This window comes from Homo sapiens, chromosome 4 (genome assembly GCF_000001405.40).
Source record: "Homo sapiens chromosome 4, GRCh38.p14 Primary Assembly".
Lineage (NCBI taxonomy): Eukaryota > Metazoa > Chordata > Mammalia > Primates > Hominidae > Homo > Homo sapiens.
The window spans coordinates 104915123-104987211 of record NC_000004.12 but is presented as its reverse complement, the minus strand read 5'-3'; the positions used below and the strand labels follow the sequence as shown (position 1 = coordinate 104987211).

General features: G+C 37.1%; 1 pseudogene, besides 3 other annotated features; it reads right to left on the bottom strand.

Moving 5' to 3' along the window:
- Positions 12441 to 12540, bottom strand: RNU6-351P (RNA, U6 small nuclear 351, pseudogene; annotated as a pseudogene).
- Positions 43746 to 43825: an enhancer, noted in NCBI's record as "active region_21772". NCBI's record gives its function as "activates an Ori minimal core promoter by ATAC-STARR-seq in GM12878 lymphoblastoid cells {active_cell/tissue: GM12878}" and the evidence as "EXISTENCE:reporter gene assay evidence [ECO:0000049][PMID:35858748]".
- Positions 56224 to 56563: an enhancer, noted in NCBI's record as "active region_21771". NCBI's record gives its function as "activates an Ori minimal core promoter by ATAC-STARR-seq in GM12878 lymphoblastoid cells {active_cell/tissue: GM12878}" and the evidence as "EXISTENCE:reporter gene assay evidence [ECO:0000049][PMID:35858748]".
- Positions 70847 to 71541: an enhancer, noted in NCBI's record as "OCT4-NANOG hESC enhancer chr4:105836828-105837522 (GRCh37/hg19 assembly coordinates)". NCBI's record gives its function as "activates a minimal SCP1, AML or CMV promoter by ChIP-STARR-seq in naive H9 embryonic stem cells {active_cell/tissue: H9 hESC(naive)}" and the evidence as "EXISTENCE:reporter gene assay evidence [ECO:0000049][PMID:30033119]".

Genomic DNA, 72089 nt, shown 5'->3' with positions numbered 1-72089 from the left:
ATGGTTTTCTGCCTCTGTGTTTTCTCCACCCGGCGAACTACCTTCTTAATTATTTTCCACTATCCAAATCCTAGCCAACTAATAACATCCAAGCTGTACTTGTTTCAGGTGGTAGTAGATCAATGCTAACCAGATGGATACTTCGCTTATAAAGCCTTCCCAGATTTCATCCATGCAGGTGACTCCTTAGTTAAGCCTGATAGATGGAAGTGTTGCTCTTGGGGTGTGGAAAGCAAGAACCAACAGCCAGCTTAGCAGACAGGTAGTAGGACATGCATTGTTTATTTTAGCTGTGGTTGTTCATTGAGGACTGTCAAGAAAAGGTATGACATCCACCTTTAATAATAAACGGTATTGATCCCATTAACATTACTGTTTTATCACTATAATTTTATGGGACAGAAAAAGAGAAAAAAGCTAGAAGATAAAATGAAGCTTGACTCAATAAAATTAGAGGCTTTATTTCGAAATTAAAGTGTAACTTTATTCGCTGCTGGGTGGCTGCTTAACCTTATTTTGTACCTTGCTGCACCCAAAGAAATGCCCTTGCTTATACTCAGCTGTTTCCTACTCAGAAAAGCTTATACCCCAGCTGATCAGCTTTAGAGTCTGAGGGTGGAGCTAACATGTCTTGTTAGAGCAGCGATTCTACACATTGGAATCACCCGGGAAGCCTTAAAAATTCTGCTGTCTGGGTTTCCTGTTCAGAGATTCTGATTTAATTGGTCTGGGCATGGAGAATTTTAAAACCTCCCCAAGCATTTCTAACGTGTAACCAAGGTTGAGAAATAGTGAACAACTACGAAGGCCTTGGGAGCCTGGTTTTCACGTTGAAAATCTTCAGAATTCATAAGGTGAAATGACATTGAACAGCCACTCTTGTCACTTTCATCTTACATCATTTCTTCACAGTTTTTCTTTTTCTTTCTTCTTTCTCTCTTTAGAGACCATCCAACGAGAAAGCAAGGCGGCATCTAAAAAGAGTTGTTTTAGGAAAAGGGGCTTTCTGAGACTGGCTAAACTAGGTAACAATTCATTCTCTGACTTGGCTGGCTGGGAAATGAGTAGATTAGAGATGGTGGAAGATGAATTAGAGATTGAGGAAACATGGCACAGTGCAAAATTTAATTTGTAATTAAAATACTTGGATTTGTTTCTGGCTTTGCCATTTACTGTGTGACAAGAGTTTCTCTTTTTATGAGTAGAATAAGAAAATCTGATTATTTGATCCCTGAAGTATTTTTTTAAACTTTATTATTAGAGGAAACAGGCAGGAAATGTAATTGAGTTTGAAGTAAGCAATGCTGGGGTAGGCTCCACTCATTTTTGGACTTAAGGCTGGTTTGCAGAAAGCTGGGGGAAATCTTTCTTCTCCTAACACTTTCCTAGCTTTAGTAGGCACCATGGAACCTCATGAGGAAAGAAAGGTTTCTGATCCCAGGTAGTAACTGGGGCTTTTCCATTACTTAGTTTACATTTCCTTGACTCTGAGTTTGTCCAGGCCCGTGAATTTTCTGCTCTGTGGGTACAATTGCTTTACCTCTGTGATAACCTATCCCCTCATAGGATCCCTTTCCTTGGCTTTTCTCTATTTTAATTCCCACTTCTGGACACTTACATTTTCCTGCTCAGCCATTTCTGGTTCTCAGGTCCAGTTGATCTCACTGAGATGCTTTGCCCTGAATCCAAAAAATAGTTTTGCCCCTTTGAGGTGAGATGGATGCATTGGGGTTGAGAGGGCAGTGATGCTATATTTATGAGACTTGGTGATCTTATCTCTGATGGGGCCTTAGGTGGCCCTATGAATCCCCTTCTTTAATAATGAAGCCCCTTCTTCCAGGCTTTCTGCACTCGATTGGGAGAGGATTGCTCTGGGGTACTGACTCCACTTTGAGCCCCTCTGGAATCATAGTGCAGCATAAGAGCAGAAGAAGCATTTCAGAGATTGAGAGAGAGAAGGGCAGCGATTTTCTTCACTGCATGGAGGTGGGAAATGATTACAATCTATCTACTGGTTCTGAAACCTGCTTGTGTGTTGGAATCACCTGGGAATCTCTATAAACTACACTTGCCTGACTCCTAATCCTCCACATATTCTGATTTAATTAATGTGGGGGGCAACTGGAACACGGTATTGGTGATAGTGATGGGGAGGTTCAAAAGCTCTCAAGATGGTTCTAATGTGAGCAAACTTTCGGAAGAATTGATCTGTGACTTGTAGCGTAATATAGAAAGATAGCATATATTATAGAAATGTAAAATGCTACTCAGCAGTTCTCATGAGATCTGATGGTTTTACAACTGTTCGGTAGTTCCTCCTGCACACATTCTCTCTCCTGCCACCTTGTGAAGAAGGTTCCTGCCTCCCCTTCATTTTCCATGATAATTGTAAGTTTCCTGAGGCCTCCCCAGCCATAAGGATCTGTGAATTAATTAAACCTCTTTCCTTTATAAATTACCCAGTCTCAGGAAGTTCTTTATAGCAGTGTGAGAATGGACTAATAGAATACCTATCAGTGGGATTGCTGGATCATATGATAGCTTAATTTTTAGTGTTTTGAGGAACTTCCAAATTGTTCTCCATAGCGGTGGCACCAATTTACATTCACACCAACTCTGTATGAGGGTTCCCTTTTCTTCACATCCTGGACAGCATCTTTTTTTTTCTGTTGGATTCTCTCTTTTTTTTCTTCAACTTTTATTTTAAGTTCTGGGGTACATGTGCAGGATGTGCAGGGTTTTTTACATAGGTAAACGTGTGCCATGTGATTTGCTGCACAAATCAACCCATCACCTAGGTATTAAGCCAAGCACCCATTAGCTATTTTTCCTGATGCTCTTCCTCCCCCTGGCCCCCTACATAGGTCCCAGTTAGTGTTGTTTCCCCCTACTATGTGTCCATATATTCTCATCGTTCAGCTTCCACTTATAAGGGAGAACATGCAGTGTTTAGTTTTCTGTTCCTGTGTTAGTTTGCTGAGGATAACAGCTTCCAGCTCCATCCATGTCCCTGCAAAGGACATGATCTCATTCCTTTTTATGAGTGCATAGTATTTCATGGTGTATATATACCACATTTTCTTTATCCAGTCTATCTTTGATGGGCATTTGGGTTGTTTCCATGTCTTTGCTATTGTGAATAATGCTGCAATGAACATGCTCATGCATGTATCTTTATAATAGGATGACTTATATTCCTTTGGGTATATACCCAGTAATGGGATTGCTGAGTCAAATGGCATTTCTTCTTCTAGATCCTTGAGGAATCACCACACTCTCTTCCACAATATTGAGCTGATTTACATTGCCATCAACAGTGTAAAAGTGTTCCCTTTTCTCCACAACCCTGTCAGCATCTGTTGTTTCTTGACTTTTTAATTGCCATTCTGACTGGCATGAGATGATATCTCATTGTGGTTTTGACTTGCATTACTCTAAGGATCAGTGACGTTGAGCTTCTTTTTATGTTTGTTGGCTGCATGAGTGTCTTCTGTTGGGAAGTGTCTGTTCATGTCCTTTGCCTACTTTTTAATGGGGCTGTCTTTTCCTTGTAAATTTGTTTAATTTTGTTCTTTTTGCTTAGGATAGCTGTGGCTATACTGGGTCTTTTGTGGTTCTATATAAACTTTAGGATTGTTTTTTCTATTTCTGTGAAGAATGTCATTGGTATTTTGATAAGGATTGCATTGAATCTGTAGATTGCTTTGGGAAGTATGAACATTTTTATAACATTGATTTTTCCAATCCATAAACACGAATATCTTTTTTTGTGGGTGTGTCCTCTTCAATTTCTTGCATCAATGTTTTATAGTTTTCATTGTAGAGACCTTTCATTTCTTTGGTTAATTCCTAGGTATTTAATTTTATTTGTGACTATCATAAATGGGATTACCTTCCTGATTACTTTTTCAAACTGTTTGCTGTTGGTATATAGAAATACTACTAATTTTTGTATGTAGATTTTTTTCTCCTGCTACCTTATTGAATTTGGTTATCAATTCCAATAATTCTCTTCTTAAGTCTTTAGTTTTTTCCAAATATAAGATTATATCATCCACAAAGAAGGATAATTTGATTTCTTCCTTTCCAATTTGGAGGCCCCTTATTTCTTTCTCTTGTCTGATTGCTCCAGCGAGGACTTCTAGTAGTATGTTAAATAATAGTGGCAAGAGTGAGCATCCTTGTCATGTTCCACATCTTTGAGGAAAAGTTTACAGTTTTCCCCCATTTTGTATATTAGCTGTGGAGTCTGTCAGATATGGCTTTTATTATGTCGAGGTGTGTTCCTTTTATACCCAGTTTGTTTATACTTTTTATCATGAAGGGATGTTGAATTTTATCAAATCCTTTTACAACATCAATTCAAAGGATTATTTATTTTTTGTCATTCATTCTGTTGATATGATGTATCACACTGATTGATTTGCCTATGTTAAACTATCCTTGCATCCCTGGGATAAATACCACTTCATCATGACGCATGGTCTTTTTAACGTATTGTTGAATTTGGTTTGCTAGTATTTTGTTGAAGATTTCTACCTCAGTGTTCATTGGGGATACTGGCCTGTGGTTTTCTTTTCTTGATATGTCTTTGACTGATTTTGGTATCAATCAGGGTAATGCTGGCCTTATGGAATGAGTTGGGAAGTGTTCTTCTTCTATTTTTCAGAATAGTTTGAGTAGGATTAGTATTCATTCTTCTTCAAATGGATGGCAGTGAAGCCATTGGGGTTCCAGGCTTTTCTTTGCTGGGATAATTTTTAGTATGGCTTCAATCTCATTACTTGTTATTGGTTCATTCCAGCTTTGGATTTCCTCATTGTTTAATCTTCATAGGTTGTATGTGTTTAGGAATTTATCCATTTCTTTTAGATTTTCCAGTTTCACATATAGTTGCTCATAGTGGTAAGTAATGACCCTTTGAATTTCTGTTGTATTGGTTGCAATGTTGTCTTTTTCATCTCTGATTTTACTTGGGTATTTTCTCTTTTTTTACTTAGTCTGGCTAAAGGTTTGTCAATTTTATTTAACTTTTCAAAAACCAACTTTTTGTTTTGTTGATCTTTTGTATTGTTTTCTTTATTTCAATTTTATTTACTTCTGTTCTGATCTTTATTACTTCTTTGGTACTAATTTTTGGTTGGTTTGCTCTTGCTTTTCTAGTTATTTAAGACACATTGTTAGGTTTTTTATTTCAAGTTTTTCTTTGTTTTTGATCTAAGTGCTTATAATTATAAACTTCCTGCTTAGTACTGCTTTTGCTGTATCCCGTACGTTTTAGTATGTTGTGTTTCTGTTGTCATTTGTTTGAATAAATTTTTCAATTTCCTTCATTGACCCCCTGGGTTATTCAGGAGCATATTGTTTAATTTCCATGTGTTTTTATAGTTTCCCAAATTCCTCTTGTTAGTGACTTCTAGTTTTATTCCACTGTGGTCAGAGAAGATGCTTGATATAATTTCAATTTTTTTGAATGTTTTAAGACTTGTTTTGTGACCTAACATACGACTTGTCCTTGAGAATGGTCCATGTGCTGAGGAAAAGAATGTGTATTCTGCAGCCATTGGATGAAATGTTCTGTAAATCTCTATTAGGTCCATTTGGTGTATAGTGCAGATTCGGTCCAATGTTTCTTTGTTGATTTTCATCTGGAAGATCTGCCCAGTGCTCAAAGAGTGGTATTGAAGTCTCCAGCTATTATTGTATTGAGATCTATCGCTCTCATTCGTTCTAATATACTTTGTATATCTGGGTACTGCAGTGTTGGGTGCATACATATTTACAATTATATATATTTACAGTTATATATTACAATATAGTTACAATATCCTCTTGCTGGATTGAACTCTTTATCATTTTACAAAGGACTGCTTGTTCCCTTCTTACAGTTTTGTCTTGAAATCTATTTTTTTCTGATATAAGTATAGCAATTCTTGATCTTCTTTGGTTTCCATTGGCATGGAGTAGCTTTTTCAGTTGCTTTATTTTCAGCTTATGTGTGTCTTTTTAGGCGAAGGTGTGATTATTGTAGGAAACAGATCAATGGCTCTTATTTTTCTCTCTATTCAACCATTTGGTGTCTTTTGATTGGAGACTTTAGTTAATTTACATTCATTGTTATAATTGATAAATAAGGACTGACCTACTTTTGCCAATGTGTCGTTTCTTGTTTTGTGTTCTTCTCTTCCTTTTTTTCTTCTCTCCTGTCTTCCTTTTAGTCAAGGTGATTTTCTTTGGTGGTATGATTTAATTTCTTGCTCTTTATTTTTTGTGGATATGTGGTATGTTTTTTGATTTGAGATTACCATGAGACTTGCAAATACTATCTTACAACCCAAAACTGCTTGCATAAACAAACTAAGAAGCAAAAGGACAACTAATAACTATATGCTTTAACTTCATCCTTCCACTTTTTAACTTTTCTTGTTTCTGTTTAATTTTTTTAATACATCTATGTCCTTTGAGGTTGTTGTAGTTATTTTGTTTGGCTCATCATTTCGTCTTTCTACTTAAGATAAAAGTACTTCACACACCACAGTTACGTGTTATAATATTCTGTATTTTTCTGTGCATTTACCATTACCAGTGAGTTTTGTATCTTCAGCTGATTTCCTATTGCTCATTAACATCCTTTTCTTTCTGATTGAAAAACTCCCTTTAGCATTTTGTGTAGGACAGGCCTGGTGGTCATGAAATCCCTCAATTTTTGTTTGGGAAGGATTTTATTTATTCTTCATGTTTAAAGAATATTTTCACCATATATACTATTCTATGGTAAAATTTTTTTTTCTTAATAATTTTAAATATGACACACTACTTTCTGCTGGCCTATGAGATTTCCATGGAAAAGTCTGCTGCCAGATGTATTGGAGCTACATTTTATATTATTTGTTTACTTTCTCTTGCTTCTGTTAGGATTATTTCTTTATCCTTGACCTTTGGGAGTTTGATTATTAAATGCCTTGAATGAATCTTCTTTGGGTTAAATCTGCTTGGTGTTCTATGATCTTCTTATACTTGGATATTGGTATTTTTAGGTTTGGGAGGTTCTCTGTTATACTTTTGAATAAATATTCTATACCTGTCTCTTTCTCTATATCCTCTCTAAAGCCAATAACTCGTAGATTTTGTCCTTTTGAGTCTATTTTCTGGATCCTGTAGGTAGGCATCATTGTTTTTTTATTTGTTTTGTTTGTCTCCCCGACTGTGTATTTTCAAGTAGCCTGTTTTCAAGCTCTCTGATTCTTTCTTCTGCTTTATCAGTTCTGCTATTAAAAGACTCTGATGTATTCTCCAGTAAGCCACTTGTATTTTTCAGCTCCAGAATTTCTGCTTGATTATTTTTAATTATTTCAGTCTCTTCATTAAATTTATCTGATAGAATTCTGAATTCCTTCTCTATGTTATCTTGAATTTCTTTGAGTCTCCTCAAGATGGCTATTTTGAATTCTCTGAAGGTGACCTACCTCTGTTTTGAATTCTTTGAAGGTCACATATCTCTGTTTCTCCAGGATTGCTCCCTAGTACCCTATTTGGTTCATTTGGTGAGGTCATGTTTTCTTGGGTAGTCCTGATACTTGGGAATGTTCTTCTGTGTCTGGGCATTGGAGAGTGAGGTATTTATTGTAGTCTTCACAGTCTGGGCTTGTTTGCACTTGTCCATCTTGGGAAGGATTTCCAGGTATTTAAAAGGTCTTGAGTGTTGTGATCTAAGCCAGATCTGCATTAATGGGTACCTCAGGCCCAGTAACACTGTAGTTCCTGCAGACTCATAGAGGTACCGCTTTGATGGTCTTGGATAAGATCTGGAAGAATTATCTGAGTACCAGGCAGAGACTCTTGTTCTTTTCCCTTATTTTCTCTCAGATGGAGTCTCTCTGTGCTGAGACATTTGGAGCTGCAGGTGGGATGATGCAATACCCTATGGCCACCACCACTGGGACTGTGCAGGGACTCGACTCGCTCAAGGTTCACTGTAACCACTCCCAGGCTACTGCCTATGTTCACTCAAGGCCCTAGAGCTCTACAATCAGCAGGGGGCAAAGCTAGTCAGGCTTGAGCCCTTCCGTTCAGGGTGGTGAGTTCCCCCAGGGTCCAAGTAGATCCAGAGATGCCATGTGAGAGCCAGGGACTGGAGTAAAACAACCTTAGAAATCTGCCCAGTGTTCTATTCTACTGTGGTTGAGCTGGCCCTCAAACCACAAGACAGTCCTTCCTACTCTTTCCTCCCCTTTTCACAGGCAGAAGAGCCTTACCCTGTGGCCACCACTACCACAGGTTCATGGAACGTACTGCCAGGCTACCACTGATATTCACTCAAGGCCCAAAGGCTCTTCGGTCAGTTTGTGGTGAATGTTGCCAGGCCTGGGACTCGTTCTTCAGGGAGGCAGGCTCCCCTGTGGTCCAGGGCTGGTAAAATGAACTCTATTTTGAGAGCTGCACAGGAACCAGAATGCCCATTCTTTGCGATTTTGTTCAGACTTCTAGAAGGTGACTGCAGAACATGAAAAGCACCAAATGAAAACAAGGGAGCATAAAAAACAAGCTGGAGGATGGTTTTTACGACAAGGAGAAAACACTCTGAATCTCAAATATGTTAAAATATTTTCTGAAGTAGTTTTAGAATCACTGTTTATTAAATAAGTGAATTAATATCATGGTGTTTGAGTTCTAGGGGATATAAAGAGGAATGCAACCAGGTTCCTGGCTTTAGAGACCTCCCAGGCTAAAGAATGACATGCAGCTCTATAATTTAAGGAACACTGTTATAATACTGATACAATACAAAGTACTATGAAAATTTAGGGAAGGAGAGAAAATGCATATTAGGGCATCAGAAGGAGGAAAGGGCCTTTTAACATCTGCTCCTAAAACAAAGTAGGATTATCAGCAGATCTGGCTGGAGAGGGCAGAGAGACACTCCCTCTAACCAGTGCTTCCCCACTTATTTGCTCATAGTAAGGAAAGACTGACCATATTGAGAAGTCCTTGAAGGTTTTCAGAGCAGAGTTATGTCATGATGCTAGCTGTGCTTTAGGAAGAGGCTTGGGATGCTAGAGTGGTAAGTGAATTTGGCAAAGAGGGGGTTTAAAAAAAATTTAGGAGACTTGCAATAGTTTAGGAGAGAGATTATGGGGACTATAATTTGAGCAATGAAAGCAGAAGGAGTCAAGTATTAAAGGTAGGGCTTGAGGGCTGAGACACACATGATGGGACTGTTGGATAGATTAAATAAAGAGAAGACTGAGGCAAATAAATCTGCCTGAAAAGATTCTTCTAACAATAAACTCACAATGATTAGGCATACACTGATGCTTGGCACTAGATAAAGCACTTGGTATGTATTACCTAGGAGGCAGGATTTTATCCCCATCTCATGGATGAGGTAGCAGAGGTTCAGCAGTTAGTAACTTGCTGTGGTGTTAACCTGTAAGTAGAAGAGTCAAGACTTGAACCCAGCTCTCTGTTACAGATCCTATGCATTCTTAACCATGCTACAGAGGGGTCTCTGCGGGTGGTGGGCATCTGTCTTATCACTCCCCGAAAGTTTAGGATGATAAAATGGGCATGTAAAGAAGGTAAGTGCCCAGAGTCATTTCCTGCCATTAAAGGGTGCTCAAACTCTAGAAGAGTGAGGTTGGGAAGGCTAAAAGTAGCCAGGGTAAGGCTTAGAGCAGCAGTTCTCAAATTGTGGTCTCTGCATCAGCACATCAGCATCACCTGGGTACTTGTTAGAAATGGAGATTCCAGGGCCTGCTTCAGACCTGCTGAATCGGAAACTGTGAGCTCTGTAATGTGTGATTTAACAAGCCCTCCAGGTGATACTGATGCCCAATAATGTTTAAGAACCACTATCTTGGGAGAATGGCTTTCCTTTCCCGCCCTACTCCAGGCCCAGATGCAAACATGTGAGCAATGATTGCTGCTGTACAGGCCCAGGAACAGACCAAGGGGCTGTGGTGTGGCCTGGGCCCAGCTTGGCAACAGTTAGAGTAGCAGGCCTTGGCTTTAAAGGGCAGGGATGGATGGCCTGCCTCCCATGGCTGTGACTGCCTCACTTGTTTGTGGAAGGTCTTGTTCTTTTTTTCCATGCATAGGGTCTGATTTATTTCCCCTTGCTGGCGGCTCTGTGGGTCCTGCATGTGCCTTTCCTGTTTAATGCTCCCCTCTACTCCACCAGGTGAAGTGTTTGCAAGACTAGTTAATCAGCCAGAAGGTGCAGTGTGACTATGAGCCGAAGAAGAAGGACAGGGAGCTGCAGAAGCTCGAGGAGTGGGGGCAGCAAATGCGGGAAACAGCAGATGATGCAGGAGTTGCCAGGGAAGTGAGTATCAGGAGGGTTGAGGGAGGCTTTTCCAGGAGCAAGCGCCTCACCATTCATCTTCCCTCTCCTCTTTTCCCACCTACAGGCTGACATTCTCAACAACCTGAAGTGTCACGTAGGAGCCAGCCCACAGGTAAAATTGGCAAAACTCAAAGCAGGTAATATGGGGATGCTCGTGTGTAGGAAGGAGAGAGACCAGAGAGTAAAAGCATGGAAAAACGGAGTTAGCATGCTTGGGTTAGTTTTTTAACTATTTTCTTCTCTCACCTGTCTTCCATTTGGTAGAAAAGAAGTGAGTTGTTCTAGACAGTGGTGAGAAACTTTGAGAAGCAGATAGCAGCAGCTTCCAAGGAAAATGAGGAACTCAAGAAGTTGTTGATTATGCTAAACAGCTAAACAGGGTTGCAGCTGAACTCTTGAGCCGCCCTTCAACAGACCTACTGTGAATTGTTATGTGGTTGAAACAGGATTAAACCTCAGGCCAGGCTCCTGCCACACAAACAGGTCTTTTTCAACTCTTCATGAGAGTAGCTGGTGATGTTTTCTTTTCTCCAGGAACTTACCCTGCTTAGCAGGAGACAGCTAGGTAACAATCTACATTCTAAAGGTTGTCTACTTCGGTCCTCCAAAACTGCAGGCTTGATGAATTTTCTTTATTGAGAGCAGGCCCAATTTTCCCTCCTCTTTTACCAACCAGAGAGCCCAGGGGGCCAAATCTGTGGACTGTGGTGTCTTGTGGAAGCACTAGAGTTGCCTCAAGAAGGAAATAGGAGTACTTGGAGACTCAGACGGTTCCCTGTGTGGGTAAGAGCTGGGACCAGTGCCTTTCTTACAAAACACATAGCCCTGGGGCCTGGAGGCTTGAAACCCCCCTCATATGAACTCTACATCCTCACATGAACTCCCACTGGCCTTTCCTAGGCCAGGCTACAGACACCAGCATCAGCATCAAGGACCATGACCATGACAAGGAGCTGGTCCAGCTGCAGCAGGAGATACAGAAGGTTGGGACTTCATTGCCTGGCAACAGTGGTGCTTCCAGGTGAGAGATATGAAGGTGCTTCTCTATGCCCAGGGTGTAAGGCCGGGACTGCAGTCACTGGGGACTGCTTTGTGCAGAAGCAGCTTAGCTCTGGAGGGATGCTGCCAGCCCACCTCCAAGGTTCCTACTTCCTGGAGGAAGAGCAGAGGCTGCAGGAGGCCCCAACCCCTTTTGCCTAGGGGCAAACACACTGTAAAGCAGAGAGAGCCCCTTATTGCAGCTGCTATCCTTCTGGGCCAGGAGACAAGTATAGAGGGGCTCACAACATGGTCTCTGGGATTCAGATGCCCCCAGCTCCTCTGTGGCTCTTTTGATGTCTCCTCATTGTCCACACTGAGCTGGAGTGGGATCTCTCTGGAGGGAGCAGCTACTGGGATTCTCTTTCCACAATTCTTCCCAAAGATTTTACATCCCTATCTTGATGCCCTAGGGCCCTGAAGTGAGTATTGTTAGACCCCTTCCCACTTTCTACCCTGGAAAACATCTCCAGACATTGGATATTTTTGTCTTCTGGCTTCATCGTTTTGGCTGAAGCCAGCCCTCTTTTGATGTCTGTCTTGGTCCATCAATCTCTCTCAAAAGCTCTAGAAGGGGACCCTGACTTCATGCTCTGCTTCCTCTTCTATCTCTGGGCTCTGCCAAAGCTCAGGCAGGTGCCCTTGTGTCTCAGATGTTACCATGTTGGAGGTAGCTCTGATCCCAGCCTAGCACCAAGAGTTGCCTAGGAATTGCAGTCCTTGGGTCTTAGACCTTCTTGCAAGCTTACCTAAAATCCCGGAGCACTTTGGCCCACAGTGGTGAGGCTTGCCAAATAACTCAAGTTTTAACTGTTAGTATAGGCAATTCCCCTCTGGCTCGGTATGATCCACATGCTCCCTCCATGTGCAGACACTGGCTAAACCCAGCATGACTTTACTCTCCACTGTGATCATGCAGCATTGAGTTAAATGTAAAGTCACCCCGTTGCTGCACTGTCCCTCCTCAAAGTGCAAAGATTATCTCTCCATACTATAGAACTGCTGACAGGAAATGGGACATGTATGGCCTCAGGGACTCAAGACTGTCTCTCCTACCCTCTTCATAGGGCACTTCACGAATTTGTGCGTCATCCTTGCAGAAGAGCCATGCTAATCTCTGTGTCATTCTAATTTTAGTGTATGTGCTACGCTAATATGTATTAGCATTCATATTTATTATATTCCAGGTATATAATGTCACCAGGGCCAGACCTACATTGTTGGTAGGAATGTAGAATGCTTTTATACTCTAGGAGAGTGTACTTCCAGTAGGGACAAGTTTGCCACATAAATTATAAGCCAGATCAGAAAACATTTTACTGCAGGTTTTCCATTTGGTATGGCCAGGATTCTTAATAAGGTAGCATAGCCCTTGTATGTTCTGGTGATAGAATACCAAGTTGAATGGTACAAACCTCATCTCTACCCCTGGTCCCTTCTACTTTAGAGGGGTGTGTGTGTTTTGTTCTTGTTCTTTCCCATATTCCTTTACTACTCTTGGGGAAGGAGTATCATGGGTATGCTCCTGACTAGATCCTCCCAACTAATGTCATCTGCATTATTCCTAGGTGAAAATCCCCTCTGGCTTTTACTATGCCTTGTTGAGGAGGCATCCACATGGTGTGAATGATCTGATGTACTGATGTTTTATTATTTTTTAATTTATTTCTAGTGTGTCTTTCTGCATGGAAGAGCTGGAAAACAGAACACTAATTCCTTGAATCTCTAAGTTAGGGGACTAAATATGATTCATGTTCACCATTCAAATGCACTTGCATAAGATTTGAACGAAAGAAGTGAGGTACAGGTCATTCTTCTGGTTCTGCTGGCAAATGCTATCCTGAATACCCAATTTGGTGGTTGTTTCCTGATCATGGGGTGGTGGCTGTCAAGTTTTGCAGATAGGTTTCCGATTATAGAGCAGCAGTTTTATTCATAGCTCAGTGTGGTTTTCAGTCATATCTGAAAACTTAGTTTGGCATTTGTTTATTCAGCTTCCTAATGACTCTGGTAGTTATCTAATGTAAAAAAAAAGTTTTTGCTTACCTAGAGTAGATACATTATTTACCACTGGACTTCAACCAATGTGAACTTTGCAGAATTTTCTCTATTCTTATTTTTCCTCTGGGATTTGGCTTAGTTTCTAGGAAGGATTTTGGATATCTGCTACCATACCACCATCTTTTCTGGAAGTCTGTTTATAATAAATTTCAGGTAATGAAATTTCGGATATTTGTGTAAACAAAGCTTTGTTTTCCTTTCATTATTGTTTTGGGAGTTTGCTTTTAAGAAGATTGGTTTCTTGGAGATTTTATAGACACCCTACCATTTTCAAAGACTTGTTGGTAATATAAATTCCAATCATTTTACTATAAACCAGATACTAGCTTCTTTATGAATCATTTTCTATTGGTTTTTGTTGTTGTTGTTTGTTTGTTGTTTTATTGTTCTTTACCATCTTGCTCTCATAAAGCTCAGGGTAATGAGAGAGTCTGAAGTAAACAGACTGATAAAGCTGACATGTGCTTTCTCTGTGTTCCCTGTATGTGTATCTACCAGATCTTAACTGAGAATGTAAGAGAGGTGGGAGTAAAGGCTTCCTGTAGAATAACTAAGCTGATTGTTGAAGAAACTGTAGACTTTAGTGTTAAAAGAGGGAGTGACTGTGAGTGCTCTAGGTAGACAGAGCAATATTTGACAAGTGCAGTGACTTGGATGTGAGAATAATCATGGTGGCCTCTATAAACTGTCAGCAAGTATTGGAGCCAGAGCGAGTGTGATGGGCTAAGGAGGCCCAGTGAAAAAAGGATTAGTGCTTTCATGGTGGCCAAATGAGAAAAAGATTAGGGCATTTTACTTCTATAATCCTAATAGATCCCACAGTCCCACGTAGCCCAGTTTCTTTATGGGGGGGGCCTCTAAAAAAGCCCAGTCTAAGTAATCAAAAAATCATCAAGCAACTCTAATCTTAAAAATTGTACTTCTCAAAAAATATAAAAATCCTCACTTTCCTCTATCCAATTTCTATTTTCTATTCCTCCTATTTTCTAACACCTAAAAACTACCTCTGTAAATTCTTAATCCTTCAGTATTTTCGCGACATTCAGCTCTCATCTTTTCCCTTCTCCCTCTCTTTCCTTTTCACTTATCTCTTTATTAAGTTTACTTAATGTCTCCAAGTCTTTCTCATTCTCTGGTCTTTTCTTTGTCTAACCTCCTGATGACTACATCCTAAAAGATCCAGAATAGGTCTAGAGATGGAACTTTCTTGAGACAGCAGGAAAGAAAGACAGGAGCTTTGTGTACTTTTATAAACGCAGTGGTAAATTACACTTATAAACTTGGACTTAATTCTGGATCTAGTCGCAGTCACGGGAGGATTTTTAGCCAGGGAGTGATACAGTAAGATTTGCGTGTTAGAATGTTTCCTTTTATAGAATTGCAGAGAATAAACAAATAATTACTTCAGTTACACAAACATAATAGTGCTGAGCATTTATTTATTAAATTTATGTATATAATGACTATCATAGGCAATAAGGGAACTTATAATTACAAGTAACTTTAAACAACTGAGCTAAATGTAAACAGAAAATCAAGGCCAAAGAAAATATGTCTGCAAAAATGAGTGTTGTTATAGTTTCTTTTATTCAGCTCCAAACTTACCTCAGAGTTGCTGTTGGAGCAGTGAGTAAACCAGCTTACTAATTTATAGCAATTGTGGTAGTCGACTTCAAAAGTGATTTCTTGGGAGTGTGTTTTGAGAAGTTGAGGACCAAACAATAAAATGTAAATTTAATGTTAGAGACTATAAGGACTGAGTATACTGCTTTCTAGAATGTAAGAGTCAGGAACGTGAATAAATAGATTGCTAGAACATAAATGGTTAATATGTCTGTCAACTGTTGTCAGTTATTTTTCTCAGATTTGATAGGTGCTATGTTAATACTATTTTGGTCTGGAAGAATTTTAAAGCAGATGTGTTTTATTCATTCTTGACATAGAAAAACAAATTTCTGTAGGGCGCCTGGGAAAGTCTGATTCTAAGTATCATGCTGTCTGGACATGCCTATTCCATAATATGCATTCTCACATAACCGGTTTGTGATGTGGTATGATCTTATGGTGACTAATTGAATTTTGAGAAAGTTTGCCAATGACAATGATTTTATGGCATGTTGACCCTTTCTTTTCTGTAGGAGATTGAGACATCTTGATGCTCCTTCTGATTTGTAATGGGGGACTTAGTAAGATACAACATAAAGACATCATCTAAGGGATGGCCCCTAGCCAACAGGTTTTGTGTGCATTAATTATGACATGTAGGAAGTATCTGTATATAGTCAGCACATAGGAAATATTTCTCTTTATTTTCTCTGCAGGAGAATAGCTATCAGGCACCAGATGATGTTCGTGTTGTCATCAGGTGTGATTGCCAGGATGAACATAAAAAAACAAACATATCTAACCCACCAGTGGAGCTGCTTTTCCACCTTCCTTTCCCATTGGGTGTGGCTTTGTGATGCTACTAAGATCAAGAGAGAGGAAAAGAGAGTTTGGCGGTTTGGAAGAGCTGCATGGAAGATGTGATACTTGAAAGAAAGATAGCTAGGTTTAGTGAAGTAAGACAATAATCAGGTCAAATAGAGAAACAGGAACAAAAGTTGAGCTGTATGATGATGAGATGCCTGTGAGCAGAGGGAGTTCATTCTCAGTGAGGACAAGAAGATGCTCAACTAAATTAATCTAACTAGCTCTTTATTTAAAAGTCACTGGGGATTCACAGTCTACATAGTATCAAGTAAAGGATGGCCAGTTTAGCTTGTGAATGATGGCAAAATTAAGTGATTCAGAAAACAGTGACCTGTTTCACATTTATTCATTAGGTTGAATTTTGTGTTCTATTTTTATATTCAAACTCTATACCAGTTCCCCTTCTCACTGTACTAAAATGCTGAAATGTATTTATTTTTATCTATAGGTTAACATTCAGCATCAACTAATCAGGAATTTCTTCAATTTTATACGTGAAGGGTATGTTTACAAGTATAAAAAAATAAATTTAAAAATTTTTGATATAAGAAAATATCTTGCTGTTTTGGGTCCTTTCTTTTGAGAATGGGAGTATTCTAAAAACAATTTTACCTGTACCTTAGAATTGCAAATGGAAATCCTTGATATTTAAATTTAAGTGTCTTTTTAATGCTTAATATGAATTCTACATCATCAGATATGTGGCAGCAAAGTTATAATTTTTCTGAAAAATTATATTTTTTAGCAAGAATATTTGCATGCAAAGCATCTTATTTTTTTCTGAATATCAGGCTTTTCCCAGAAACCATTAATTTTCTTTCAGTATTTTAAGTCAGTATTTTTCTATTTTCTACAGTCTGTTGATAGTGGTGGGAAACTTGAAACACTGTTTAGCCATGTAGATCTTGAAATCAGTATGTCTTTCTCAATGGCAGAGAGCATTTGAACTGGGAATTAGTGTTGATTCAGGATAGAAATACTGAAGCAACATTTTGCTCTGCGATGACATAAAAATTTCAAAATGAAAATTATAAGGAGGTTGCCAAAAAAAAAAAAAGATGTCTTGAAGTTCAAACCCTCCAGAAAAATTTACTAAAACTAGCAGTGATTTTCCACAGGTCTAGTAATGACTCTGAGTTAAGCTTTTAACTAAAAAAAAAAAAAAAAAAAAAAAAAAAAAAAGCATTGCTGTTTTTTGTTTTTTGTTTTTTAAATTTCACTGGCAAAGTTAAACAAAATCAACTATAAAGGAAACCAAATGAAAAAAATTAAACAATATTTTAAAGTTCTACAGATGATCCTAACGTCCTGCCATGGTTGAGAAATCTTGCTTTGTTCTTGATGGATGACTTTTTCCTTGGCTCACTTAGCCTCAATTTCTGAAAGTAAAACATTTCTTAATTTCGTATTAAGTCAATAGTACATATGGGGCAATAGCTCTGTGTTAAAAACTCTTCACCTAGGAAACAGGCATTCTTAGGTACTATGACCTTGATTGTTCTATTCTTCTCTAGCAATTTTCTGTGATTTACCCCACCCCTTTTGTAAATCATCCTCTCTTCTTCCTACTACTATCTCTTCCTAAATCTCTTGACTCTGTAACTTTATCATTCTGCAGCTATTATTTTTCTCACCTGAAATTGCTACTTCCCCTTTTTCTTACCGTACTTTACTTTTGGCCTCTCTTTCTACTTGGATAGTTGGTTAAGCAACCCTGTTCCCCCATGATTTCACAGGCTGGTTCTGCCTATTCATTCAAACAATTTGAGATGCTGTCTGAGGTCATGAAAGCTTGGCCCTGCTTGGAGAAACTTCCATTCTTCTATTCATCTGGCCAAATTCCTTTCTACATGTGAAATGCAGTATGAATTTTGCCTCCTGATGAAAAGTAGAAAAAGGTACCCATGGATCCTGAAGTTTTGGCATGCTAAAAACACCAGTTACTCACCTTCAGGCAAATGAAGACCAACCCATCAAGGACACATTTCTAGAGATTATGGCTTTGTTTTGAAACCTTTTCAGTGATATCTCCTGATGATTTTAGAAGTTTTCTGTGAAGACAAAAGAGTCATTTTGTAAATATCCCTTCGATATTTAAATAATCATATGAACTTCCTGTACAACTGTATTACATTTTCTTCAGTGAATTTTGCGTAGGGTTTGGTTCTATGGGCTTTTCTTTTGCCATATCTAAGCCACTCTGACAATGAGTTGAACGGTACTAACATCATGTAAAAACAAACAAAATCAATTTATAAGCATAGGGCTGGGCCATTGGCTTAGCTATAGTACCTGTAAGAAGGTCTTGAGGTTAATAGAGAACATCAGCAATCAGTGAAGAATAGGACTTGGATATGAAAAAACACAATAGAAAATCAGCATTTATAAAGATAAAATATCAAAAATGAAGCGACAATTGTTCTTTTCTCCTTAGTGTTGGTTGAACTTCATTTAAAGTATCATTTTTACTCTGCAGAGCATGAGTTTAGAAAAAGACATAGACATCTCAGGAATTCAGTGGGGAGAAACCAGGAGGGTAAGGAGATCTGCGTGAGGAATAGTTAAATGAATGAGGCATTGGCCTGCAAGAGTGAATTAACTAGAGTATCCAGTCACCATTTTCAAATATTTGAGAGGCTGTTATGTGGAAGGTGCACACAACTTGTTCTGTAAATACTAATGAGGGAGAGGATTGGGACATAGGGTATGTTTATAAGGATGGAGAAACTCCCAAATTCATGATACAAAATTTTTGATTTTTGAGAAAACTTATTTCTGATATTCTAGGATTTATAACATGTTCCTACATGTTAATTTCTCAGTGGGTTGTCTCTTCCATTTAATTTATAATTTAATAAGTTGACTTAATTTATTCTATAGAACAAGTTCTATAATCTTATATTATTGAAATTTTCTTGGACTTAGTTTCCTCATCTTATTACATACTATTCCCTATGTAAATGTAATCATTGTCCAGCAGAACATAAAAAAAAGTGTTGAATATTTTACATGTACTGAGTTTAAGGGGGGAAAAAGAATGATTTTAACTAAGGTAAGTTGTTTAGGGAAGGCAGGAGAATGACTAGGTTCATTGATTTTCCAATATCATAACTTTATCTGTACATATGATAATTTTATTGGATTATGTCTACCCAAATTCACAGCTGAGAAAATATTTCAGATTAATATCAGATATTATTCAGGGCAATTGGACAGAAGCACACTTATTCATCTTGATGGAAAAAATGAATTTAAGGGGGCCTCTTCTCTTGGAAGTTTATTCGTTTTCTATCCAGTGTGAATTAATCAGAATAAAACTTTTAAAAAATCTGAAAAAAATGTTTAAACTCTTTTTAAATATATATTTGATTTTTAAAATTTGCAAATGGGTAAATATTTTTAATTTTTAATTTTTTTTTTTTTTTTGAGACGGAGTTTCCCTCTTTTGCCCAGGCTGGAGTGCAGTGGCAGGATTTTGGCTCACTGCAACCTCTGCCCCCCAGGTTCAAGTGATTCTCCTACCTCAGCCTCCTGAGTAGCTGGGATTATAGGCACCTGCCACCACGCCCAGCTAATTTTTATATCTTTAGTAGAGACGAGGTTTTTGCCATGTTGCCCAGGCTGGTCTCAGACTCCTGACCTCAGGTGATCCACCTGCCTCGGCCTTCCAAAGTGCTAGGATTACAGGTGTGAGCAACCTCACCTGGCCTATTTTTATTTATTTTTTTAACATTTATTTTAAGTTCAGGGGTACATGTGCAGGTTTGTTACCTAGGTAAACTTGTACTTTTTAACTTTGAGGAACCGTTTTCCATAATGGCTATACTAATTTACATTCCCACCAACAGTGTACAAAGTTTCCTCTTCCACTGACATCCTGCGTGGTCTGTGTTCTTTGAATGGAGACCAGGGACCAGGAACTAGTCTGCAGTGAGCAGGGTGTGAGGCCAAGGCACAAATCACGTGTGTGTTTATATCTGTATAACAAGAAAATGTGCCGCAGGCAGTTTTAACTTGTCTAGTCCCTTTCTTTACTCTTGAAAAACCAGTCCTAGAGTACTTTGGGGAAGAAGCCCAGAGTGGCAATTAATGTTATTCACCCTCCTCCCACTCTGTAAATATGGGCTTTTCCCATGGTTAAGCAGAGGCTGTTTATTAATTTTTTCCTGTACTTTCTCCCTCAGTGATCTCCTGCACTCGTGTGTCCCCATGAATGTGCCCAGCTGTGTGTTAGTCCAGTAATTGCTGTGCTTTAAAGCATCTTTTCTTCTCCCCCTTGAATTAAATCTGTCAATTGTGAACCAGTAAACCAGTTTTCTCAAGAATTTTCAGTGGTTTCTTATAAAATTAGGCCACCAGTACTTTCACTCTTTGTCAATCAAAAGGAGGAAATTCAAGCGAAGTCAAGGTGCATATGTTAGTGAAAACTGAACTCCGGATTGGATGTCAGGTTCTTGTTTCAGCTCTGCCTTTAACAAGCTGGGTGGTGTTGTGCAACTTAGTTTCCTTATTACTAGCATGGAGGGGTGGGACTAGAAGACTTCTAGTTTCCTCCCAGCTCAATGAAAGCAAAGAATGCTTTCTTCTTAAGTTTTATTAGTGTTTCTCAGTATTTCTTTAACCTTCCGTGGATGAACTGCCTGATACACTGGAAGTGCACAAATAGATTTAAAAGTTTCACTTATGAGGTAGGTAATTAGGTTTTATCCAGTTGCTTACAGCATGCTAGGTATTGAGGGGAAAGTTAACTAGTTTTATCAGCCCCTGGTTTGAGTAAGTAGTAGTCAGTGTTTTGAGGAGTTGGGACTAGAAGAAAGAAAGGAGATTTGTTAAAAAATAAAGGTGGGCTGCTGTGTACCTAAGCAAGGACATCAACCTTCAGTTATCAAACAATAATAATTCACAGAATGGTTTTCAGAAAATCTAAACATAGCAATTAAAAATTTCAAGCTGAGATTTGAAGAAATCTGGAAGTTTATCCTTCTGTCTCAGGAAGATTTTATATTTCTGTTTTAGCATTTGAAACTCCAGCTCCTGCCGAATGCTTCTGGTTTCAGAGAGCTCACAATATTATAAGTCCAACTGTTTTGTTTCCAGTGTTGATACACTTTACATGGGTACTGTGTTTTCCAGAGAGTGGAAAAGCACTTTGATTATATACAATACTCATGTGTGTATGATGGGAAAAGATAGTCACTCTATTTTCTTTTTTAGGGGAAGATTAACATTCAACTAAAGGATACTCTGAATGATCATTCTACTTGTGCATCTGACAGGTTAGAAACAGACTGCGAGATTACAATATATTACTACTAATTATTTCTCATATTTTCAACCTTGATATGAGCTATTTTATGATAAGCCCTTGTCTCCAGGAACCTGGAAGTTTCAAGAGCTCTAAAACAATCATTCATAGCAGACTTCTTTACCGTGAGGCTATTCCTGTGTTCATGTTAAGATCACATCATTCTGAGGAACATGGCTCAAAAGAATTAATTTCAAGAATAAGTAACATTGTCTAACATTCTGGCCGTAGAAGTGTTTTCTCTTCCTATATCATGTTTTCCACTTGCGAGGAAAATTTTTAATGAAAAACACTTTGGCAGCAAAAAGAACAAAGCTGGAGGCATTGTACTACTTGCCTTCAAAATAGTATAGTAATCAAAACAGCATGATACTGGCATAAAAACAGACACATAAACCAATGGAACAGAGTAGAGAGCCCAGAAATAAATCCACATATATATGGCCGTTTGATTTTTGACAAAGATGCCAAGAAAACACAGTGGGAAAAGGTCAGTCTCTTCAATAGATAGTGTTGACAAAACTGTGTATCTACGTGCAGAATAAAAATGGTCCCTTTTCTCACCATATACAAAAGTCAACTCAAAATGGATTAAAGATTTAGATGTAAGATATGAACATGTAATAATACTAGCAGAAAACATAGGGGAAAACTCTATGACATTGGCCTGGGTAATGATTTTTTTAATATGACCCAAAAGCATAGGCAAGGAAAGCAATAATAGACAAATGGGATTATACCAAACTAAAAAGCTTCTGCATAGCTAAGGAAACAACAGAGGGAAGAGACAATCAGTGAAATAGGAGAAAATATTTGCAAGTAATACATTTTATAAGGGATTAATATCCAGAATATGTAAGAAACTCAACACAAAAAGCATTAAAAAATTGCCTAAAAACAAATAACCTAATTAATAAGTAGAGGACCTAAACAGACACTTCTCAAGAGAAGACATACAGATGGCCAAAAGGTATATGAAAAATGTTCAGTATCACTTATCATCAGGGAAATGCAAATTAAAACCACAATGAGATATCACCTCACACCTGCTAGAGTGGCTATTACCAAAAAGACAAAAGATAGTTGTTGGTGAAGATATGGAGAGAAAGGAAACTTTGTACATTGTTGGTGGGAAAGTAAATTAGTATAGCCATTATGGAAAACAGTATGGAGGTTCCTCAAAGTTTAAAAATAGGGGAGGAGGTTTAAAATGGCTGACTAGAAGGATTTCATGCCTGCCTCCTCTACTTAGAAGAACCAGAATAGTGCATAGACGGTCATAATTTGAATATACTATCCAAGAGAGAATGCTGGCATGCAACAGGGAAAGGACAGAAAACATGAAAAGCAGGAAAGAGGAAGGAAAAGTGGCAGCCTGCCTGGCTGGCATTGGCTGGGAGCCAGAAGTGACTTCACAACCTGGGGAATGGGTGAGTGAGAGATTTTCAGTGGCCTACATCCCCACCATGGAATCGTGCAGTTCTGGCCATGGGAGAACCCCTTGACCCACCCAAATCCTGGGACTAACATACGGAGCTTCTGGAAGATGATGGGACAGAACTGCTTCAGGGAGGGAGCTCGCACTGGGTCCCATACCCTTTCTGAGACCCAAGCTGCTACATTTAAGACTCCATTTCCAAACCTAGCAAACTGCATGCTCTCCTGGGGCTCAGTGGTACCAGGACTGAGGAATTATGGAAACTTGGGCTGTTACTGCTGGGACAGGAGAGCAAGCTGAGAGCCCTCCTGCAGTCAGCCAGGGCTAAGAAGCAAGTGAGGCATGAGCTGCAGTGGCCAATTTCAGCAAGCAAGTGATGCTGGGATCTGAGATGGAGATGCAAGTGGGGTGCAAGCTGCTGCTAGAACTTAGTCACAAGCTGGGTGGGTGCTCCTGCAGCCAAAGTGGGGTATGAGCTAGGTGTGCCAACTACTGCCACCAAGGCATGGGGGACAAGCCCTGCTGGGTCTGGGGTGTGAAAGGAATGTGGGTTCCCTACTTGCCAGACCAGTCTGTGGGCATTAAGGATGGCTTTACACTCTCCAAGGATAAGACCTAAGCACGGCTGCTATGTATGGCCCTTCACCCAAGCACTCTGCCTCGGACCTGAGGGTTGCCGTGTCTTAACCAACTGCAGCTGGTAGCTGTTCTCACAGCTGGCGGGCTTAAGCACAAGACCACTTGGCCCAGCTTTGCTCCTCCTCAAAGACAGAGCACATAGATCTTCAAATCAAATCAATTCACCACGACAGGCACCTGAGCACTCCTCCTGGGAGCCTGAGTTTGGGCCTAACCTCCTGGCTGCTAACATCTCAGCTGGCACTTTCCTGCAAGTGATAACTGTGGGCTTGGAGACTGGCCCACCCAGCCCATCACCACCACCATCAGTGTCAACACATACAACTTGGGATCTAGAGAATTGTCTCACCACTGCAACTGTTGTTGCCCATGCCATGCCAGCCTCCCAGGCATAAGAACCCACCTGCCCATCCCATCCACTGCTGCCATTTCCAGTATCTGAGCATGCCATTAGGGGTCCAAGAATCAGCTTGCCAGTAACTACCAGCATAGGTGCCAACTTATGCTGCCCTGGGGCATAAAGATAGGCATGCTCAGCTTATTGCTGCCACCAATTGGGGCTGAAGACTGAAGTACCCAGCATCCTAGTTCTCAGCACAACTTCACCACAGCCTCCAATAATAACCATACCTAACCTACCAAGGAAACAACATATATCAACAAGGCTGTTTCCAGCTAAAGAAATCATATAGAGACTACTGAGTACACCAAAATCAAAGCTTGAGTATCTGAGCCCTTCCCTAAAAGAGGATATTGAAAAATAAGAAAAAGTAACAGTTACACTAGATGTGCAGAAATCAATGTTAAAGACACAGAAAACATGAAAAAGCAAGAAAATGCGATGCCCCAAAGGAACAATAATTCTTTAGCAATACATCTTAATCAAAAAGTAGTTTTGGAAATCAAGACAAAGAATACAAATGATTGATTTTAAAGAAGCTCAGTGAGATACAAGAGAATTCTGAAAAACAATACAAAAAACAACCAGGAAAAAAATCAGGATATGAATGAGAAATTTACCAAAGAGATGAAAACCCACAAAAGTATAAAACTTACTAGTAAAGCAATTATTCAGAGGATGAAAAGAAAGCACTCAAATGGTACCACTGCAGAATTCTATCAAATGACAATAAGAGAAAAAGGAACAAAGAATATATAAAACAACCAGAAAATCATTAACAATATGACATGAACAAAGCCTCATATACCAATTATAACCTTGAACATAAATTATCCACTTAAGATATAGAATGGCTGAATGGACAAAAAATTCTAATTTTATGTTGTTTACAAAAAAATTCACCAGTAAAGGCATATATATTTGGCGAGTAAATGGACGGGAAAAGGTATTTCATGTAAATAGAAGTGAGCAGGAGTAGCTATACTTACACCAGATAAAACATACTTTAAGTCAAAAACAATAAAAGATAAAGAAGATCATTATATAATAAAGGGATCAATTCAGCAAGAGGGTATAATAATACTAAATATATATGCACCCCACCCTGGAACAACCTGATTCATAAGGCAAATATTACTAGATTTAAAGAGAGTTAGATTGTAATACAGTAGTAGGAGACTTCAACACCCATCTGTCAACACTAGACAGATCATTGAAACAGGAAATTAAGAAACATTGGATTTAAACTGAACTTCAAACCAAATGGGTCTAATGTATAACAAATATTCTATTCAACAACTATAGAAATACCTTCTTCACATCAGCACATGGAACATTCTTCAGGATAGATCACATATAAGACTATAAAACAAGTCTCCACAAACACAAAAATTTAAATTATATCAAGTATTTTTTCAGATTACAATGGAATAAAACTAGAAATCAATACCAAGAGGAACTTTGGAAATTATACAAATACATGGAAATTAGCAAACATGCTCCTAAGTGAACTTGGGTCAATGAAGAAATTAAGATGGAAATAAAAAAGTTCCTTGCAACAAATGAAAGTGGAAACACAACATATCAAAACCCATGGGGGGGATTGTTCCAAGATGGCCGAAGAGGAACAGCCCCAGTCTAAAGCTCCCACTGTGAGTGATGTAGAAGACAGGTGATTTCTGCATTTCCAACTGAGGTACTGGGTTCATCTCATTGGGACTGGTTGGACAGTGGGTGCAGCCCACAGAGTGTGAGCTGAAGCAGGGTGGGGCATCACCTCACCCGGGAAGTGCAAGGGTTCAGGGAATTCCCTTTCCTAGCCAAGGGAAGCTGTGACAGACAGTACCTGGAAAATCAGGACACTCCCACCCTAATACTGTTCTTTTCCAACACTCTTAGCAAACGGTACACCAGGAGATTATATCCTGTGCCTGGCTCGGTGGGTCCCACACCCATGGAGCCTTGCTCACTGCTAGCACAGCAGTCTGAGATCCAACTGCAAGGTGACAGTGAGGCTAGGGGAGGGGCGTCCACCATTGCTGAGGCTTGACTAGGTAAACAAAGCAGCTGGGAACAAGGCCTGCATGCCCCTGTAGACTCCACCTCTGAGGGCAGGGCCTAGCTGAACAAAAGGCAGTAAAAACTTCTACAGACTTAAACGTCCCTGTCTGACAGCTTTGAAGAGAGCATTGGTTCTCCCAGCATGGAGTTTGAGATCTGAGAATGGACACACTGCCTCCTCAAGTAGTCCCTGACCCTTGAGTAACCTCACTGGGAGACAACTCCCAGTAGGGGCCAACTGACCCCTCATACAGCCAGATGCCCCTCTGAGACAAAGCTTCCAGAGGAAGGATCAGGCATCAACATTTGCTGTTCTGCAATATTTGCTGTTCTGCAGCCTCCGCTGGTGATACCCAGGCAAACAGGGTCTGGAGTGGACGTCCAGCAAACTCCAACAGACCTGCAGCTGAGGGTCCTGATTGTTAGAAGGAAAACTAACAGAAAGGAATAGCATCAACATCAACAAAAAGGACATCCACACCAAAACCCCATCTGTAGGTCACCAACATCAAAGACCAAAGGTAGATAAAACCACAAAGATGGGGAGAAACCAGAGAAGAAAAGCTGAAAATTCTAAAAACCAGAGTACCTCTTCTCCTCCAAAGGATTGCAGCTCCTTGCCAGCAACGGAACAAAGTTGGATGGAGAATGACTTTGATGGGTTGACAGAAGTAGGCTTCAGAAGATCGGTAATAACAAACTTCTCTGAGCTAAAGGAGGATGTTTGAACCCATCGTAAGGAAGCTAAAAACCTTGGAAAAAGATTGGACGAATGGCTAACTAGAATAAACAGCGTAGAAAAGACCTTAAATGACCTGATGGAACTGAAAACCATGGCATGAGAACTATGTGACATGTGCACAAGCTCCAGTAGCTGATTTGATCAAGTGGAAGAAAGGGTATCAGTGATTGAAGATCAAATGAATGAAATGAAGCAAGAAGAGAAGTTTAGAGAAAAAAGAGTAAAAAGAAATGAACAAAGCCTCCAAGAAATATGGGACTATGTGAAAAGACCAAATCTATGTTAGATTGGTGTACCTGAAAGTGATGGGGAGAATGGAACCAAGTTGGAAAACACTCTTCAGGATATTATCCAGGAGAACATCCCCAACCTAGTAAGGCCTAGAGCTTGCCCAGAGCTTAAAGTATAATAAAATAATAATAATAAAAAAAACAACAAACAAAATAAACTAAAACCCATGGGATACAGCAAAAACAGTGCTAAGAGGGAAATTCATAGCAATAAAGGCCTACATCAAAAAGATTAGCAATTAACAACCTAACAATGTACTTCAAGCTACTAGAAAATCAAGAACAAATCAAACTCCAAATTAGCAGAAGAAATAATAAAAATCAGAGGAGTTCTAAATGAAATAGACTTAAAAAATGCAAAGGATCAACAAAACAAAAAATTGGTTCTTTAAAAAGGTAAACAAAATTGATTAATAAATACCTATACTAACCAAGAAGAGAGGAGACCCAAAAATTAAATCAGAGAAGAAAAAGGAGACATTACAACCAATACTATAGAAATTAAAAAAAAAATCAACAGATAATTATGAACAATTATATGCTAACAAACTGGAAAACCTAGAGGAAATAGATACATTCCTGGAAACATAGAATCTACCAAGACTGAATAAGAAAGAAATAGAAAAATGAGTAGCAATATTGAATCAGTAATAAAAAGTCTCCCAACAAAGAAAAGCCCAGGACCAGATGGAGTCACAGCTAAATTCTACCAAATTTACACAGAATAACTAATACCAATCCTGAAATTATTCCAAAAATATTGAAAATGAGGGAATTCTTTATAACTCATTCCATGAGACCAGCATTATCTGATAACCAAAGCCAGACGAAGATACACAGAAAAAAAAAAAACCCAAAATAAAAAAAAAGCCCACTACCAACCAATATTCCTAATGAACCTAGATGCAAAAATCTTCATCAAAATGCTAGCAAACAAAATCCAACAGCATATAAAAAAGATAATATGCCATGGTCAAGTGGAATTTATACCAGGGATGCAAGGATGGTTCAACATATGCAAATCAAAAAATGTGATAAAACAGAATGAAACAAATACTGTATGATCATCTCAACAGAGGCAGAGCATTTGATAAAATTTAACATCTTTTCATGTAAAACCTCTCAACAAACTGGAAGGAACTTTACTCCAAATGAAAAAGGCCACGTACAACACATCTTCCACTAACATAACACTGAATGAGAAAAAGGCGAAAGCCTTTCCTCTTAGAACTGGAACAAGATAAGGATGCATACTTTAACCACTCCTATTCAACATGGTACTGGAAGTTTTAGGCTGAGCAATCAGTTAAGGAAAAGAACCAAAAGGTATCAAAATGGAAAAAGAGAAAGTCAAATTCTCCCTCTTTGCTGATAATATGATCATATATCTAGAAAAATCTAAAGACCACCAAAAAACTTTCAGATTTGATAAATGAGTTTAGTGAGCTTGCAAGATACAAAATTAATATATAAAAAACAGTAGAATTTCTATGCACAAGTGGTGATCTAGTTAAGAAAGGTATCAAGAAAACAATTTCATTTAAGACAGCTACAAAAAATAAAATACCTAGTATAAATTTAACCAAGGAGGTAAAACTTTCTACAAGAAAAACTACAAAAATCACTATTAGAAGAAGTTGAAATATACATCAACAAACGGGAAAACATCTTATGTTTGTGGATCTGAGGAATCAATATTGTTAAAATAACCATATTGCCAAAAGCAATCTACAGATTCAATGCTATTCCAATCAAACTAGACATGTTATTCTTCACAACATTGAAAAAACAATCCTAAAATTCTTATGAAACCACAATAAAGCCCACATAGCCAAAGCAATCCTAAGCAATAAGAATGAAGTTGGAGGTATCACATTATCTGACTTCAAAATATGTTGCAAGACTATAGTAACCAAAAACATATGCTACTGGTATAAAAATAGACATATAGACCAATGGAACAGAATAGAACACCCAGAAATAAACCCACATATTTACAGCCAATTGATCTTTGACAAAGCCTACGAGAACTTATGTTGGGGAAAAGCACCCTCTTCAATAAATGGTGTTGGGAAAATTTAATACTTACATGCCAAAAGATGAAACTGTACACCTGTCTCTCACCATATACAAAAGTACAACTCAAAATGGATTAAAGCCTTAAATATAAGACCCCAAACTAAAAAAAATGCTAGAAGATAACCTGGGGAAAACACTCCTGGACATTGGTCTAGGCAAAAAATTTAAGTCCTCAAAAGCACAGATAACACCACCAAAAATAGACAAATGGGACTATGTTAAACTCCTCTGCCTAGCAAAGGAAAACAATCAGCAGAGTGAAGAGCCAACCTGTTGTATGGGAGAAAATATTTCCAAACTATTCACGTGATAGACAACTAATACCCAGAATGTGGAAGGAGCTCAAACAACAGGATTTAAAACAAATACTCCAAATAAAAAGGCAAAAGTCATTAATACAAATTTCTTAAAATAAGACACACAAATGGCCAATAGGTTTATGAAAACATGCTGAACATCATGAATCATCAAAGAAATGCAAATCAAATCCACAATGAGATATTATCTTATGCCAATCAGAATGGCTATTATGAAAAAGTCAAAATTTAACACATGTTTGCAAAGATACAAAGAAAAGGTAACTCTTATATACTGTGAGAATATAAACTAGTACAGCTGCAATGAAAAACAGTATGCAGATTTCCCAAAAACTAAAAATAGAACTACTGTTCAATTCAGTAATTCTACTACTGAGTATTTACCTAAAGAAAAAGAAATCAGTACATGAAAGAGATACCTGCACTGAATCTTTCTTGCAGCACTATTCACAATAGCAAAGAGATGAAACCAACCTAAATGTCCATTAGTGGATGAATGGCTACAGAAAATGTGGTATATATATATACACACATGTATATATATATATATATATATATATATATATATATATATATGTATATATATATGTGTGTATATATATACATATATACACATATATATACATATATATACATATATACACATATATATACATATATACATATATACGTATATATATACATATATATACATATATATACATATATATACGTATATATATACGTATATATATACATATATACGTATATATGTGTATATATATGTATATATGTATATATATGTGTATATATATGTATATATATGTATATATATACGTGTGTATATATATATGTATATATATATACGTGTGTGTATATATATATGTATATATATATACGTGTGTGTGTATATATATATATATATATATATATATATATAAAATGGCATACTTTTCAGCCATAAAAGAATAAAATCATGTTATTTGAGGCAACATGGATGGAACTGGAGGTTATTATGTTAAGTGATATAAGCCAGGCACAAAAAGACAAACAGTGCATTTCTCATATTTTTGTGGGACCTAAAAAATCTGATCACATGGATGTAGAGAGTCGAAAGATAGATAACAGAGACTGGGAGATATGGAAATGGGGAGGTGTAAGGATGAGGAGAAGTGAGTTGAAGGGTACAAACATATAGTAAGAGAAGGAATAAATGTAGCATTTGATGGCACGGTAGGATGACTATACTTAACAAAAATATATACTGTACTTGGGTGATGCACACCTTAAATACCCTGACTTGATCACTATACATTTTGTCCATGTAACAAACTTCTAACATACCCCTATACATTCGCACAAGTAAAAAAAAATTAAAATAGAACTACCGTATGATCCAGTAATCCTACTACTGGCTATATATCCAAAGGAAATACAATCAGCATGTGGAAGAGATATCTGCGCTCCCATGTTCACTGCAGCATTGTTCACAATAGCCAATATATGGAAGCAACCTAAGTGTTAATCAATAGATGAATGAATTAAGATAATGTGGTATATTTACACAATGGAGTATTATTCAGCCTTAAAAAACAAAATTTTGTCAAGATTTTGTCAAAACTCACCTGATAGACGACTAATAGCCTTAAAAAAGGAAATTTTTGTCAAAATTTTAAATTTTATTTGCAACAAGTGGATGAACCTAGAGGACATTATGTTAAGTGAAATAAGCAAGGCACAGGAAGACAAATATCATATGGTTTCAGTTATATTAAAATCTAAAAACGTTGAATTCATAGCAATAGAGAGTAGGATGGTAGTTACCAGGCTGGGGCAGGGAGTGGGGCTGGGGAGATATTGGTAAAAGGAAAGAAAATTTCAGGAGTAAATTCAAGAGATCTATTGTACAACATGGTGACTCTAATTAATAAAAATGTGTTATATTCTTGAAAATTGCTAAGAGGATACATTTTAAGTGTTCTCACCACAAATAAGTATGTGAGGTGATGTATATGTTTATTAGCTCAATTTGGCCTTTCCAAAATGAAATATGAAATATACATATTTCAAGGTATCATGTCATGCATGATAAATGTATACAACATTTATTTCTCAACTAAAGAGTAAATCTGAAAAAAAGAATACTTCAGGAGAAAAAGAATCTTGTCACAAGTTCAGAGTTATAATTCTTTTTAAGGTATTTAGTGCTTGCTCAACATGAAAACAAATTAACGACATAGGATTTTGTTTTATTTTCTGTTTATGAGGACAGCAGCAAAAGAGTGGATGCCACTTATTGGGCAGCCACTGAGCACTGGGAATTTTGGCATTATTCATCCATGTAGACTTCCAACAAGTCCACAGAATTGTGATTCTTGTTTTTCAGATGACGAAACTAGGACACAGAGAGGTTAAGCTTCCTGCCCAAGGTCATGTAGCTAATAAGAGCTGGCCTCCCTCTCTACAAAGGTTATATATCTTTTCTTATACTACATGGGATTTTAAAGAAGTACTATTTTTCCATTTTAAAATGATTTTTCAATGGCTTAACAAAAAATATGCTTTCAAGCTATTATTAGAAATGACCTATGGAATTTATTTAGCATGCAATTAGAATAAGCCACAAAATACATCCATTCGTGATTTGAAAAGCAGTGGTTAGGTTTGGAGTAGTAATTTAGGTTCTAGTAGGATCACCTCTTCAGTATTGGAAGGGCCTTTTAATCCCCTCATCAAATTTTCAAGTGTAAGGATTCCCTTTGCCACATCCACTAGGAGAACTACTTGAGCTCATATAGTGATAGATATGCACTACTTTAGGTAGAACTTTCCATTTTTGAACAGCTTGAATGATTGGTAATTCTACACATTTATGTATTCTTTGCCGTTGGCATATTACTCAGCTTTTTAACACATTTTGTTTCATTCATGAATGCTTCTGTTTATTTTGAGTCCATGACTGTCCTATTTACTTTCACTCATAGGAGCAATGAAGATTTTTTTCTATACGAATATGGTACATGGGGAAGAGTTTTTGGGTTAATGTTTCTAATTTAATATTATGTATTATCTTTTTGCTGTTTGTTTTGGTGAACATATTTCTTGCAGATTTGACAATAATGAGTATTTGCTTTTCTTTTTTATGAAGTCCCTTCTATAAGATCGAGCTTTGCTAATGCAGCTCTGTATTTGCACTGCACCCTTAAAACCAGCATCTTGGAAGGCAAGAATATTTCTGACCCATAGGAATAGCTTGCCATCTTAGCAACAGCAGATCTGTTTGTGAATAGATAATTACAAAATGAAACCTTGGCAAACAAGAATGTTCCTTTAGTTTTAGGAATGGAAATTTTGACTTTTGATTTACTTATTAATTCCAATATGGAAAAACACAAAAAGGAATTTTATGTTACATACCTTCAATTGCACTTCTTGTGCTCTTTAGATACATGTGGCCTGAAGTTTTGATGATTGGAAAAAACAAGCATTGCTGTTTTTTTTCCTTCCAATTTGGAAAGGTATCATATATTTTTAACTTGAGACCCCTTAGTATAAATAAAATGCATCCTTGCTTTTTACCACATTCTTCATTCTAATATATAAGGTGCTAGTGTGCAGAAGGGAATATGAAATCAGGTATGATTCCAAAAATGCATATGCAAGACACATGGATAAAATCATAAAATTACACTAGAACCAATTCTAACTCCTACATGACTAGAATCTATGGAACATGGTTATGTGTCTCCTGGTTAAGTATCAACCACCCTCTGGATGTAGTTTTAGTGAAGTTTATATCCCTATAATTGTTGTTTGATAGGTAGATTTTACCTTTTGTGGATAAGTATGCTCTGTGATCAGAATTAAAGGTGTGTTCATCATTACTTTTATCTGATTTTTCACTTTGTCAAAGAAGATTAGAATAGCATGTGGAACTTGATTCAACTGTGATATTTTGATATATTAAGAAATATATATTTGGGTTTTATCCCTAGTTTCTGGCATAGAACTTCTAAAAGCCTTGGAATTTCCCTAGTGATGGGAGTAAGAGTAGTTTCTTATTCATAATAAGCTCCTGTCACATACCTGAGTTTATGCTAATAAGACGACCTGTGGTGGGTCCCTAGATAGCTTCAGGATGGGAGCTGGTTGCCAGACGAAACAACCATATGATTAAAGGGTTGGAACTTTGAGCCCAGCCCCTGACCCCTGGAGAGAGGAGAAAGGCTGGAGATTGAATTAATCACAAATGGTTAATAACTCAGTCAATCTCATGTATTCATAGGGGAATCTCATGTATTCATAGGGGAATCTCCATAAAACTCCTAAACAATGGTATTTAAGGAGATTCTGGCTTAGAGCTGTTCAAGTAAATTATTGAGCCTGAGGAGGGGGTCATGGAAACTCTTGATTTATAGTCCATTGAACAGAACTATAGGAGACTCAGGACTTGCATTGGTATCTGAAGTGAGGGTAGTCTTGTGGGACTGAGTAGGGTCTGTATTAACTCTGGTTAGTTAGTGCTAAAAATAAATGGAATCATTGGATACCCAGTTGGTGTCTGGAGAGTTAGAGAATTAGTTGTTGGTATGGGAAAAACAAAACAAAACAAAACTATGCATTTGATGTCAGAAATATGGGTAGAAACAGACCATGGTATCAATAATACTGATTTCTTCCAAGAATCATCCCCTTAAAGGGTTTACAAATGGATAAAATTGATATTTTCCTAATTATTCTCATTTAGAGATATTGTTTCAAACTCACAGATATTCATTTCCTCTTTAAGATAAATTAGCAATGAGTGAACTCTTTCTCAGTTTTCTAGCTCTTCCTCTAATAATCATCTTCACTCCAAAATGGTAGCTAGTGGCCTGTCTATGAGATACATTTTTAAAAATATGATTGGATTTAAAATACATTGCCTATTTTATGTGCTGGATTTATGTAATAACCACCATTTATTGAGTGCTATAGACTGGTCACTGCGTTTTAATCTTCAATTCTGAGTTAAGTAGCATTATCCCCATTTTGCAACTGAAAAGACTGATGATTGGAGTGGTTAAGTAACCTGCCTAGTGTCATTAGTAAGTAAGAGGGATTTTCTGAAGAGGTGGAAGTGAATATTGATGGGAAAGGGAAAGGTGATCAGGCAGATGCTATGGTCTGAACGTATCTCCCAAGATTTGTATGTTGAAACTTAACTTGCCATGGTGGAGCCCTTAGGGATGGGATGAGTGCCTTTATAAAAGAGGTACCAGGGAACTGTCACCCTCACTTTTTGCTCTTCTGCCTTAGGTGAGGACATGGCAAGAAGGACCTCACCAGACACCAAATGCCAACACCATAATTTTGGACTTCCCAACTTCTAGAACTGTAGAAAATACTGCCCAGTCTCACGTATTTTGTTAAAGAAACACAAACAGACTGAGACAACAAATGAGTAGAAGTTAGTGTGAAGGGCAGTAAGAAGAACTGGCCATATTTAGTCTGAGGTATATTGAGTTGAGAACATGTTACTTATCTTCAGTTAACTAAATTTTGGGGCTTATAGTTCTTCTTGCGTAATTCCAAAGGGAAGAAAAATGGTGAGTGTATTTTTGCTTGCATATAATGATATAGAGGAAAATATACTTCTAGGAAGCAGAATTCTATACTCATTTTCACCCCATCCATAAGATGCCCACATATAAGTTTTCCGAAGAAGGACTTATTAATTGTAATTGTCATAAGATGACTGGATAGGATCATCGCAGACAACTTTTTCTCTAAAAGTGTTTAAATAGACGCCAGACTAATTGCAAATAATGTTATAGAAAATATTAGATTTAGAGGTTTGGATAAATAGACCTTAGATTCTATGAAAGTAAGGATATAGAGCGTGTTTTAAAACAATAATAGTTAAAAAAAAAATGGTTTCTGAGCTGGGTGCCGTGGCTCACCCTTGTAATCCCAACACTTTGGGAGGCTGAGACAGGTGGATCACAAAGTCAGGAGTTCGAGACAAGCCTGGCCAACATGGTGAAACCCTGTCTCTACTAAAAATACAAAAATTAGCTGGGCATGGTGGCATGCACCTGTAGTACCAGCTACTAGAGAGGCTGAGGCAGGAGAATCACTTGAACCCGGGAGGTGAAGGTTGCAGTGAGCTGAGATCATGCCACTGAACACCAGCCTGAGTGACAGAGTGAGACTCCATCTCAAAAAAAAAAAAGTTTCTGTATTTATGTCCTATAAAATCTTACTGTGCTATCTATAACTTTCTAAGTAATATCCATTTTTTTCCGATGTGTACCAAACCTTTGTGAAGCAGTGGAATGTTTATGAAGCAGTATGATAAGCAGCTCTCCAGGCTGACATAGCTAATGGTTATTTATTGTAAATATACAATTGTATTGTACAAAACATATAGCCAGTCAGAATAATCAAACCTCTTTTTTATTCCTTGTCCCATTTTTGTCTCCTAAATTATCTAAGAGTTCCGGCTAAAGAAGACTTTCAGTGGTGCATTATTCAGGGAACTATCTAGGCCATACTTTCAGTAAGAAGTTGAAAACAAAAGAAGTTGATAACAAACTTATTTTCTTCTGTTGTGGGTTTTTAGTACATATTGATCACACTATAATATGAGATTTGAAGTTCTTTCAAATGTTTTCACGTCCCAAGGCATTTGTGAGAATAAACTTTTTTAATAGTCTCTTTTTAAAATCAGAAAAAGGCTAGTAATGAAGTGCAATCAGAAGGATGTTTGTATTCTTTCTTTAAACCCACATGACTTTATGTCACTGGCTACCTGTAGAATGACACCAGCCTCTTAGCACATTTGCAAGTGATTAAACAACAAGGCTGATTCAAAAGACACTCATAAAATTCTGACCATTTACAGCCATGCATATCTGCTGGATGGATAACAAACCAACAAACTTTATAAGCGACTATCCAAATTGGATCTCTTTTGTTATTTTTAGAACAAGTGTTAACCAAGTATTTCTTTTGAAATGTTGAAGCATTTCCTTAGTTTAATTTTTACACATTGAATTTCTGATTGGCTTTGAAAGAAGTCTATATAATGAGGAAGGCAATTCTCAAAATAGTCAGAAGCTATCTTGAGGAGACTTGATGGAAACAAGTTACCAAGTTTGACCTAAAACTGGAGCATAAGTGTTAAACTGCCCCCCAAATATACTGGAGGACAGAATGCTCAGGGAGATGCTAGAAGGATAAATAAAGAAAACAGAAAAAAATGGATGGCTGTGGCCTCATTTTTCTACTCTGACAGACAAGCTTAAGTCTGCTAATTGAGGAAAGTTGGACAAGGGAAGATGATGTTAGGGAGAGAACACTAATTTTGTGTCTTGTTGGGAAAGACACAATCTTTGATTATACATTCTTCACCTTTCTAAATGCTGTGCCTTCTGATTTGATGTTTTGGAACCTCTTACTAAGCAGTGAGACTGAGTTTTTGAGCACTTGAAGACATTTTCCTGCTTCTGATAACCAGTGAACAAATACGGTAATCAAACAATAGACACATAGACATGTACTCAGTAAGGTAAAGAGCTTGGTACCTTGGTACTATGGGTCAATATAATGGATCACGATAAGACAGAATGTTTCATATTAAGGAGAATATATAGCCTCAGAGGAGATGGAATATGTGTGCACCAGAGTTTCTCTGTGTCCTAATGTAATTTTTTACCACATAGGTCATGGCTGATTACTCTACTAAATTGGTAACAAAATAATAGGTTTCATTGGGGTTTTATCTTAAAATGTGACATCTGAAAGTATAAAATATTTATGAAAGTTAGGCAGTATTTATAAGTTTGTGGAATTCTTAGAAAAAAGAATAAATAAAATATGAAGTCCCTTTTTCTATTAAATTATATTATGTCATTTTGATGTATTTTCACATTTGACTTTTGTAACATGAAAAATTTTATAAATAAAAATACTTGACAGTTCTATCAAACTAAGGGTAGAGTGCATATTTCAATTAAGTATGACTGCAAGACTACAATCTCTTAAATAACACTACAACCAAAACTCCACGGTAATTCTAAAGACAACTAATCTAAGTCCTAGGTGGAAATAGACAGACACTTGAATATGTCTTAAAAATGCAATTTTATAAAGGTGGATTAAATATGCCAAAGATTTTCCAGCATTACAACAAAAGGGCCATTTAGGCAGCTTTATAATCTTATGTGTGGATGTTCATGTTTATTCCTCGAATTCTTATTAACCTTGTAAATAAATATTCATATTGTGCCTACCGTCTTGCAGCAAAGGACAAGAGAAGACATGATTGTGGTCTCTGGACACTACAAGTCTTTTATACTTTTTATATCCCACAAAAAGTATCCATCAGCCATTATCATGCTGTATTTGTATATTGAGTTCACAAAAGATACAGCTTAGCCAAAATGTACTCTATTTTAGGCCTGTCTAGTTGTCTAAAGCATTGTGTTTCTCTAGGAAGGTATGTCACTTATTTAAGAACTTTATCCTGTTGGGAGCATCAAGATATTAATTATCCTTATTGCTTCTACTCCTCTTATACTATTTTTATCAAACATTTGGATTGATAGCTATCATATCAGTCCAACTGAACTGCTGCAAGTAGCAGAAAATATTCAATATGGTAGCATTTGCAGGAGATTATTCTTAGAGAATTTGGGGTATGGAATTTATTTATACTAATTTTCATCGGAACATATAGTTCTTTAGATATTGTTTAATTTTAGTTATGTACCCCTCAAACACACACACAAAACAAAGCAAATACTCATACAACATACATAGGAAAGCTAAATCCAGGTTTTCTTTGAATAATGAACAGGTTATAAATCAAATAAACAGTCTTCCCATTATGCACTTTGGATAACAAAATAGTAATGATGAGGTAAACTCTTAATGAATGATGAATATATGGGCAGTTCCTATTATGTATACATATATCAGATGAATTTATCGATCCCAGGAGACAGTTTTTATTTTTTTAATAAAATAAGTTTTAATGTAATAAATTATTATTTATTGAAAAGTTATGTGCCAGGCACCACACAAATGATGCACATGAATTAACTCATCATCATAACTTTGAGAAAATAATGGTATGTACTATTTTTAAAATATATATTATATTATAAAATTGACATTTGGAAAGGGAATCATTTAGATTAGCTCAGAGAAGGAGAATCAGAGTGATAGAGACTCGTGGACTTATTACAGGGGTTAGACCTTACCCATTTATGGGAGCCAGTAAAACAGTCCGTGTAAGGCTGTTGCTTTTGTATTTGATGTTGGGCCTGCTGTCAGCAGAGAAGGCAATAAGATAGGAAAGATGGACATAAAGTGGTGATTGGCAAGGACAGACTTGACTTTGAGGACACACTGGAGACCATGGGGACAGACTGGAATCAATATCTGTCTGCCCTGAACCTCTGTGATGCAGGTAATCTGCAGTAGAAGCAGGCATCCTTCACTACATAGCTGCATGTGCACCTAACTCAGGTTTGACTTGCTGAAGTAGGAGCCTGATGACTTGGAGACCTGGCTGCTGTCCTGCACCAAAAGATGAACCAGCAGGTCAGTAACAGTGTTCATGGGCTGCAGCAGTATTTGCCCTGTATCAAAGTTTACAGCATAAAAGTGACTACCACTTTGATTCTGCATTCAAATCTTGTAAAAATTTCCCCTTAACTGACACTAATCTAGACCATACCAGGGGAAGAATTCTTGGAAACACATTTTCAGTTTAGATAAATAGACACCCTATATCTCTATAGAAAGGTTAAGCAACTTAGCTAGATCACACATTTAATAAGCCATAGGGCCAGTGTAGTGCATAGTCAGGTTGAATACATGGGATGAGTGGAAGCATCAAATGTCCTAATGTCTTGAGGATGGGTTGTTTGGGGCTTGGAAATGAATTTCTAGGATATCCTACAAAGATTCCAGAAGTGTGGTATCACACATCTGAGATGGGAAGTGAGGAATGTGCCAGAAACCACTGTGCTAGAAGACATGAACTCTTACTGCTTATTAATTGTGCAAAGTGAAATAATTTATTCATTTCTTAACTAAATACATTGAAAAACTATGTGTCAGGCACTGCAATAAGTATCAGAAATAAAATTGTAAACAAAAAAGACAAATAAATAAATAAACAAGCCGTAGGGCCAGGATTCACACCCAGTTCTGCCTAACACCAAAGTCTTAGATATCATTAACCACAGTTCAAGGGGCCTATTGCCTTTTACTTTGCAGGTCAAGAGAATATATTCAATAAGTAATTCAGCAAATATTTGAGAACTTTTTTAGTGTTGAACACTGTGGGTAAACACAAAGAACAAAAAGACACAGACCCTTGCTTTCCAGAGCTTATTTTAAGAGAAAATTTGGAAGAGCTAGAAAATAGAAGTGGAAAAAGGGAGTCAGCAGAAAGCTGATCAGAGAAAAACAAGATCAGAGGGCGGGAAGAGAGGGTGCAGATATAAAGGAAAAGCTTTGTCCTGGTTGTGGTGGGTGCACAATGGTTAACTCTATGCTATCCTTGCTCACAAGGAACTTTCTGTCTAGGTGAGTGGCTTATACTTTAGAGGGGAAGAAGGAGCATTAATGATTGGTCCCATCTGGGATTCTTCTCTTAGAAATTGACCCGTGTTCCTCTGTGGCAGTCTTACTATAAATTATGAGTTCTTACAGTGTTTTCTTCTAAAGATGGAGTCTTAGTCTATTAGAGCTGCTGTAACAAAAATGTCATAAATTGTATAGATTATAAATAACAGAATCTTATTTCTCATGTCCTGGAGGCTGGGAAGGGCAAGATCAAAGTATTGGTAGATTGGTGTCTGGTGAGTGCCAATTTCCACGTTCATAGAAGGCACCGTCTCACTGTATCCTCCCATGGTGGAAAAGGAGCTAGCTAGCTTTCCGAGGTCCCATCAATAAAGGCATTCATCCCATTCATGAGGACTTTGCCCCCATGACCTAATTACCTCCCAAAGGCCCCACCTCCTAATGCCCCCATGACCTAATTACCTCCCAAAGGCCCCACCTCCTAATGTCATCACCTTGGGGATTAGGATTTTGCCATACAAATTTTGTGGGGAGACAAACATTCAGACCATATCAGAGCCCTCAAGCCTAGAACACACACACTGATGCAGTTCTTAGGGAGGTCAGTACTTCATATATCCCAGCATTTTCTGTGAAAATAATAAATCATGGTCTCTGGAGTAAATCCTTTCTAAAGTGTTACAACTATGTAGGAGTCTCAGTGTTCACATTATTATTCAGCAGAAACACCAAACGAATGTATAATAAATGTAGCACTTATTCAGTTTACATATATGTATTAGAAATAAGCCTGTTTTAAAAAATTATAATCAAAATGTAGTTTGACCTTATTTAAATATTTTCTATCTTTTTACTTATATATTAACAGATATTTTCCATTTTAATTTCCAGTGCTCTGGGGTATATGATGAATGTCCAATATAGCACAAAGCAGTAAATTTCTCTTTATTGTTGTTATTTATTGTTGAGACATGCTTCATTAAACAGTCCCTGTCTTGTTACTGAAACAACTTAGTATGGTTTTGCACAACTAATGGTTTTCATCAGCATTCATCATTGAATTGTTTTCCACCGAAGAAATTGGGTTGGTGTTTTAAATGTTGTCTATGTTAGAATGGGCAATTATATTACCAAAAAGGTAGATGGGTAAGTTTTAGGAAGAAGCTAATTTAAATCAGTCAATAAAATGGTCTCTGTAGAGAGTTGCATGATACTTATAGAAATCTACTGCTTATGCTTTTATTTAGGAGGTTAAATACCTATTATTTTCTCTGCAACTTGTCAATCAGAAAGAAATACAACATTAGTTTTGGCTTGCAATGATTAGAATGGGCATTTTTTTCTTTTGTGAAGGAAAGTGTAATGAGCTAAGATCCAGGAGTATTATAGTCTAGCTGAGTTATCTATGACCCTCCACAGCCTCATCAATAAAATGACAGAAGGGCTGACATCTTTTCTCTAAATTTCCTTCAAATTCTGATGCTTTATAGTTATGAAACTATTTATTTTTACCACAAAATATCCCTTTCATATGTTAAAAAGGAATGAAGACACACAGAGAATTAGCTTACCAAAAAGCATTAGGAGGGAGTCTCCTATAATGGAAGGAGAACCCAGCTGGGAATGTGAAGACTAGAGTTCCAGTTTTAGCTCTGTCAATAGCTAGCTTTGTGACCTATTCAGTCTTCCATAAAGTTATTTTCAGTTCTAAGATTCTGTGGGCTCAACCATGAAGTAAAATTCAGCGTAAAGGCATATAACTCTACCTGATATTATTAGGAAATAAACTTTGGACGTAGGAAGATGTAGGGAACCTTGGGTGTGATGAATTTTGTTTTTTTCCTTAGCATCTACCTTGTTAGGTAGGTGTTAAAAACTACATACATAGCTTTCTAGATTACTTTTGACATGACTTTGTTGAGGTTTGAACAGGTGTAGGATCATTACCCTGACCCCGTAAATCCTCTCTGAGTTTGGAACTGGTTGAGAAATTGTCAAGAGTCAGATAGTTCAGGATTAAATGATCAGCTATTAACATTGGATTTGTGTGTGAGCTTAGATGCTTCCTAAGTAGTGGAAAATTGAATTGTTTCTGTTTTTCCTTAAGCTTATGCTTTGGGATAATCCATCAGAACAACGTAAAGAAGGCCAACTTAGATCGTTACTGCCTCATCTCTACTGAACCCTAGTAGAGGAGACAGGGGGATAAGGTGCTCCAAGAAGGAAGTTTGAGCCTTGACCCACGTATATTTACTACATTAAGTTTAGGATCTAGAAGAGAAGGCCAGCGGCAATGAGAGAAGAGGGGAATTCACTACAAACAATTGGGATTTGTGGTCTGGAAGAAGTGTGGATCTGAATACAGACCTCTGTAAAGATATTGTTAGTTCACCCTTTCTTGGAGGCCTCAAAATATTTGTCACCAGGGCCTGTTGCCCTCATAAAAGACCCCTATTCTCTACATATCTTAGTGACTATAAAGGGGCTGAGCCATACTTCCAGTGTCTTGTTTTAATCTCCCCAATTACCTGTGTCTCTCCTCCTCATTTAAAAAACACAGAAGATATGTGAGGACTCTAGAGGAAGTGTTATTCCAGAAGCCCCTTCTTGGAAACATGATACTAGGACATTGGCAGTTTTCCCTAACAGACTTTCTTATCTTTCTGCTTGTGGCAGCAAATATTTATTAGAAATACATTTTTTCCTATTAACATTAAAGCTGAATATACTCAAGGCAAGCTGATGTCCATAAACAATTATGCATCAGTTAGCCAGAAATTTTTTTTCTGACTCTTGGGTGTTAATCTGGGGAAAACATATTAATTCTTGTTTAAGGATTCTATAGAAGTGTTCTGGTCTTCTAAAAGGTCCTTGTAAGAATGAGTTAGTATAAGGTTTGCTCATGAAGCTCAAAGGGCTGTTTAGAAATCTTCAGATCATAGTGAGATTTGTTTCTCTGGGGGAACTAACCTAATACACTGCTAATCACTGTTGCCCTAGTTTCTCCTTTACAAAAGTTTTGGACTGTCATATTTGGTTTTATATTAGATCATGCTAGATTAGCTTTCTTGCATGTAGAAGAAATCCTGGGAGCTTTGATGATGATGGCAAAAATACAGATGCCTTGGTGTAGCAATTGTGTAAATATGGTGTAGCCTAGAGAAAAAGGACAGCTCTCATCCTCCCAAATGTCCCTTTACCTGTCTTTGTGAATATACTTTATAAATAATCTCCCTCATTCTCCTTCTATATACATCAGAAAAGATAGGATTAGAATTGTGTCAGAGCTGGGCAAGAATACTAAGGGATGTTGGTGACTAGAAGACCAGGAAGACAATGAAATAGAAAGGTATCTAGAAATCTAAAGGCTAGAAATAAGGTAAAATCTAAAATAAAACTAGGATTTGTGCTAGCAAAGCAGAGCTGACCACGAATTCAATTACCAAAATCTGTGGCTGTTACTTTTTGACGACACTGAAAATCTACACAAGTAGTCTTGCAGTGCATCAATTAAATGCAAAGAAAAACCGTAAAGCTAAGTGCTATTCCAGATGTGTGGAGGATGGAGAAGACAAAGCCCTGTTTTTATTACAATCTTGAGCTGGCTTGCCTGGGTTAGAATCTTGGCTTCTCATGTTATCTTGGATAAATTGTTTAAAGTATTATATCTGTGTTTTAGTTTCATCATCTCTAAAATGAGGTTAAAAATAGTACCTACTCTTCTAAGAATGTATATTTTGGCTGGGGTATGGTAAAGTTAGTGCAGCCGCAAGAGAAAACAAGAACAAAGCTTAGAAAGGAATTTATTCTACTCACAGGGCCCAATGAGGTAGTCACCACACACCATGCAGGACCACAGGGGGAAAGCACCAGTGTCAGTCAAGAGCCAGAAGACAGGAACAAGGGGCAAGTCTAGGCCAGAGCCTTTCTTGAGGTTTCTGTGCGAAAAGGAAGGCAGAGCAGAGTAAACAGTTTAGGATTGGCCAGTTTGAATGATTCCAGAGGACTTTGGGCTATAAGGGTGATCTCTAGTTGCCTGGTAACTGGGAAGATTTAGGGCAAGGGAAATATTGGTTTGTTGTGTGAGAGTTAGATAAGGAGTTTGGGGCTGTAGATTCAGGATTGGTTGGTTTGTACGTGAGAGCTGTGCTCTCAGCTAAGACCTTCGCCGACTCTCAGAATTAGCCAGCTCTAGGGAAGATAGTCTCTTTCTGGGTCTGTAAGGCCACCAGATTCTAGAGCATCAAGAACTATAGAAATTAAGAAAATGTAGTTTAATAAAGCTGGCCCTGTTTTGAATGGATGCCTCACAGACGAATACAGAATCCAAGAAATCACAGCATACCTACCTTATTGTGAGGTTTAATGATTTAACACATACATAGTTGAATGACCCAGACTGGTTGCATGTCCCCAGTCTAACTGCATGAGAGGTTGGGGCATAGAGAGGAGCACATAGAATACTTGAGGAACACGGCTATCTGTGCTGTGCAGATGGGGCTCAGAACAACTATGCTTTGTAGAGCATATAGGAGAGTTTGGAAGGCCATTGGGATACTTTAAACAATTGGCTGTGGTGAGTGCTATATTGCACAGAATAATTAAGTTGAAACAATATATATATCTACATGATTTTCAAGCAGCTAATTTTATAAAATGTGCTTGTAAGTATATAGAGCATCAAATGGACTAAAAGTTATATACAGAATTTTAAACATTTTTACTGGTTTGATTGGCCTTTTGTTGATATCCAGGATGAAAAACAGGGCACAAAAGAAAATGCACTAATAAGGGATGTTTTATTTTACATCACAATAGAGATCAGTAGTTACTTTGGTTGAGACATGTTGGAGACAGCCATGCTGTCTGTAGGAGGGTAATGTGAGCCTTTAGGAAGCCATGGATGTGACACTATGAAGGACAAATTTTGCCATCGCTGCCACCACGCCTGTGAAACTGGGTTAAATGGTGGTGGTGGGGAATGGATGGGTTTTGGCCTGGAATCTATAAGACCTGAGTATGGATCTGTCTTTGCCACTTCTTAACTATGTGACTTTGAGCCATTCCCTATGTAAGATGGAGACAACAATGATTTGCCAACCTGGTGGTAGGGTTTCAGGAGATGTTTATGAAAGTATTTCCAGAGAGAGCTCATTTCCACTCTCCTAGTTCTGTTTCTATCATAATGGCTGCCCCACAGGTATCCCAAATTTCATATAAACTTCACTAGGAAAGTAGATATTTCACTCTTGCAATTCTTATGTTGTTTCATTGTATATGTAAATGGATAAAAGTTTAGGCTTTGCATTGTCTGACTTTACTTCTCTAAGAGTTAGTTTACTCATCCTTAAAATGATGATGATAATAGCATCAACCTAATGGGTAGTTACGATAATTAAATGCAGTTACACAAGTAGGACACTCAGTTCCTGACACATAACAATCACTCAATAAATGGTTGCTGTTATTAGTTTCATTTCATTACACATGAAGGACTTTGATCTACACTTCTGAGATTTAGATGCAAAATAATCTATGACTCATTAGCAGAATCAGTGAGAAAATAAGCAGAATGAGTGACTAATGTTAAGCAGAAACTATTGGTCAAAGGAACTGCTATGAAAGGACAAATGAATCTTCTATATCTTCAGCAAGCCTCTACTATAGTTCAGGGTGTTTCATAGAGAAACTATACCACTAATAAAAAGCTATTGACGTTTTGTAATTCTAAAAAAAAAATGCCACCAAATTCCTTACATATCTTGATTCACAATGAACTTTTATTGTTACATTGGCAACTTAAAGTAAAAATAAAAGAGCTATTGTTTCACTTAGATGGAAATTATTTAAGAAAAAAATACTCTGATGACTGTTCAGTTATATAACTAACAAGCATCTATTCATTGGGCACTGAAGTAGGTATCTCAGGAGATAAAATGTCAATAATAACTAATATTTGCCATGAAAAAATGTATTCAAAGCAATGAGACCAGGCTGGTACTGAGAGCCCCAAAACGTTAATTCTTCCTTATTCCTCCTGAGGAAATTTTAAGTGATTTGGAGGGATAAGACATATGAAAAATAAGGCTTAATACAAGAAACAGTTAAAAGAAAACAAAAACAAACCCTATCACTTGAGTAGAGCCTGTAGGGAATGGCATAGGATTTCCACGGTTCATCCTCAAGAAAAGCTTCTAGGGGTGGTGGGATTTTAATGTTCCTGGGAGCAGTAGAAATTGTGAGATAATGCCTGGTAATTACCATAAACTTGAAGCCAAATAGCTGGGAAAACATGTTCCAGGACATTGCAGATCAAATCATATTTCTATAAAAAGAATCTGCTGGATGTTCAGCTGACAGAATATCAACCATAAAAGGATAGTTTAATGGATTTCAATCATTATCTAAACACAAAATCACAGAGCCAAGTTTATGTGCATTGTTAATCATATGCTGTGAATCCGGTAAAAGAAAATGTAATACAAGCATCAGATGAGATGTTTTTTCTTTTCTGATTTTTAAATGGTAACATTTTATTTTTGAGAACCATTAAAAAAGAGTGATTGCTTGGAGCAGCCATCTAAGGGAAGTCCATTCTCTTTGTAAGGAAACAAAATGGTGCTCCAGTGGAAGAGCTCTGGAAACAGTGAGTGGTTCATAGAGCTACTGAATTCCTTGCTTTTGCTAATACTCAAATTTTAAAAGAAAACATGTCCCAATCCAAGGATTCTTGTGATATATTTGTGTTGGTGTGTGTGTGTGTGTGTGTGTGTGTGTGTGTGTCTAAATTTTAAATTTATATTTTAAACCAGCAGTCACTTTTCCCATTTTAAATTATACAATCACTTAGTTGTTTCCTGAACTATTTTAAATCAACAAGTTTTCTTTGAAAATATTTTTTTAAAAAATAGATCTTGCAGACTTAAGAAAATAAGAGTATTCCTTAAGGTAGATGGTGTAAAATAAATAAAATCAGTAGATTTCTAACACGTTCTTGAATAGAAAACACAAACGGAAATTATCCCATTTACATTTATAACTAAGCAACATTTAATATCTAGAAATAGTCTTAAGAAATGTAAAATGAACAAGATATGTAAAATTATAACATTTTATATGATAATAAAAGATTTGAGAACATTACAAAACATTTGATTAAGTGGGGAGACACAATTTAGAAAAAGTAGGCTTTATTTTTTAAAAGAGGTCAATTCTGTTTGAATTTATTCTATTTGCATTGTAATATCAATCAAAATTCTCATTTGCTGTGGGAAGGTGGTGAGGAGCTTGATAAAATGATTTCAAATTTTACTTTGAAGAATAAACATGCAAGAACAGCTAGAAGAATTCTGAAAAACAAAAATATGAAGAATGAGCCTTGCCTTGTCAGGTGTTAAGATGTACCACAAAAACACTGAAGTTAAAACAATGTGGAACTGGCTAGGAAATAGATGGTTGAGAAACAAAACATCTAACCTCAGATCCAACTATGTATAGGGATATTTAGTATATAATAAAGTTAGCATTTTGAATCAGTAGGGAAAAATGCATTAATGAATAAATGCTTATCCAATATGTAATAATTTGGGGAAACACATCATTCCTACAGTGTTCTTTACATAATTTGTACTTGTTTTAAAAGCCTGTAAAACTAACAGCAGAAAATATAATTAGATTTTAAATGTAATATTAGGGTGGGAAGGCCTTTGTAAGCATAACACAAAAAAACTGAAACAATAAAAAACAAGATTGACAAACGTAAATATAAAAATTACATCTATTCACAAGGTCAGGGGCTCGAGACCATCCTGGCCAAAATGGTGAAGCCCTGTGTCTACTAAAATACATAAAATTAGCCGGGCGTGGTGGTGCATGCCTGTAGTCCCAGCTACTCTGGAGGCTGAGGCAGGGGAATTGCTTGAACCCGGGAGGCGGAGGTTGCAGTGAGCTGAGATGTGCAACTGCACTCCAGCCTGGTGACAGAGTAAGACTCCTGTCTCAAAAAATAAAATAAAATAAAATAAATAAAATAAAATAAAATAAAATAAAATGTACTTCTATATCAGATAAACAGTCCAAGTGAGGTTGAATGACAGATGACCAGTAGAAAAAAGCATTTTTCATGTATGTGATACAAAGAGGCCTATTATTCTTAATATACAAAAATCTCTTACAAATCAATAAGAGTTTACATCTCAATAAAAAATGTACAGCAAAAATACAGCATACACCAAAAGCGCTTTGTTCAAGATAATTAATGAGACACCAAGACCTGAAGAGGAGGAGAACTAATATTGCACTTAAGAGATAAAATATAAATCAGAATTGTTGGTAGTGGAATAATGAAATATTTTTGTTATGGTGAAAAGTGTTTCAAACTTTGCTACATTGTTTACAGAAATACCTGTGTTAGATACTGAATGTGATTCTAATCTTCACTAAAGATCTTTTAAAATTAAACTTTTTTTTTAACTGACAAACAGGGCATTTTTAGTTCATATAACTGAAAAGTCCAGAGAATATACTACTTTCAGACACAATTGAATCCAGGGTCACAAACTTTGTCATTAAGACTAAAGTCTTTGCATCTTTTGGTTTTGCTTTCCTTTGTACTACATTCTCTGACTGGCACATTTGATGTGGTGGGCCTGTTGGTTGGAGCTTTTACTTAACAATACTTAGCAACTTCAGCAAAAAGGGCTTATCCTTTCTTATAGTTTAGTAAAACCCATAGGTTTGAGTATACTGCACCAACTTAAATCATATGACTATTCATGAACCAATCACTATGGTCAAAAAGATAGACTATGCTCATTGATCGGGTCTGAATTACAGGTCCACCTACTAAGTCCAAGGTTGGCTTTGAACATCTGAACCACATGGACTGAAAATAAGGAAAAGTGGCTGCAAGAAACATTAGGGTGTTGTTATAAAAAGAGGAAATCAATGCTGGGCAGAAGGTTTTTGATTTTCAGATAATTGTAGACTTGTATGCAGTTATAAGAAATAATACAGAGTGATCCTTTTACCTAATTTTTCCCCAATGATAAAATCTTATAAAATGATAGTACCATATCACAACCAAGATATTGACATTGATACAGTTAAGATACAAACAGTTTCCTAATCACAAGATTCTTTATGTTGCCCTTTTAAAGCCATATCCACTTCCTTTCTATCCTTATGCCATCCTAAACCTCTGGAAGCCACTAATCTGTTCTACAGTTTCAAAATTTTGTCATTACGAAAGTATTATTATATAAATAGAATCACACAGTTTGTAATTGTCATTTGGGAAATGGCTTTTTAAATTCAGTATGATTCTTTGGAGAGTCATCTAGGTTGCTGAGTGTACCAATAGTTTGTTCTTTTTATTGTTGAGTGGTATTCTATGGTATAGATGTACTGCAGTTTAACTATTTACCTGCTGCAAAACATCTGGGTTGCTTCCATTTTTTGGCTATTACTCATAAAGCTACTATAATCATTGGTATACAGTCTTCTGTATAAGCATACATTTTCATTTCTCTGGGATAAATGTCAAAGAGTAAAATAAAAGTGGATTTAAGTGACGGTTATTCCATCACAAAGAACTTCTCCAAAAATTTTTTAGACTTCTTCAATAAAGATAATTCCCCTTTGACTTTAGCTGAAGGGCTGATTACAAAGATAGAGTTAAGCAACCAAAGAAAAAGTATTTGTAGAGTTTCTGAAATAGTGTGGATGAGCAAACAGTTGAATGGATAATCCCTAGCTTTAATTCCCTTAATCATTCCTTAAGTTGATATGCTAAAGCAATTTCAAGCAAAATTCCATGAAACATAAAGACTTCCTTGGAAGCTTTGAGGTTTGACAAATGCCAGCTGGACCATCTCAGAACTTTCGATGATACCCTTTAAAGTAATAGCTATGTGAATGAGTTCGAAATTCTTTTTATTATATGCTTCTTCTAAGTGCAATAATTTAAAAAATGATAAAAAAAATCTCCTAGGAATACTTTTAGGTAGAGCTATGATTTAAACTTAGTTTTATATTTAAAAAATCATTTTGCCCTCCTTTGGTTTACTTGTAGGAAAGAATGATTTTTTATTTTAGGATTGAGAATCATTGCAGTCTGATAATAAATGTTTTTGAGAAGTAATTTATTATAGTAAATTATGAGTCTTACTTTCCTGCAGTTGAATCATACCAATACAGAATTTTAAAACACGTCTTTATTTGAGCAGAACACATTCCTAAAGAGACCCAGGTAAGCTGACTGACAAACCGTATGTAGTTTGCATCCACTTCCATAAAACAATTTTATTATAGGATCTCATACGCTTCAAAAACAGAATAGCAAGTTGTAACAATGTCAGGGAACCTAAATGATACCCACAGCAGTATTATTATAATTTAATATTGGTTGAGCATCAGCAATAAGTAGACATTTTATAAAACACAGCAGGAGAGCTGGTTCCTGTCCTTTAGACAACCATCTTGTATATCAAACTAGTATTGAAGTCTTTTGTTTATGTATAAAAACAAAGCACAAGAAATTGTCATTTGGGAACATATAGAATCATTAAGTAAAAACTCAACATTTAAATCAACTGTAGCATTGTGCCTTACATATAAGTAGAAAGCGATTAATTTTTGACTGATTTATCTGATTATGGACCACTTATTTAAACTTAACATTTTATCAGCCAGTTCATATCTTTCATTTTATAAAGTGTAATAAATACTATATGCAAAGCTAGGTAGAAAAAAGATATGAAGATAGGGAAGTGTATGATGTTTGGGGCAATGATGAATGTCCAATGGGACTGCATTGCAGGCATGAAGCAGAAGTTATTGAATAGGCTGCGTTGGCTGCAGGTAATAAAGAACATGACTAACAGTGGCATTTTCATTTTAAATTATTTATCTAATGCAGGCAACCTTTTAAAAATTATACTTTAAGTTGTGGGATACATGTGCAGAACGTGCAGGTTTGTTACATAGGTATACACGTGCCTTGGTGGTTTGTGCACCCATCAACCCATCATCTACATTAGGTATTTCTGCTAATGCTATCCCTCCCCTACCCCTCTACCCACTGACAGGCCCCAGTTTGTGATATTCCCCTCCCTGTGTCCATGTGTTCTCATTGTTCAACTGCCACTTATGAGTGAGAACATGCCATGTTTGGTTTTCTGTTCTTGTATTAGTTTCCTGAGAATGATGGTTTCCAGTTTCATCCATGTCCCTGCAAAGGACATGAACTCATTCTTTTTTATGGCTGCATAGTATTCCATGGTGTATATGTGCCACATTTTCTTAATCCAGTCTATCATTGATGGGCATTTGGGTTGGTTGCAAGTTTTTGCTATTGTAAATAGTGCTGCAATAAACATACGTGTGCATGTCTTTATAGTAGAATGATTTATAATCCTTTGAGTATATACCCAGTAATGGGATTGTTGGGTCAAATGGCATTTCTGGTTCTAGATCCTTGAGGAGTTGCCACACTGTCTTCCACAATGGTTGAACTAATTTACACACCCACCAACAGTGTAAATGCGTTCCTATTTCTCCACATCCTCTCCAGCATCTGTTGTTTACTGACTTTTTAATGATTGCCATTCTAACTGGTGTAAGATGGTATCTCATTGTGGTTTTAATTTGCATTTCTCTAATGACCAGTGATGATGAGCTTTTCTTCATATGTTTGTTGGCCACATAAATGTTTTCTTTTGAGAAGACATTTATGTTCATATCCTTCGCCCATTTTTTGATGGGGTTGTTTATTTCTTGTAAATTTATTTAAATTCTTTGTAGATTCTGGATATTAGCCCTTTGTCAGACGGGTAGATTGCAAACATTTTCTCCCATTGCGTAGGTTGCCTGTACACTCCGATGCTAGTTTCTTTTGCTGTGCAGAAGCTGTTTAGTTTAATTAGATCCCATTTGTCACTTTTGGCTTTTGTTGCCATTGCTTTTGGTGTTTTAGTCATGAAGCCTTTGCCCATGCCTATGTCCTGAATGGTATTGCCTAGTTTTTCTTCTAGGGTTTTTATGGTTTTAGGTCTTACATTTAAGTCTTTAATCCATTTTTCAGTTTTCTGCATATGGCTAGCCAGTTTTCCCAACACCATTTATTAGATAGGAAATCCTTTCCCCATTGCTTGTTTTTGTCAGGAATGTTGAAGATCAGATGGTTGTACATGTGTGGCATTATTTCTGAGGCCTCTATCCTGTCCTATTGGTCTATATATCTGTTTTGGTACCAGTACCATGCTGTTTTGGTTACTGTAGCTTTGTAGTATAGTTTGAAGTCAGGTAGCGTGATGCCTCCTGCTTTGTTCTTTTTGCTTAGGATTGTCTCGGCTATATGGGCTGTTTTTTGTTCTATATGAAATTTAAAGTAGTTTTTTCTAATTCTTTGAAGAAAGTCAATGGTAGGTTGACAGGGATAGCATAGAATCTATAAATTACTTTGGTGAGTATGGCAATTTTCACAATGTTGATTTTTCCTATCCATGAGCATGGAATGTTTTTCCATTTGTTTGTGTCCTCTCTTATTTCCTTGAGGAGTGGTTTGTAGTTCTCCTTGAAGAGGTCCTTCACGTCCCTTGTAAGTTGTATTCCTAGGTATTTTATTCTCTTTGTAGTAATTGTGAATGAAGTTCATTCATAATTTGGCTCTATTTTTGTCTATTATTGGTATAAAGGAATGCTTGTAATTTTTGTACATTGATTTTGTATCTGAAACTTTACTGAAGTTGCTTATCAGCTTAAGGAGATTTTGGGCTGAGATGATGGGGTTTTCTAAATATACAATCATGTCATCTGTAAACAGAGGCAATTTGACTTCCTCTCTTCCTATTTGAATACACTTTATTTCTTTCTCTTGCCTGATTGCGTAGCCAGAACTTCCAATACTGTGTTGAATAGGAGTGGGGAGAGAGGGCTTCCAGTTTTTGCCCATTCAATATGATATTGGCTGTGGGTTAGTCATAAATAGCTCTTATTATTTTGATGTATGTTCCATCAATACCTAGTTTATTGAGAGTTTTTAGCATGAAGGGGTGTTGTATTTTGTTGAAGACCTTTTCTGCATCCATTGAGATAATCATGTGTTTTTTGTCATTGGTTCTGTTTATGTGATGGATTATGTTTATTGATTTGCAGATGTTGAACCAGCCTTGCATCCCAGGGATGAAGCCAACTTGATCATGGTGGATAAGCTTTGTGATGGGCTGCTGGATTCAGTTTGCCAGTATTTTATTGAGGATTTTTACATTGACATTCTTCAGGAATATTGGCCTGAAATTTTCTTTTTTGTTGTTGTTGTGTCTCTGCCAGGTTTTGGTATCAGGATGATGCTGGCATCATAAAATGAGTTAGGGAGGAGTCCCTCTTTTTCTGTTGACTGGAATAGTTTCAGAAGGAATAGTACCAGCTCTTCTGTGTACCTCTGGTAGAATTCGGCTGTGAATCTGTCTGGTCCTGGACTTTTTTTGGTTGGTAGGCTATTAATTACTGCTTCCATTTCAGAACTTGTTATTGGTCTATTCAGGGATTGGACTTCTTCCTTGTTTAGTCTTGGTAGGGTGTATGTATCCAGGAATTTATCCATTTCTTCTAGATTTTCTAGTCTATTTGCGTGGAGGTTTTTATAGTATTCTCTGATGGTAGTTTGCATTTTTGTGGGATCAGTGGTGATATCCCCTTTATCATTTTTATCGTGTCTATTTGATTCTTCTCTCCTTTCTTCTTTACTAGTCTGGCAACTGGTCTATTTTGTTGATCTTTTGAAAAAACCAGCTCCTGTATTCATTGATTTTTTGAAGGGCTTTTTATGTCTCTATCTCCTTCAGTTCTGCTCTAATCTTAGTTATTTCTTGTCTTCTGCTAGTTTTTTAGTTTGCTTGCTCTTGCTTCTCTAGTTCTTTTAATTGTGATGTTAGGGTGCCAATTTTAGATCTTTTCTGTTTTCTCCTGTGGGCATTTAGTGCTATACATTTCCCACTAAACACTGCTTTAGCTCTGTCCCAGAGATTCTGGTACATTGTATGTTTGTTCTCATTGGTTTCAAAGAGCTCAATTATTTAAGCCTTAATTTTGTTATTTACTCAGTAGTCATTCAGAAACAGGTTGTTCAGCTTCCATGTAGTCATGTGGTTTGAGTGAGTTTCTTAATCATGAGTTCTAATTTGATTTCACTGTGGTCTGAGAGACTGTTATGATTTCCATTCTTTTGCGTTTGCTGAAGAGTGTTTTACTTCCAATTATGTGGTCAATTTTAGAATAAGTGTGATGTGGTGCTGAGAAGAATGTATATTCTTTTGATTTGGGGTGGAGAGTTCTGTAGATGTCTATTAGGTCCATTTGGTCTAGAGCTGAATTGAAGTCCTGAATATCCTTGTTACTTTTTTGTCTCATTGATTTGTCTAATATTGACAGTGGGGTGTTAAAGTTTCTCATTATTATTGTGTGGGAGTCTAAGTCTCTTTGTAGGTCTCTAAGATCTTATTATATGAGTCTGGGTGCTCCTTTTTTGTCATTTTTTATCTTTGTTGGTTTAAAGTCTGTTTTATCAGAGACTAGGATGGCAACCCCTGCTTTTTTTTTCTTTCCATTTACTTGCTAAATATTCCTCCATTCCTTTATTTGCATGTGAGATGGGTCTCCTGAATACAACACACTGATGGTTCTTGACTCTTTATCCAGTTTGCCAGTCTGTGTCTTGGGGCATTTAGCCCGTTTACATTTAAGGTTAATATTGTTATGTGTGAATTGGATCCTATCATTATGATGCTAGCTGGCTATTTTGCCCATTAGTTGCTGCAGTTTCTTCACAATGTCAATGGTCTTTACAATTTGTTATGTTTTTGCAGTGGCTGGTACCGGTTGCTCCTTTCCATGTTTAGTGCTTTCTTCAGGATCTCCTGTAAGGCAGGCCTGGTGGTGACAAAATCTCTCAGCATTTGCTTGTCTGTAAAGGATTTTATTTCTCCTTCACTTATGAAGCTTAGTTTGGCTGGATATGAAATTCTGGGTTGAAAATTCTTTTCTTTAAGAGTGTTGAATATTGGCCCCTACTTACTTCTGGCTTGTAGGGTTTCTGCAGAGAGATCCACTGTTAGTCTGATGGGCTTCCCTTTGTGGGTAACCTGACCTTTCTCTCTGGCTGCCCTTAACATTTTTCCCTTCATTTCAACCTTGGTGAATCTGATGATTGTGTGTCTTGGGGTTGCTCTTATTGAGTAATATCTTAGTGGTGTTCTCTGTATTTCCTGAATTTGAATGTTGGCCTGCCTTGCTAGGTTGGGGAAGTTCTCCTGGATGATATCCTGAAGAGTATTTTCCAACTTGGTTTCATTCTCCCCATCACTTTCATGTACACCAATCAAATATAGGTTTGGTCTTTTCACATAGTCCATATTTTCTTGGAGGCTTTGTTCATTCCTTTTCATTCTTTATTCTCTAATCTTGTCTTCATGCTTTATTTTATTAAGGTGATCTTCAATCTCTGAAATCCTTTCTTCTGCTTGATCAATTTGGCTATTGATATTTGTGTATGCTTCACAAAGTTCTTGTGCTGTGTTTTTCAGCTCCATCAGGTCATTTATGTTCCTCTTTAAACTGGTTATTCTAGTTAGCAATTCCTCTAACTTTTTTCCAAGGTTCTTAGCTTCCTTGCATTGGGTTAGAACATGCTCCTTTAGCTCGGCAGAGTTTGTTATTACCCACCTCCTGAAGCCTACTTCCTTCAATTGGTCAAACTCATTCTCCATCCAGTTTTGTTCCCTTGCTGGCAAGGAGTTGTGATCCTTTGGAGGAGAAGAGGCATTTTGGTTTTTGGAATTTTCAGCCTTTTTTTGTGCTGGTTTTTCCTCATCTTCCTGGATTTATCTACCTTTGGTCTTTGATGTTGGTGACCTTCAGATGGGGTTCCTGTGTGGACGTCCTTTTTGTTGACATTGATCCTATTCCTTTGTGTTTGTTAGTTTTCTTTCTAACAGGCCTCTCTGCTGCAGGTCTGCTGCAGTTTGCTGGAGGTCCACTCCAGACCCTGTGTGCCTGGGTATCACCAGCAGAGGCTGCAGAACAGCAAAGATTGCTGCTGTTCCTTCCTCTGGAAGCTTCATCTTAGAGGGGCTCCTGCCAGATGCCAGCTGGAGCTTTCCTATATGAGGTGTCTGCTGACCCCTGCTGGGAGGTTTCTCCCTGTCAGAAGTCACGGGGTTCAGGGACCCACTTGAGGAGGCAGTCTGTCCCTTAGCAGATCTCAAGGGCTGTGCTGGGAGATCTGCTGCTCTTTTCAGAGCCAGCAGGCAGGAACATTTAAGTCTGCTGAACCTGTGCCCACAGCCACCCCTTCCCCCAGGTGCTCTGTCCCAGGGAGATGGGAGTTTGATCTATAAGCCCCTGACTGGGGCTGCCACCTTTCTTTCAGAGATGCCCTGCCCAGAGAAAAGGAATCTAGAGAGACAGTCTGGCTACAGTGGCTTAGCCAAGCTGTGGTGGGCTCCGCCCAGTTCAAACTTCCTGGCCGCTTTGTTTACACTGTGAGGGGAAAACCACCTACTCAAGCCTCAGTAATGGCAGACGCCCCTCCTCCCACCAAGCTCCAGCATGCCAGATTGACTTCAGACTGCTCTGCTGGCAGTGAGAATTTCAAGCCAGTGGATCTTAGCTTGCTGGGCTCCCTTGGGGTGGGATCCTCTAAGCTAGACCACTTGGCTCCCTGACTTCAGCCCCCTTTCCAGGGGTCTAACTTTTTCTGTCTTGCTGGTGTTCCAGGCACCACTGGAGTATGAAAAAATTTCCTGCAGCTAGCTCGATGTCTGCCCAAATGACTGCCCAGTTTTGTGCTTGAAACCCAGGGCCCTGGTGATGTAGGTACCGGAGGGAATCTCCTGGTCTGCAGGTTGCGAAGACCGTGGGAAAAGCATATTATCTTGGCCAGGGTGCACTGTTCCTTACAGCACAGTCCCTCAGGGCTTTCCTTGGGTAGAGGAGGGAGTTCCCTGACCCCTTGTGCTTCCTGTGTGAGGTGACATCCCACCCTGCTTCAGCTCACTCTCCATGGGCTGCACCCGCTGTCTAACCAGTTCCAGTGAGATGAGCTGTGCACCTCAGTTGGAAATGCAGAAATCACCCACCTTCTGCGTTGATCTCGCTGGGAGCTACAGACCGGAGCTGTTCCTATTCAGACATCTTGCCAGCCACAATCCAACAGTGGCTTTAGTAAATAAGGAATTATTTTTTCCTACAGAGCAAGAAGTAAGAATATAGAAAATTGCTGGCATTGCTCCCATTGTTCATGATGCTGTCAAGGATATAGGCTCTTTCTACCTTGCATTCTCCTTCCTTCATTTGCTGGCTTTTTCCCCTTTGGCTGAAGGCCCCACGGTTTTTAATATGGCTACCACAACACCAGGCATCATATCCATGCAGGAAGAAGAAGAAAGAGGGAAGGGGAGAGTCCAGCTCCATTGGTCTCTTTTATTAGAAAATATCCCTCCTAGTTGCAAAGGAGAGTGAAAAAATGACTATATGGCAAAGGGAAAGAACATTGTGATTATCACCTTAGAATGGTTGTTCATCACCTCCTAGAGATGAGCACATTGCTCTTGTATACAGACAAGTTCTGATAGCAGAAACAGGGGAGATTAGTCATTGATTGGCAGTTTTTAGTCTTCCACTGTGGAGGAAGAAAATGGAATTGGTGGCAGTCTTGAAGGCCTTTTTGGTAGGTTTAGGAGTTTCAGCTTTATCAACAAATATGTAGTATTTAGTATGTGTCTCCAGTAATTGAATGTGTGTGTTGTCATAAACCATAAGATATTTCAAGAGTTTTAGGTTGAGTTATGTTTATAAAAATTTTTTATCATATTCTAGTTTTATGTACTAGAAAAAATACTTGTCAAATAGGCCTTACATAGGGAGGGTTTTTACAACTTACTTAGAAAAATAACCAGAAATGGTGGACCTATTTATCCACCAGAAGCCGGATGTATTCTGGAGCAGCCTATATGGTTTTAGAATTTCATCCAAATTTGATGCAAGGAGATGCAAGTACTCTCTACAACCTGGCAATGCCAAGTCCCCCAATACATGCCCTTAGTAGGATTTGTGAACACTTAGCCGACAAGTATATACTCAGTGTCTCATGTCTAAATGTGACACAAAAACAGCAATGAGATACTTTTGGAATGACATTTCATCTCATACACAGAATTTGCCTGACTATATGTAATTATGTTAATACTTCAAGTGTTCATTTAATTATCTTTCTGTTAAAATGTATTTAACTTATCATTAAAGTACCAATAATCTTTAGACCAATAAAGTAGATAGTAGGAGGTCTAAAATACAATGATTTATACTATTTTGGAAAAGAAAAATCCCTTTAAGGAAAGTGTTACAAATAAAATTTCTTTAACTCTTTAATCAGGTATTTTCCTACTTAGTGAATATTTATGTGTATGGAAATTCATCACAGGATTGCTTTTATGTCTTTGCTTTTAATACTTGGTGCTAAATTTTAGTGATTATGTAGATTGGTTAAAGTTTTGACCTTTTGGAAGTTTGTTTTCTTGTTGTTGTTATTGATTTTAATTACTTTGTAATAAATTCTAGATCTTTGTAAGATATGTGACCATTATTGGCATCAGTTTGTAAAAGCTATAAGCCATAGTGGTTTCCTTATATGCAAATGAAAGAATGCAGAGGTATACACAGAGCGATTCAGAGGCATATTCAGGAAAGGGGGAGATCATTACATCTTAACCTATTTCTATTTTACCATGTTCCTTTCCTGTGGGAAAACATGAAAATGTGGTGATTCATTAAGACATGTTAACCAGGAAGTAGAGTCCCTATGGCCATTTCACATCTAGAAGAAAAATTTTATAACTGTTGCTAAATAGATTTAATCAATAGGAACTAAGACTTGAGATAATGACAGATAAACAGAGGTACAAGTACTAGAGATATTGCCGTCAAAAATATTTGGTGATTTTTAACTGACCTCAAAGACCATCTACAAGCATTTTATTAGGATTCCTATGTTGTCATTCTCATATAACAACTTGATACCACCATTTCATGTAACATTATTCTGCCATATCTACTAGAAATTAAGAATTGTTGGGGGGCTAGCTAATGTGCTAGGTCCAGAATGTACATTTTTGGAGCAATCATATAAGGATCTAGCTATAAGGATTGTGGATCCATATGAATTCTGTAGGTCATCTCAAAATCTCTGCATATCTAACTTTATTTTTTTCTTTTCTTTCTCTCTTTCTCTCTCTCTCTTCCTTTCCTTTCTCTTTCTTTTTCTCTTTCCTCTTTCCTTTCCTTTCTCTCCACAGAGTCTAACTCTGTCACCTAAGCAGGAGTACAGTGGCATGAACATAGCTTGCTGCAGCTTCAAACTCCTATGCTCAAGTGGTTTTCCTGCCTCAGCTTCCTGAGTAACTAGGACTACAGGTGCGTGCCACCATGCCCAGCTAATTTTTGTATTTTTTGTAGAGATAAGATCTTACTATGTTACCCAGGATGGTCTTGAAGTCCTGGCTTCAAGTGATCATCCAGCCTTGGTCTCCTAAAGTACTGGGATTACAGGCATGAGCTACCATGCCTGGCCGGGATATCTAAGTTTTGTGTGTAATAACCTTATTTCTTGTGTTGAGGCTTTTCTCTACTATTATATATAATAGTGTAGAAAAAGGATATATATATATATATATACATCTCTCTCTCCTTTTGTTTCTGTGATGTATAGATCACTCACTTCAATTTTCTGTGGACAGTTTTTTAAACACAGATGTGTTTTTGTGACTAATGGTGGCTGTTGGGTTGTTAGAGATCCAAAGACAGAATAAAATCACAGGGAGAACCTTCAAGTATTACAGAGCAGGACCAAGTAGATGGTGTCTTTCTCCCTACCTCCATGCTTCCTTCCTCCCTCCCTTCTTTCCTTTGCTTGCTTCTCCTTTCTGGGTAGGCATTTGTAGGAACTGTTTTAGCCTCTAGAATCATACAATATTTGACAAAAGAAAAAAATAAAGATGGAGAGGCTCATAGCTGTAGAATTTGAATTGCTCACTTTTGACTCAATGCACTTTCTAACACTGCTTTTAAGTACTAGGTGACAAAATAAAATGATACACTACTTTACGGACATATATAGTTTTAGAAAGTATTCGATTGAGTTACAGAATGTTGTCCAGGCAATTAAGAACAGTATTTACCTATGTTCTTTATCTTGTGACTGGTTTAATGGGTCTACCCTGAGAATAGTTCTATTTGATGATACTTTCCCTTAAAAAGATACTAAGATATTTGTAGCTGTACAAAGTAAGTTACTTCTGTTTGAAGAGCACTGGATTCTTTATGAAAGGTGTTCATCCCATTATGATTGTATAATAAACATAAAGATTTTTAAATCACCGTTGTGTTCAAGTAGGTAAATGGAAACTCTGCAAAGAATCTGCTTACTACTGGGGATGGAGGTGGGAAGAGCCTTTTTGGAATGATGTGTTACAGAGAAACTTTGCTCTCTGGAGTCCATATATCATTTACAGCAAAAAGAAGAAACACATTGCTTATAGACGAGAGAGTCTTGGATTAGGAATTCATAATGTGCTAGGGGATGCTGATGAAGCTTCTACCTGGAATAATGAATGTGAACTGTACATTCAGGGTAAAAATAACATTAGTTATGAGATTCTCTAAGTTGCTTGACATGACATGTTCTAACTTATACTTTAAGCTTGACTGCCTTCAAATATCTCTTAAATAGCAAAGCTATATATAAATGAGCCCATTTATTTTGGATGACTGGTTATAGGAGTAATGCATGCCATTTCCATCATCTTATATTTCTAATTTAGCTGGACTGAAATGATGTTCATCTTTTATGATGGGATTAACATTTGGAAACTCTGCCAGTTTTCTAGATGCTGGCATTCTGTGGTTTGTAGAGCCTGTAGAACTGTCTTCTACTGGGGATGGGAGGCGGGTGGGATGGTTCAGGCTTGATCTACATGAAAATGCACATCACACCTGGTTTGCTCTAGGTGATTATCTGCTAGCTAGTGCGCTTTAGGAGCTGGTTGAAAAGGTGGAGTGTGTGTGTGTGTGTGTGTGTGTGTGTGTGTGTGTGTGTGGAGGGGTAGTTTTGCTTGTCACAGGTCATTTCTTGTTTAGTTGGGCTTGTTGAATCTCCTCATAGAAAACATCCATGTCCTGTTTATCAGGTTTCTTTAAAGTCCTTTTTCTCATTGCTATCCAAAATGCACTACTATTTTCCTGCGTGTCAACATGCCTTCTTTTTTCAGCATGGCAAACAAGGCAGCCTCCCTTCAAATGTATTCCAATTCCTACGGGCAAATATTTTCATCATCATTTATGTGGGTAATTACAGGTATTCCTTCTGTAATTTATAAAATTATAGGAAGTTTAATTTATCTTTGTTGTGGGTTTCGATTACAGAAAGTTGTCTAGTTCCAGCGCTTTGCTCTCAAATCTGTTGTAATATATTAATTTTCGACTTTAAATTAAAGCTTTATTATTTCTATCACCACAATGGGAATAGATGGGGTAGAAGAACTTAAATTTAAAAAAGAAATGAGGGTCCTTCAAGCAATTCTGATTTTAGTGTGGCTGAAGTGTTTGTTTTTGCTGTTTTTAAGTCTCTCTACCACCACCCCTGCTCCCTGCCACTGGGATTTAGGAATGACTAGCAGTTTACAGGTCTTAAAAAATATTCATTGTAATAATAAGGGCTAGGTTATTTTTCTCTATTTTCCTACAGTGTGTTAGTTTATAAACAAAAGGATTTTTAAAAAAACAATTAAAATATAAGTAAAGAAGTAAGGACTAAATTTTAATCATGCTTTGTTTAGAAATAAGGTTTTTCTTTAATGATAGTAACATGTTTTCCTTCTCTTGAATAATTTACACATTTTGTTATCAGAATGTCTTCTGCATAAAAGAGGTTAAAATAAATCATTAGATGATTTTAGGGAAGTCAATGTAAAATTAAATATACTATTTGAAACAGTCTAAAAGTGCAGACACTGTGTGTATTTAAATTTCCCATGTAAGGAGTCATCAATCTTTGGCAATAAATTTTTCTGAGTGTAGCAAAATATGGCTTCTCTACAGGGAGCAAAAGTAAAGAAATTTAAAACCTATACAAGTTTCTCTGGGATTCTGGCCAACCAAGATAAGATGATATAATGTAAAGTTGATAAGAACATTTTCCCCCTAATTAAAACAAAAGAAAAAGGACGAAGAAACTTTCTCTGGCACAAATATAAATGAAATGTATCTCCAGACTGACCCAAGAAAAGAAGAGAGAGGTTGTTATTGTTGTTGTTATTATTGATTTTTTTTCAGGAGGAAATCTTCAGAAATACTTTAAGCAGGACCAGTTTTTTTAATCAAACAGAAATATAATATTTACAGTCTTTCTGCCTAAATCTTTCCTGTAGAAGATGAGAAAATGTATAACAGTATCAGGGCCAGGAGGTCCTCATGCGGTCTTTGTTTTGAGCGGTTCCTGCCTATCATTTTTTCATATGCTCTTGTAGCTTCTGATCTCTTCTAGCACAAATAAAATTTTCTGTATGATATCTTTTTAGCCTGAAAGTATTAATGTGCTTCCTTTTTTAAACCAAGCTTATCTAACCTTCGTGGCCCAGGATGGCTATGAATGTTTCCCAACACAAATTCGTAAATTTTCTTAAAACATTATGAGATTTTTTTTTTATTTTTTTAGCTCATCAGTTATCGCTAATGCTAGTGTATTTTATGTGTGGCCCAAGATAATTCTTATTCTTACAATACAGCTCAGGGAAGCCAAAAGATTGGATACCCCTCCTTTAAACCAATAGTTTATTCTATTTTATTCTTAAACTAGATTATATATAAGTTAATATCTATCTAATATAATTTATTATAGTAGTACTTATTAAGATTATGTAATTTTTTCCCTCAAGGAAAGCTGTAGAGTAAGTTATGTTTATGGACATGGAACTGGGTTTTGTGGGTTCAATTGCTTAAGCCACCCAGTGTAACGTATTTTTGTTTAAAAAGCAGATCAAACTGACTAAGACAATATAACTTTGGAACAGGATATTATTATGCAATTTCCCTGGGCTCAGGGATCCAAGACAGAGGCAACCAAATGACACCCCCTGGCATATCTTTGGTACATGGAGCTTAGATTTTTGGCAGAGGAAAGTTGGGCAGCCTATTTACATGGATGTTATATAGGAGATACTATACAGGAAAGACTTTTAAGAAAGAAACCCCGACTTTAAGATATTTTTTCTTTTTAGTTTAAAAGTTATTAAAACCTACGGGATAGACTGGGTAATGCTGACCTAGTCAAGATGTCAATAAAGTGCAAAAAAAATGCTGATATGATAAAGAATACATTAAGAGGATGTGACTAAGCCAACCAGTGAATGGAAAAATGCATCAAGGAAAATTTGGTTCTGGTTCTACAGATAGCTTTACTTGGAATCTGTCTAAACCGTATTATTTTGGTAACCCATTTGCCTAATAGAAGTGGATGTATCCGTGAATGCAAAGAGTTGCAACTTTGGGAGTTCAAGCCAAATTTGACACAGTTAAGAACTCCTTACCTAGGCCAAAATCTGAGCTGGATGTTCTGGCAAAGGTCAGAGTAGATTTCTCACTTCAAGTCCATCTCTGTGGGTTGCCTTGGCTCTCGTGGTAGCCATGATAGTGAGCAAGGACATAAGGAAAGCCAAATGTGATCCATTCAAGAGGCACCTTCAGGTTATGTTAGGCATGGACACCAGGTCTTCAGCATTGAACACAAGACAGTAAGGAGGATCTGGAACAACCAGAATTGAGAGCAGTCATGTAGACCTCCAGCCTAAGAAGGGACATTTAGTTTTGGATCTATTAGCAAGATGAAATCAAACAGTGTTGATCCTTTGTACAGAAGAAACACTATGGGGATAATTGGATATACTGGGGCAAAGAATTAAAAAAAATACTGGAAAACTTGAAATTGTACTTTGAAATTTTTCTGCAGAGTAACACTGTATCTCAAGCTGTGGAAGAAGAAGATACCAGTGACATGCTGATACTCACTGTCACATACAAAACTATATTGTGGGTGATTTCCTAAATCATTCAAGGTTTTTCAGAATCATGCATTTGAATAACTTCACATTAGTTCATATTATAGATGTGAGAAGACACATTTTCTAAGGTGCTCAATATGGAACAAATGAGAAAAACAGACATATCAGAATCCAGTCCCATAGTGTACATAGTGAACAGAACATAGCACTGGAGTCTGAGACCTGTGTTCAAATCCTGATTATTTTTATGGCTATTTTATTAAATTATTTAAACTTTCAAAGTTTTCAAATTATTTAAACTTCCTGAGCTTCATTTTCTTCATCTGCAAAACAGTGGTAATCATATTTGCTTTGCAGGATGCCTGTGGGGTTTAAATAAAGTAATAAACCTTAAAGAACATAAGTAACAATAGGCAACCAATACAAGGTAGCTATTGTAATGTGTTCTGTGCTGGTAAATTATTCAACTTCTCTTTTCAGTGATGCTTAAATTTCTATCATTAATGTGGCAGTTAAATAAGGCACAGGCTTTTTTTGATGGTGATTTTTGAAAATCCTTCCTATGTTTAAGAGAAAAATGCCTAAAGAAAACAGAAGACCCAAAAACAACCTCCTCCTTTGACAACATCATTCTCCAAAGATCATTTGCACAATTGTTGATTGGCAACATTGCATTGGCTTACAAAAAATAACACTATAAAAGTACAACATGTTAAGTAAACAAACTGTCTTTACAACACTCAGAAGTTCATGTGGGTAATACCACAAGAAAAATTTTTATAACATAAACGATACTTATTTTGATCATTTTGTTTTTTAGAATTTGTTTACACATACACTATTCCTTTTAAGCTAGATTTCCAAATTATAAAGTAGAGAAGATAATTAAAACAATTATTTGAAAAACAAACCTCTAAAGAAAAGGACATTCATGGTTGACAGAACAAAGATGGCCCTTGGCGTGGCATCTGTGAGCTAGGTTTACTTCATGGAGAATGTTTGTCTTTTATCCAGAGTTGTTTGTTTATTTTAAAGGACAAGTGAATTTAGTATTGAAATACCGAATAGTATATTTTTTATTGACTGAGATGTATTAGCATTTGTTTTAAAATTTCACTTAGTATATTTTTATTATTATAAAGGTAATATATTTTCCTGGTAGAGAATTTGGAAAATGTAGATAAATAAAAAGAAGAAAATAAAACCATCTATGATCCTGCCAAAGATAACTACTCAGCATATTTCTCCTTTTAAAAATTCATTTACTCCTATATACACACATGTATAAAACAAAAACACAATCACATATTTGTAATTTACATTTTTTAACCTAGTAATATATTTTGAACATTTGCCTATGTTGCTTAGTGCTTTTTCATTTCATTTTTAATACTTGCACAGATTTTCATTGTATAAATAAACCATAGTTTATTAAACCATTCTTCTTAGAATAATAAATAATTATTAGTAGTAAATACATTTTACTCTGGTAAAAATAAATTTCTAACATTTTACCTTTTTACTAATTTTCATCCACTATGAATATTTCTACAAACAATTTTGTGGCTCACTCTCTACACCACTATGATTTTGTATAGGATGAATTTGTGGGTCAAATATGATATGCAAAAATCTTAGTGTTTTATACGTGTTCTATATTGCCTTCCAAAAGAAAGTTAAAGAATAACATTTCTTTCTCTGGTCCTTCAGTGCATATTTCCACAAATCCTCTACACGGCTTATTTCTTTAAAAAATATTTACTAAATTGTTGGTAGAATGGATACAATTTTATATTTGTCCTTATTATTTGTGTGATTGGATAAATTCATTTCTTGTATGTATTTGTCTATTATTTGTAAAGGATCCCAAACAGGTGTGCAAAAGTATTAAAGTTTAGCATTGAGTAGAGATAAAGGATATGTCACTTGCTTTCCTTACTTAAGTTAAGGCTTTACTTCTTCAGTCCTTCTTGGTATAGCATCTCATACAATTCCTTAAGTAAAGTCGTCATATTTTAAATTACAGGGAACTGAAAATTGATTTGACTTGGATGTTCAAATGATAGATCAAATCTATGATTTATGCTATGTAGAAAAGCGCTTGCTAAAAATCAAAACTCCATAAACGCACATTACCTCGAATTAGTCTTGCACCTTTCATCTACAGACCTGGTGGGACTAAAAAAGAATAAATATAAATATTATTAATTGTCATTCAGAATCTTTGGTGAATGAAAAGGGCCATTACTAGATTCTGGTTCTGGTTTACCAACCTAGTCAGTTCATAGAGGAAGCTGGGGCCTGTTGAGGCAACATGGTACAATGGAAAGCTTTTAGACTCTGCCCGGGTTCAAATCCTGGTTCTGCCACTTACAAAATGTAAATAGAAGGAAAATGTACTTAATTTCTTGGAGCTTTATTTTTACGCCATTTCTCAGACATGTGAGTGTTAGTGGGTTCTTTGGATTATTGTGAGGTCAGTTCCTCTCATTTTAAATGACTTTCCCAGGGTCACTTAACTAATTAGGCAGAGTGGACTAGAGTGTTTATCCCCTGATGGTTCATCATATGCTCTGTTCAGTATACCATGGCTACTTTTCTAGCTAAGGATTTTGAAGCATGCCATATTAAGGCACATCATTTTAATTATAAATAGACTAGAATGAAACAAAGGTGTGACAAATACTGTGGTTTGGTTGATCCAATCTGTTGTTAATGTCATCCAGCTAAAGACCACCAGGAACATACCTGTAATCGAGCAAGTCTGACTTATTAATAGATGCAAGAAAGGAGACCACACACCATGGGAAATGTGGGGCATTTCAGTAAGAGGGTGTTTGGAAGGATTATTACAGGATCTGGTCTCAGGTGATTTTTGGGGAGGGCTTAAGAAAGTGGCTTTGCTCTGAATTGGATGCTATCAGGAATTGGGGGTAAATATATGATTGCTTATTTTAAAAATCTTATCTATAATATGGGAAAAATAAAGTGAGGCTAAAGAATCAAACTGGGAAAGAAGCAGCAGCTACTGATATTAGCCAGGCTATGAAGGTGCTTGGTATTTTTGTGGTTTGCACAATGATCTTGTTTATGTGCTTAGACAAGGTTATAGAGTGGTCTTTTTTTTTTTTCAGTTCATCATGGTCACTGATGTTGGTGATTTGGAAGCTTGTTTATGTTCAACAGGATATCATCAAGGCCTATTTATGAACATAGCTAGCTTTTCACAACATCAAGGCCTAGCTATATAGCTGCAGTTTCTGAAATGTCAAAAGCTGCTCTTCTTTTTCTCTCTGCATCTCTTTTCTCTCCAGCCACCTTTCTGCAAGGACTGGCTCCGGGGCAAAATTATAGCCAAAGAAACATACACAGAAGTTTCCTGGGAGCTTCCTAATAAAACTTTTACTTTCAAATATTGGTACCACCCATTCTCCTTGCTACATCCTCTTTCTTCTTGTTGGAAAGGGGATATAATTGTAGAAGCCACAACAGCTTTTTTGTAATTGTGAGGACAAAGTAAAGTGATCTCAGAGTCTTTGGCATCATTGATCTGCTGAACCAGCCCAGCACTGCTAAACTCTGGATTTCTCATTATGGGAGAAAAATACTTCTCATTTTTTTCAAGCCACTGTAGTCAGGCTTCCTGTTTGTTACCTGTTGCTGAAAGCATTCCAAAAACATTGGGCATTCACCTTCATTATTTACTAAACTAGATACTCTTCTGGCAGCCAAATTTTTATGATGACTCAGAACATATTCCATTTGGAAATAGAGCTTGGCAATTATTCTCCCCTTTTAAAAATTAGTCTTAAGTAAATGAATTACTGTTCTTTCTGCTTCATAAGGTTTGTCATTATTACTTCACTCAGATGCAATTGCTTTCAGAAACCTGAATAAGAAAGAAAGCTTTAGAAACCTTCCAGATTAAGTTCTGCAGGAAGAAGTGTGGGTACATTTGTAGACTTGATTATTTAAAGGGTGGATACAGCTATAAACCTAATTGCTAGATAATTGTGACTTCACCACTGCAATTTGTTGGGTCCCTATTCCCATTGTGATTTGTCAAGCTTCACAGTGTATTGGTTGTTTTTAATGATCATTGACTTAGAGGTGAAAAGAACTCCTGTTTTCCTAGGGGATAATTCCCTGGTTATTCTGTGCTATAGTGGTTAGAAGGTTAGATTGCATATTACAGAATCAATGCCCACTGGAAAACTAATAGCATGTTTGGAAGTGATGATGAGGACAATAGCTAATTACTATTAACTGTGTAGGAAAACTAAACTGCAGGGCCGGTAGGAATCCAGCGCCTGCTAGATGCTGGATGAGAGTTCTTAACAAAAGAAAAGTGAAAAGGTTCAGGGAAACTTCATGTATTGACAGCTGGGATTTGTACATTAAAAATCTTGTGCCTGTGGTCAGAATAAATTTTACTCTGGTCAAAATAAATTTTTTCTCTACCCACCAACTGGTAATTATTTTACAAGTGATAGTTTTTTATTTTTTTAAAAAATCTCCTTCTGCACCTTACACATAATAGATACAAAATAATTACTGTTCAAGAAATGCTTGAAAATATATTAAAATTGGACTCTAAAGAATAGTTTAATTTCTGCAATAATGACAGTAATAATTTATCAAAATGTTCTCCATAAATAGTAAATTATTTAGCAGATCACCATTCATATATAACAGATATATTACTGAATAAAATATATTAATGTTCACTGTGGTTAACATAAAATATCCAGATGGGAGGGAATTTAATAATTTATGGGGATGATTCTTGTCCACTTAACTAAGTAGGATGTGAATTTTGCATAAAGTGCTTGACCGTTCCATGAAAACTTGTCACTGTTTGAGAGAGACCAGGATCTTATTTTTCAAGAAAAACTTAATAGTAAATTACAACAAAATAGTTTCACAATATAATTTTCATGTCTTACACTTCAAATGCTTACAAAAAGTCTGCTTTTTCTGCCAGTTCTTGTAGGCATATGGAATAAATCTATCTAAATGATGTGATCCATATAAACTTAATCCACTGGTGGGGTATTGGTTGTAGGTCTATGTTGAAATTACAGTTACTATACACCTTCACATAGTTTTAGTAAATTTCAGGGGTTTGGTAAATGAGGAACATGCAGAATCATAGTTTTATAGCCATATTGAGTGTGATGTTTATTACATAGCCTTCTCAGAGTTCCTCACCATTTTGTTTCTCTAGAAAGCATGCTCTTTGAAATGGATGGTAGATATATGTTGGAAGATCTATTGGAAAAAAGGGGGGTCGTTACAAGCTTATCCAGGTTTTCCTATTTTGGGATTTTTTTAATGATACGATCTATCTTCCTGCAGATTAAGTTCTGGCAAAGTATATGTTTTAATTAACTTATTTTGAGAGAATGAATGAATGAATGAGAACTCTCAACCTTTATTTAAAAATAAATTTACTAGGAACTTCTCTCTAAATCTGTTAAAAGCCATAATGAAGGTGGGGAAAGGGACAATTGTAATTCAGTAAAATAAATACAAAATTGGATATATAAACTCTGCAATGAGAAATACAGGAGGGAATCTAGGAGTGGACTTATTTCTCTGGAGTGATGTCTGAGATAACTCTTGAGAGAGAAGTCATTGTTTTCTAGGTAGACAAGGAGTTGGGAGGGCAGAACAAAGTTTCATACTGTGGCCAGGAATGTCCTAAAAAGTGCCATGGAATACTGTGGAATCTTAGAAGTTTAATGAGTTCGTTATGTTAGAAGTCTTATGGCTTTTTTTTTTTCTGACAGAGAAGAGCCAAGAGATGGTGTTATGCAGGTGGTTTGGAGTTAGCTCATGCAGGCACTAAAGGCATGCTAAAGAGTTTTAAGTTGCGTCTTGCAGTTGCTATCCGCTAAGCTCCAGTACAGCAGCAACCATGCCTGCCTCACTCAAGTGGCAATCCAGAGGGCTGGGAGAGTGTCTGACACATTGTAGTTGCTTAGTGTGTTTTTATTAAGTGAATGAGTTAGAAGCGATTGAAGGAATTTGAGAAAAGGAATAACCCATTAAGATTTGAAATTTAGGACTGTCACTGACAGCAGTACAAACATGGAAGAGAAAGGTGTATGGTTTCAATGGCTGCTATAACAAATTGCCACAAAGTTAGTGACTTAAAACACCAATTTATCTTATAGTTCTTTAGGACTGACATCCAGCACAGGTCTCACTATACTAAAGTCAAGGTATGGGCAGCGCCGTATTCCTTTCTGGAGGCTGGAAGCGACAAAATCCCTTTCTTTGCCTTTCCCAGCCTCTAGAGGCTGCCCATTTTTCTTGGCTCACGGCTCTCTTCCTCCATCTTTCTCCAGCCACATTGCGCTCTCTGACCAGTCTTCCATCTTCACATGTCTCTAACCACAGACCAGAAATGTTCTTTGATTTTAAAGGCTCATGTGATTAGATTGAGGCTACCTGAGTAATCCAGGAAAATCTCCTCATATCAAGGTCCTTAACTTTAATCACATCTGCAAAAGTTCATTTTTTTCCATAAAACATATTCACCGGTTCTGGGGACTAGGATGTGGACATTTCTGGTAGGCTGTTATTCTACCTACCTCAAGGGGCCTGAGGGGTGCTCCATATAGGAGACTAGTAACGAAAGAGTGTATGAAGGGATAAAGCCAGTTCCCGGTTCACCAAACCGTTTTGCTTTCCTCTTTGTTAGAGAGGTAGACTGAATTTTGTTCCTTTTTTTTTTTTGAGACAGAGTCTTGCTCTGTCACTCAGGCTGGAGCACAGTAGCGTGATCTCAGCTCACTGCAACCTCCGCCTCTTGGGTTCAAGCGATTCTCCTGCCTCAGCCTCTTGAGTAGCTGGGACTACAGGTGTGTGCCACCTCGCCCAGCTAATTTTTTTGTATTTTTAATAGAGACAGGGTTTCACCATGTTAGCCAGACTGGTCTCGAACTTCTGACCTCAGGCAATATGCCTGCCTCGGCCTCCCAAAGTGCTGGTATTACATGTGTGAGCCACTGCACCCGGCCCCTTCTTTGTATTGTTGTGGCTAATATGACCAAGCTCTGTGCAGTAGGAGTTAATGCGTGCCTTATCCGGGCCCCTAAAACACTTCTCATGTAATCCTCCATGCTTTTTCTTTTCTCTCTTCTACTGGTTGAATGTAGAGGGATCTGGCACAGTACTTGGAGGCACTGCGGGATGGCAGGGTCTCTAGCCAGAAGCAGCTAGAACCCTAAGAGGAGCAGAGATCCCTACCAAGCACATTGCACTCCGTTTGCATGAGAAATAAAGCTTTTCTTGTGTTAAGCCACTGAAATTTGCAAAGTATTTGCCAGAGCAAACACTCTAACATGACCTTTGAATTTCAATGTGGTGGTAGGGTGTTGATGATATAACAAAAATACAAATCAGTGCAGGTGGCATTGACTTAGTGTTTGGCCCATGGGCAGGACCCTTCTATTAGGGGCTGGAAATAAACTATGTTATAAAGGGGAGCAATTTTTATAAGTTGTTGTCTGGAATAACTTGGAAGGCAGACATTATGCCTAAAGATCTCTACAGTTTAACACAGTGATTCTTAACCTTGGCTGCATTTCAAAATCACCTGAGGAATTTAAAAAACTTATTCCTACTCAAAGACCACTCCCAGAGATTCTGATTTAATTAAATGGTTTCTGTGTATGTGTTGAGGGGAAGGCGGCGTTAGTATTATTTAACAGCTAGGATTGAGAACCAAAGCTGTAGGGCAAGGATCAGCAAACTCTTTCCGTAAAAGGCCAGATAGTAAGAATTTTAGGAGTTGGCCTTGGGAGTAATACTATCTCTGTTGCAATTATTTAACTCTGCTATTACAACATGAAAGCAACATGACAACAGGTAAGCAAATGGTTGTGGCTGTGTTCTAAAAAAAAAAACTTTATAAAACAGGCAATGAGCTGGTTTTTATATGCAGGCCATATTTTGCTGATTCATATCTAGGACAGTGATTCTCAAACTTTTTATTCTCAGAGCTGTTTTACCCTTTTACAAACTATTGAGGACCATAAAAATCTTTTGTTTATAAGTTATATCTAGCAAAAATTACCATTTAAAATTGAAATAAACATTTAAAAAATAATGAATTGAAAATAGTAAGTATCATGTTAACATAAATAACATTAAAGAAAATTAAAATTGTCATAATGGATATATTTGTGGTGTGCATAGTGATGTTTTGCTACATGTAAAGTG